This window comes from Cibotium barometz, chromosome 45, assembly GCF_041138505.1.
Source record: "Cibotium barometz isolate CiBa-2024 chromosome 45, ASM4113850v1, whole genome shotgun sequence".
NCBI lineage: Eukaryota > Viridiplantae > Streptophyta > Polypodiopsida > Cyatheales > Cibotiaceae > Cibotium > Cibotium barometz.
The window spans coordinates 41,052,472-41,124,560 of record NC_141090.1 but is presented as its reverse complement, the minus strand read 5'-3'; the positions used below and the strand labels follow the sequence as shown (position 1 = coordinate 41,124,560).

At 39.8% G+C, this 72,089-nt stretch overlaps 1 protein-coding gene across 1 annotated transcript; it reads right to left on the bottom strand.

Annotated features, from left to right (window-relative positions):
• Window positions 1-18,566: 18,566 nt before the first annotated feature.
• LOC147612765 (leucine-rich repeat receptor protein kinase HPCA1-like) lies at window positions 18,567-38,998 on the bottom strand. The gene is made up of 20 exons (XM_086783333.1): window positions 38,770-38,998; window positions 38,402-38,553; window positions 37,593-37,716; window positions 37,142-37,213; window positions 36,926-37,000; window positions 36,773-36,844; window positions 36,505-36,672; window positions 36,324-36,398; window positions 36,101-36,172; window positions 35,952-36,023; window positions 35,723-35,791; window positions 35,510-35,584; window positions 35,302-35,376; window positions 35,077-35,208; window positions 20,934-21,418; window positions 20,653-20,802; window positions 20,268-20,410; window positions 19,961-20,180; window positions 19,498-19,736; window positions 18,567-19,347 (listed from the first exon to the last, which is right to left on the bottom strand). The coding sequence occupies exons 1-20, from the start codon at window positions 38,775-38,777 to the stop codon at window positions 18,865-18,867; spliced, it is 2,961 nt and encodes a 986-aa protein (XP_086639459.1). The 5' UTR covers window positions 38,778-38,998; the 3' UTR covers window positions 18,567-18,864.
• Window positions 38,999-72,089: the final 33,091 nt, after the last annotated feature.

Sequence of the window (72,089 nt, the reverse complement as noted above, 5' to 3'; positions counted from 1 at the left end):
AGAGCAAAGATGTTACTCTAAGAGAGAAGTATCTCTCAGCCTTGGAACTAATCCTTGTGATGTATGATTAGATTGGCTCTAGTTTATTTCTCCTATGGCTGTAGAGCTTTCCAAGGAGAAGTTTTAACAAGTTGGTGATGCAACATGGTAGCGTAGTCTACAAATATCTAGTAGCATAGTCTAAGAACTTGCGCTACTAGAGTGCTCTCCAGTACATTAGCTTCTGTGCTAATGACATGATGCAAAATCAAGGCATGAAATTTGCCTTGGGGTTTTGGTTGAAATACCAAATCATAGCTTGTGTGAGCATGATCCTGCCTTTATAGAGGTCTGGCGCGCTGTACGCGTACGCACTTTGTCACAGCCGCGCCCACCTTCCTCGCCGGCACGTAATGCTAGTCCGGAGAGACTGGCCGTAGGTGCGGCGGGTAGCGAAGCGAAAGTTAGTCCGGAGAGGCTAGCCGAGTCTTCGGGGTATAGTCTTGATAGTCCAAGTGCGAGTCATCCTGGAATTCACAAGACCTATGCACTAGTAAAAAGACAGTTTTATTGGCCTAGATTGTTTACGAACGTCCAGACTTATGTGCTGAAATGCAGTAAGTGCCAGGTCAATAAACATGAACGTCTTAAGATTGGAGGACTACTCCATCCACTGGAGATTCCTCAAAGGAAATGGGAAAGCATTTCCTTTGAATTTCATTACCGGTTTACCCAAGACGAGTCGAGGGAATGACTCGGTGTGGGTAGTAGTGGACAAATAAACTGGCAAAGTTTATTACCACGAAGAAACTGTAAAAACGCCAGAGTTGGCAAAACTCTTTATTGAACATCTCTACAAGCTATATGGCCTGCCCGCAGATATAGTGTCGGATAGAGATAAAAGTTCAACAGTCATTTTTGGAGGGAAATCTTCAAAAAGTTGGATACTACTCTGAGTATGAGTATGGTAGATCATCCGGAGTCTGATGGTCAAACTGAAAAAGTTAACCAAATACTCGAGGATATGTTGCGTTCTTATGTAAGTAAGAAGCAATCAAATTGGGAAGAATATTTGCCCATATTGGAGTTTGCTTATAACAACTCCAAGCATTCAGCGAGGACTGGATTTACACCATTCATGTCAATGTATGGATTCCAGCCGAGATCTCCGATGGTTGTAGGCCTAAAAAGGAGATAATTCAATCTGTCAAGGAGTTCCTTGATAAATGATATGCTCAAAGCTGCACGCGAGAGCATTCGTAGCGCACAGGATCGCGCTAAAACATTTGCCTATAAAGGACGCAGACAAGTGACCTTTGTAGAAGGTGACTTTGTATTTTTAAAGGTTCCTGCGCAGTCAGCAACCATGAAAACGGAAAAGTGTGATAAACTTTCTCCTAGATATTGCGGTCCTTTCAAGGTCCTTAAGAATATTGGGGACGTAGCATATAAACTTGAGTTACCGGAGAGTTCTCAAGTTCATCCTGTCTTCCATGTTAGTAAACTGAAGAAATCAGTTCACGGGTTAGAGAACGTAGTTTCTCTAGATATTTTGGTGGAATTGATCACTCCACCAAAGATACCACATTAACCAGAAAGGATTCTTGGGTATCGAGACAGACAAACCCGACATAAAATGTACCAGGAGGTACTTGTTAAATGGACAGATAGGGATGAGAAAGTGGCAACCTGGGAACGCCGTAGCGCAATTTCCAAAAGGTTTCCCCAGTTTGTTTTCGAGGACGAAAACTCTTCTTAAGGGGGGGGTAATGTCACGTAGGTTGTAATGCCTGTGACCGACGGCAGACCGGATGGCCATGTCCGGGGTTCAGTGGGAGAGGACGCCCATGCGGAGTCATGGGCGGCCAGGCTAGTGTGGACGGCAGGCCACACACTATATAGCCTGGGGGATGAGGGGCAATCCTCATTCTTCCTCTATGGCTGGGTGGTGAGCCAGAGGCCGTCCCCTCTTGTGGTAACGCCCGTAGCGGCGTTACGGGAATGTAACAGTACTGGGACTACACTGAAGGTGAACATGAGAAGATACCAGAGATACTGGAGATTAATCCAACTGCTGCACAGATGCCAAAGAATTCAAGGATTGGAATCAAGGAGAAAGGAAAGTCATGTATTGGCTTTCTATTAGTATACAAGACACCATGATTGGGTATATAAAGGATGCCAAGTCACCTAAGGAGACATGGGAAACCTTGGTGAAGCTGTATGAAACCAACACTAAGCCACGAAAGATTCAGTTGAAGAATGGGCTTCATACTGTGGAGAAGAAAAATATGTTTGTCAATGATTATGCCTTGAAGATCAAGGGCATTGTGGAATCTCTTGCATCAATTGGTGTTTCTGTTGATGATGATGATAAGGTGGAATTGTGTCTACGTGGTCTCACGCCACAATAGAAGGCATTCAAGATGTCTATTTAAACTCGGGAGAACATTTCCAACTTCACAGATTTGGTGTCAATGCTGATCATTGAAGAGAAGAACTTGGGTGAAGATCAACAGTCTTCACAAAACAAAAACAGTTCAGAGCAGCAGGCCTTCTACACAAGTGCAGGTAGAGGTTGAGGTAGAGGTCATGGACGTGGCCAAGGTGGTGGTCGAACAGGTAATCAAAATTATGGTCAGCAGAGCAATAGTCCCAGGATTCACAACAACACACAGGTGGAAGAGGTAGAGGTAGAGGTCATGGACGTGGCCAAGGTGGTGGTCGAACAGGTAATCAAAATTATGGTCAGCAGAGCAATAGTCCCAGGATTCACAACAACACACAGGTGGAAGAAGCTAGTTTAGAGGCAGGAGGAGTCAAAGAGGTCGTGGAAATTGGCAGAGGCAGCATAATGATACACAAGGGTGTTTTAACTATGGTAAGCCTGGACATGTGGGCAGATTGCTATAAGAAGTAGAGTGACATACGAAATGGAAAAGTGTAGCAAAACAACTATGCATCCTCTAGCAGAAACAATGAGGATAATGAGAGGTTGTTTGTTATGCAACATTTAGTTAATGCTGTGTCTAGAAATGATGTAGAAACATGTAGGGATGATGTATGGTATGTTGATTGAGGTGCTTCAAACCACATGACAAGTCATGGTGAGTGGTTCAAGGAAATGAAGAGTTTTGAAAGAACATGCTTTGTTGAAAATAGGGGATGACACTGCTCATTCGAGTGCCCATGTTGCATTGTCTATGTTGCACGATGGTAAGGTGAAGTACCTTGAAGATATACTCCATGTTCCAAAAATTACAAAGAATCTGGTTTTTGTTGGCCAGATGATTGAGTAGGGTTTTCAGGTTCGGTTTAACCGTGATGGCTGTTATGTAGAAGACTTTAAAGATAAGTGCAGATTGGGCAATAGAGTGGACAGAATGTTTACATTGAGTGTAAATATACCTGTAATTTTGCAAATGGTTCAGGAGTTGCAAATACAGACATTTGGCATTAGAGAATTGGGCATGTAAATGTGCAAAGAATGAAGTCTATGCAGACTAAAGAAATTGTGACAGGGTTATCTAAGTTTAAAGTTGAAGGTATGCAGAAAGTTTGTGAAGCATGTAAATTTAGAAAGAAAACAAAACATGTATTTCCACATGATAGAAATGTGAGCAAGAATGTACTAGATGTTGTGCATTTAGATGTATGGCGTCCTGTGAAGACTATGTCTATGGGTGGCTCATTTTTTCACCCTTTTGTTGGTAGGTCTTCTAATCTTCTCTTTCAACATCACCAAAAAGAGGTAAGTGCTTTCGTATCTTTCCTATATTTTGATCCTCTCTTTCCTTTATTTTTATCTACCAAAAAGAGGGGTTTTGTTTTGTAGGTCCTCTATGCATAGAGCTTAATCTTTGCATTAAGCTCTATTCGTAGAGCTTAATGCATAGATTAAGCTCTCTACATGCATTCATAATGCATAGAGATCTATGCATAGATTAAGCTCTATGCATAGACCTCTATACATACATTAAGCTCTATGCATAGATCTTTATGCATGCATAGAGCTTAGTCTATGCATGCATTAAGCTCTATGCATGCATGCTTAATGCATAGTGCCGAGGTACGGTTTAGTTTAGGCTAGCATGGCTTGCATAGTGCTTTATGCATAAGCCTCATGCATAGGCTTTATGCATAAGACCTCATGCATAGCTTTATGCATAGGCTTTATGCATAAGGCCTCATGCATCTTTATGCATAAGATTTATGCATAAGGCCTCATGCATGCTTTATGCATAAGCTTTAGCATAGCTTGCATAAGGCTTGCATAGTGGCATAGTTTACATAAGGCTTGCATAGCGGCATAGCTTGCATAAGCTTTTGTATGTATGCATTACTAATCCTTTTCTCAACCTTTTGTTGGTTTTGTAGGTCTTCTAATCCTCTCTTTCAACATCATGAGGAGAAAGAGGTAAGCGCTTTTCTATCTTTTCTTTTTGAGAGAATAGGTTCTTATGTTTGCCGCGCGTAGCTTCTGCACTTACACTACTTCACATCCAGAGGGGTGAAAAGAGCATTGTGATTTTATCTTTGATGCACTCATAAGTCTCCGTTTTGCAGATGTGGGAATTGATTCTTGAATTATTGGCTCAAATGTTGTTGAGGCGGAAGGTAAGACTGCTGGTTGGTTACCATTAGGATTGTTTGAACACACAAGCTCTTATGTAGGTGCTGAATGCACGAGAGTGGTTACGTGACTTGCTTGGTGTTGTTTAGGCCTCCATGCTTGTCGAACTTTAGGTGAAGTTGGGGTTGAAGTCAGTGGTGAGGCTTTCTTTACGTTATTCGATTTTGGCAACCATATGATGGGATTACCATCATAGTATCTTTGTTGTTGAAGCACATGCACAAGCACCCATCTTTGATGAACATTATAAATTGGTTGGCTGATGCATTATTTGGTGTTGAGGTTTCCTTCTTTATGCAAGCTTAGGGGCTTTGTGATGCACTTGGAAATCCAAATGTTGGTATTTCCTTGGTAGTACCGTTGCGCTTGCAGTATACTTTTTGGTACCCACTTGGAAATCCAAGCGTTGGTATTTCCTTGGTAGTACCGTTGCGCTTGCAGTATACTTTTTGGCATTTCCTTGGTAGTACCGTTGCGCTTGCAGTATACTTTTTGGTACCCACATTTGATGACTTGGTGGAGTTCTTTGAGGAACTTGCATAGGCTTTTGTGAACGGTGTTATGGAGTACTTTTCTTCTTCTTTGGCCTCTGAGTGCTACGTTGAGGAAGAGGCTTTGACTGTCGAGGAACCCAAATTTGATTAGCACCTTTGTAGTAGCCTTGAGCAATAAGTAGCTGCTTTTCCACCCACATTTTGATACCATTAAGATACCTTGATTTTGGTTGTCTTGGCGGAAGTTTCTGGGCCCTCCTTGGCATTGGTTTGCACTGAGAATGCAGGTTCGAGACTTATGGCAATTTTTGACGATGATGAGGCTAGAGTCTCGTGGAGTGGCTGTCGATGATGAGGCTTTCAAGCATGCAGTTTTCTCCTTTGGTGAGGTTTATCGATGAAGAGGCATAGGCTCTAGGGCTTTTCCTTTAAGTTCCTTGTTAGAGACAGATGGTTGCGATGTGGAAACTTCTTCAAGAATAGCTGTTGATTGTTGCGAGGTATTGGCATCTAACTTCGTTTTGGCGAGGACGAGGTTAAAGGAGTAAATGCTTTATCGGAGTCTGTTGTTGATGCACATGGTAGTTCATTATGTATAGGGAATTCTGTCTTGAAGAGGCTTACAACCTTTTGCGTTCAGCATCATAGAAATCCATTAAAGTTGGATCCTCTTCCTTGTAGTATGGTATTGTCAAATTTTTATCGTTAATCATCATGATGACTCGCTAGCAAAGCATAGTGGTGCTTGGGCAACAATAGTCCATTTTATGCCCCAAGATCAAATCTGCTTCCAACACATACTCAACCACAAAAAACTTGCCAGTAAGGGGATTAGTTTCAATATGCATTGTATGTTCAAAGTACCCCAAATATGGCATGTTCAAGTCTTGTGTAAAGGGAATTCTTTCAAGATAAGCCATGAGTGTTGGTTGACCTAACAAATTCCATAACTCGAGGGTCATGAGATTGTGTTCTCATGTTGGATAAAGTTATGCTTGATTTGTGGTGATGAAAGATCCCTGTCCCCACCGTGCAACGAATTCTGGGGTGCTAGTAGCGGAAGTAGCACTTCTTGCGCGGGGCAAGGTCCCTCACTCGGGGCCTTGCCCACATATATTCGGACAAGAGACTAATCCCTCGGTTCTTCCAAAACCGAACCCGGAAAAACTTCCCTTGCCCAAAAAGCACGGGCGATTCCTCCAAGATAGTTTTACTCTAACGTAGTCAAGAGTCTTAACTAGCTGAACTGATCTAACCGAACCCATAAGTCCCATAGTCAGATCAAGGAAAAAACTTGTACTTGGATCATAGAGACCAACGATTTTTTCCTCATTGAGAGACACAGCCGTTGATTCTTTTCCATAGAACAATTTTTATCCAGGATTTACTTCATCTATCGTACCATAACAGAATTGAGTCTCATTTTAGGGATCTATCAGTCCAGCCTAACCCCATCCAGTCCCGTGGGTTAGCCAACCACCTAACCACTGTAGTGATGGGATCCATCTAAGAATTTGGTTAGGTTTTATCCAGGGTACCAAGGAAAAGAGTTCCCAGGCCCCCTAGCCGGATATTCATGCAAACTTGAAACTAGTCACACCACTTACACACCCAATATGAAATTGTCTTTTTCATAGATTTAGCTGACTTTAAAACAATCTTTTAATGAAACTATAGTATCACTGATCATAATCCTCCAAAATATCCGATTGAGTCCTAATTTCCAATTTTTCCTTCATCAGTGTACCTATGGCATCATTGGCAACCAGAAGGCTCACCACCTGTCCACTCAGAGGCCTTTTCAATAGTTCTTCCTAGCTCATAGTACCCGGCAATATATTCACTTATAAAAATCAAAATAGAATCTCCGTTTAAAGATCAGCAAGATCAACCAACAGATCCATATAAAAGAGCCATGGACTCATCCATATAAAAGAGCCATGGACTCATCCATTAGAGGACCAGCAAGGTCAATCAACCAGATCCATGCCCGGCAATATATTCACTTATAAAAATCAAAATGGAATCTTCGTTGAAGATCAGCAAGATCAACTAATAGATCCATATAAAAGAGCCATGGACTCATCCATTGGAGGACCAGCAAGGTCAATCAACCAGATCCATGCCCGAATTTAGAAAACAACTCTTACTCCTTGATCCAAATATTTTCCTCGATGCACGTGTGGGTATCTTCGGCGACCCAGAGCCCGAGCACCGTATGGTCAGCACCCTCTAGGATTCTTTGCAGGTCACCTAGTGCTTCACTCATAGGTCGCTTCCTTGGTCCCTCATCCACCATACCGGAAGCTCACCATTTAAATCGAACCGAGGCTGGTCAAGACCTCGGCCGACCTTGCTACGTGAGACGTCCTCCATTGACTCTCCGTCAGCTGTTGCAACTTTATCAGTTAGGTCTCCACGACCTCATTCACAAGACGGTCAAAATGCTTCCCTAGCAATATAGTTTCTATAACGAACTCTCGTCTTTCCACATTGTTCCACATCAATCCACATTATTTAATCCACATCCATTTCATATGTATTCCCATTCTCATCCAATCACATCATTTTCATCTCATCACATCTTTCCTCATTTATCCTCATCAGATCCAATCCACTCGCATCTACCCATATCCACATCTCATCACATCACATTCATTTACATCTCATCCATTCATATCTACCCCGATCCACATCACACCCATTTCACCTCACATCATCTCATTCATTCACATCTATCGTGATTCACATCCTATCACATCTCATCCATTCACATCACATCTCATTCATTTACATCACATCTCATTCATTCACATCTATCCCATTTCACATCACATTCATTCACATCACATATCATCCATTCACATCTATCCCAATTTACATCACATCTATTTCACATCACATCTCATTCATTCACATCCCGATTCACATCACATCACATCTCATTCATTCACATCCCAATTCACCTCACATCACATCTCATTCATTCACATCCCGATTCACATCACATCTCATTCACTCACATCTATCCATTTCACATCAGATCACCTCCATCCAGTCACATCCATCAGATCACATTCACTTCCATTTTCATCACTTACACATCCACATCCATTCTTCACATACACATTCACATCCATTCTTTCACATACATCCACATCCATTCTTTCACATACACATCCACATCCATTCTTTCACATATATCCACATCCATTCTTCACATACACATTCACATCCATTCTTCACATACACATCCACATCCATTCTTCACATACACATCCACATCCATTCTTCACATACACATTCACATCCATTTTGATCACATACACGTCCACATCCATTCTTCACATACACATTCACATCCATTTTCATCACATATGATACATTCACATCCCATATCATTCATTTACATCCCGATTCACATGACATCACATCTCATCCATTCATTCACATCTATTTGATTCACATGACATCACATCTCATCACATCTATTTACATCACATCCCATCCATCCATTCATTCACATCTATCTGATTTACATCACATCTATTCACATCATATCTCATCACATCTGTTCACATCCCATCCCATCCATCCATTCACTCAGGGACTGCTTCGTCGGCCCTTGCCCATTGTACCGGAAGCTCACCATTTTTCAACCATATCGAGGTTGGTCAGGACCTGGGCAAGCTTTGCCGTCGCATGAGCCGTCCTTTGAACACTCCCTGTGCTCGCCAATTGCAACCAAACTTCCCTTAGAAAAACATATACCAAATGCTCCCTCCAGCATTCTGGCATAAGACAGTCCTTTAAGAAATAGGGTTTCTATGTAAGTTTTTAGTTTGATTTTCTTTTGAATATAAGGAGTATTTCTTGAATCAGTATCCCCAAAACTTCTTGATCAAAATTTTGAATTTCATACCAGAATTCCTCGAATTCTATAACCTTGATCCACAAATCAATTCGAAGGGTCTGAAACTTAGTTTCAAAGGGTGAGAAACTTAGTTTCAGATTTGGCAAGAGTTTTGAGTGTATTTTTCTAAACTGGTCACACCTTCTTTCCTCGAAAACTGACGAAAGAGTTTGGTCTTGGTCATAGTCTGATTCAAGGTTCGAGTCGGATAAGATTTTTCCTGAACTATCTTTCTTGAAAAGGTTTGATAATTCAGTTACTATTTTACTGAAATGGTTTGTGGATAGCTACGATGCTAGTGCAAACTTCAAAGGAGTCCTCCATTTGTTTCTGTCTCAAGGTGATACATCATATGGAGATATGGGGATTGTGGTAGACGCTAAGGATGATGTGGATGCAAGAAAAAACCCATGTTTCACATGCACTGTATTGCCAGAAGGAGAAACTACAAAAGCAAATGAGTTTTGCTTATCATTGGAAACTTTTCACCCAGCAGACATGACTGGCAGTAAACTAGGAAAGGACAATTCTATTGTAAAGTTAGGATTGAAGATCATTGACTTTTCCAATCAAGAAGACTCAGGGGTGGATGATGTGGAGGACTCGGTGAAAGCAGTGAGGCATGCAAAGAAGGCTTTGGATTCACGAAAAAAGTCCATACCTGAAAAGGAGACAACAACCACTCAAGTTAGGAAATTGTGGAGAAAAAAGGCAGGGCCATAGTGAAGAGTGCACTTGAAGCATCTACAAATGCTGGTGCAACTTCTTCAAAACATAAAAAGGAGGGTGACAAAATAAAAGTCCTTGATGTAAGCACAATAGTAGCTGAAGACATGGCATGCTCTCAGGTGCAAGAAGAGAAGCAAGCACTTGCAAAAAGCACTCTACAAAGGTTCAAGAAATCTCTTCAAAGAGGCAAAGGAAAAAACCAGCAAGTGGTTCAAAGGAGATAGATGCGTCCGATGACGAGCTAATGGAGGTTGAGACTCTAAACAAGGGCAACAAAGTAATTATCTCATTAGAAATAAAGAAGGGATATTATCCCTTTGGTCTAAATGAGGTCTTCAGCATTGATGTGATGAAATGTTATCCTGCTCCTTCAAACTATGTGTATAGAAGGTTAAATAAGGATTGGGTTCGTATTTTGACCCAAGACTTTATTGAGGACCCAAAGCAAGAGGAGATACTTGCAATTTTGATGCCCTGTAATCGTGCTACAAAACAACCCCTTGATAAACAAAAGAAGATATTCATAAAGTTGAATATTGGATTATCTCTGGTCAACACTCCATTAGTGCTGCAAAAAGCTTGTAAGCTCTAAATATGGCTAAAGTGACCCCTCCACTGCGTCAGCAATTCAGGTTCAGGAGATCAAAGATAATTGTAAATTGCCTGCCCAAGATTTCTCGTGACATTTCTAAGGATGCGAATTTATCTGTTGCAAAGTCAATGCAAAAGGAGCCATTCCTCGATCAACTTCTACAAGCTCGAGCACAATGGCATGCAAACGGTCGTCCTAGTAAACCTTTGCTTGGTGTCAATCAACCCAAGATGGATGTCTTGGAAGGTACTCTTTTGATTCTTTGCTATATCATCTTGGTAAATCATAGACCTACATTACTTCTTCTTTACTTCTTCATAGATCTATAGTTTTAAGTATAGCAGTAGCATAAGAAAGATGCATGTAAGGCTTCTTCTCAAACTACATAAACTTAATAGTTTGGTTTGAAATTGAACTTCAAGCCTCACCTCTCTGTGATGGTGTAGCACTTGCATATCTAATTGTGGCTCGAACTTAAGTTGGAGCCTCACTTGCAAGTGCTAGATTTGCATACGGAGGTGATGCTCAAACCTAAGATCGAGCATCACCATTATATACTAGTTTAGCTCAAACTCAAGTTTGAGTATAAGCTCCAAATGATTGAAAACCCATAGATGCATAATTCCTCCTAATATTTTGTGATATCTAAAGTGAGGGGGCTAACTTCTTACTTTGCAACTTTGCAGGCCTTTGTGGAGACCACGGAGCACACACTACACAAGAATTTTGTCAAAATGATTTACACTTGCTTCTATGTGATGATGATGTATGGCAGAACTGGGTTAAGATCATGAGGCTTTATGCAAAAGGCTTGCTACCAAATACAAAGGGCGAAACTCAAACTAAAGGCCTTGATCAAAATCCCAAACTTCCAACTTTGAAGAGTGGGCAAATTCAGCAGGCACCAGGAAGAACAGTCACACTAGGCCCAACGTTGTCTAGGTGCATTTTAGGTCTTCAAAAGAGTGAAGTTTTGGACATTCAAACATCACTTCTTGAAAAGAGAATATTGCTTAAAAAGGGAAAGCAAACCCATCAAAGAATGGATATGGAGGAGATGGCTTGGAAGAGCTAAAAACAGATCGAGTTCTCAAAGATGCAATAACTGCCTTCTATTTTGATCTGACAAGGGAAAAGATGACTTGGGAGCAGGTGTGTGAGACATATAAGCTAGGGGAGTATGAGTATAATCAATTGAGGAGCTACAGCCAGTCCTTTGTTAGGGATGCTCTCAATCGTTCAAAAAAAAATCCTTCACTTCCAGAAAGTATAGTAACTTTACTGAATCACCTATATAGAGCATCTATGGGTATTGTATCTCAACAAGAGTCTATTCTTTGGACAATTAGGGGGTGTGGGTTATAGCCTTCTGTAGAGTGAAGAGCATGTACCATTTCAACTGGCAATCATGGACCTACATGGTACAAAGGAGCAGCTCTCGTCAGAATTTTTCTCCAAGTTGGCACTTGCTTTGAACACACTAAACTCACAATATGAATATATTCTTGTGTGTTTTGTTGATTTCATAACCATTGGAATTCTTATCGAAGGGATTTCTAGCCAGTCAACAAAGGTGCACTATGAATTTGGCGTGATCCACACACAAAAAGATGATGCCTGGACATCTGGAACAGTTGAGATTGCAACTGTTATTCTTTTCATCAGCAAGGTTGACAAGTTTGAGGCCATTGATAAGGTTCTCACAAAAAATGTATTCATCTCAAGCTCTAGCCAAAATAGAGAATTCATCGACAAAGGCTTTACTGATGGTCTCATCACAGGGTTTTGTCATGAACAGAGCTATGTTGTAGAGATATATTGTGGTGGAGTTGTGCTAGAGGAGAGCTTGCTAAAGAAGAGACAATGTATTGCTTTATGCAAAGATGATTTGGAAGCGATGGCATTAGAATCAAAGTGCTCTGCTCTTTTAGATGGTCACCCGTCCTTGCAAGAGTGGTGTGGTGCAAGTGGCGGCACAAAAAAGCAAACACTAGATGATGCAGGAAAAGAGAACCTTCAAAATCTTCACATTGATGACCCACCAAGTACAGAGGACGAAGAGGAAGGTGATGATATTGACAACAAAAATGACACAGATGATGATAAAGAAGTTGGGGATGCTATAGACTTTGAAGATGCAGGGCAAAGGAATGAAGAGGACCAAGGGAATGATGCTCTATTCAATGAGGATGCTGAAGAAAAATTTGAAGATATTGGAAGGCATGAAAATGATGATGAAGGTGGGAATGGTGATGATATATTGGATTCTGCAAAAGCCATGGAAGCTACAAATGTTGGGGTTGCTATGGCCGTTGAGAAGATTGGGGATACAGATGTCAACAAGGCTTTCCATGCTCATAGCCCATCAAGCTCTCAACCAAAGAAAGGTAGAAAAGTGCATTGATAGTGCTTATTATGAATGTATAATGAATGGTGATCATTGAAAGGAGCTTATCAACTAATATTAGCATAGGTTTTGTTCAAAGTGTGGATTTGTTGAAATCATTATTAGTCTTTTGATTAATACATTGGCTTTTTTGGATTCACTTTTAACATTTTTCTATTAAAGTGAATATTTCTATTCTATTTATCCTTTATTTCATGCCAATGTCTAGTACAAATGATGATGCACACTTACTATTAAGAAATTACTCCATATCCTAGTGTAGCAGTGAGGCTCAAAATTAAGTTTGAGCCTAATACAAATGATGACGCACACTTACTATTAAGAAATTACACTTACTCCATATCCTAGTGTAGCGGTGAGGCTCAAACTTAAGTTTCAACCGTACCTCCACTTATGTCCAACCTTGGGGATGTCTTCCAACACAGGCACAATCTCAAGTTGAGCGATCTTTATGTTGCCCTTGTAAGTGAGGCTCAAACTCAAGTTTGACTCTTATGTTATGGGTCCTAATTCATTATGGTACATCAGTCAAAGTTTAGTAATCTAAGTTTGGATACAAAGTATATGTGTAGATATAAAAATGACTAGTATTATATTAGCCTTGGTGTATTATTTAAATCCTAAAAGTAATAGCATTTTATTTTAATCTTACAGATATATACAAAGAAGGGAAAGACGAAGATAACATTGCTCAACTAGAACATCATCATGAAAGCCCTACTGGAGAGATCAACTCTCATGATTTAAATGCTAGAAATAATGAAGACAACATGGTGGAGGTAGATCACATCGATGATTCAGCTTTGCAAACATCTTCAAGGCCTTCAAGTGATAGGACTAAAGAGACTAAGGACATTCCTAATTTGCAAGTTAATGTTGAGGTTAGTGAGAATAAAGATAAAGTTAATGAAGAGCTTCAAGAGACTTTTGCAACCAAGGAGAGACAAGAAGAGATTGTTGAACAAATGGATGAGGCTACATATGCTACAAATAAAGGGAAAATAGTTGAAATCAAGGACTCTGTGTGGCAGAGGGTGTTGAAGAAATTGATGAGGCTACATATGCTACGAATAAAGAGAGAATAGTTGAAATCAAGGACTCTGTGGTGGTAGAGGGTGCCAAGAAAACTAAAGGTATATCTTTTTCAATAGGATGTTATTTAAGATGATTTATTCAGCAATTTTGTGTGTTAAAAAGTATGTTTCTTAGCGAGAGTTGTTTTTGCAGGTATAGCTGCTTCTAACAATCACAAGTTAAGTACGCAAGAAATAGAGCAACGTGTTGAGGAGCTACGTTCCGATACACAAAACAGTAGGCCTCTAGGAAGTTTATATTCTTTTGAGAGAGATGGAGATAGATTAGTATTTCAATCTTCACCAATCAATAGGGAAATGCAATCAAGTCTAGGAGCCATCGTCATAGATGAGTATGGGAGCATGAAACGAAAGTAAACTTGTGGATGTTTTGTTGTAATTAGCTCTCATTGATAATATAGGATCACTTGTTTTAATATTGTCAAGTATGTAAACACATTAAAGTGTTATCATTCTTCTGTATTGTATGCAGAAAATATTCCTCGTGCAATCACCATAAAGAAACATGCACTTATACTTGATCTTAATGGAGTTTTACTCAACAAGAAAGAGAAGAGGCATTCACAAACAAATTGTATTCGAATTGATATTGGTCGCACCACAGTTGTTATTCGGCCCGGGTGTTTTGAATTTTTGGATGAGATTTGCCAGTACTTTCATGTTGGTATTTGGTCCACCATGCTACAGAAGAATGTTTGTGCCTATGTAAATACTCTTGAACAGTATGCACATAAGAAATATCATTTCTTTATGGTGTGGGGACAAGAAGAATATTATATCCATAATCTTCGAAAAGTGTATAGGCCAGATAAGCCTACTGTTGAGGCTATGTTTAAACCTTTACTCAAGGTTTGGAATCAGTTTCAAGATATTTGCAATAAGAAGAATACATTGCTTATTGATGATAGCCCTTTCAAGGGATGTGTTAATCCAAAGGACAACTGTCTCTTCCCTGAAAGTTTTCAAGGAGGGCACGACTACATACTGTGCAATGACCTTCTACCCTACCTTTTAAATCTAAATAATACAAATGACATTAGGTCTATTATTTTGCTTAATCGGCTAGGTCAATCTCCTATCACACATGGCCATAATTTATTTATCGATTTTCAAGATGTACTGGAAGAATGGCTCCAATTCACCTCCTTATTTTTGCGAGAAGAAGTGGAAAACTCATCTTCTGCATCTTCACACTTACCATTGTATGGTGATAAGCTAAAGTATGTCCAATCAAGAGGGGAAAAAAGAGAAGTAGAATCTATAAGCAAGGATCTAGCAATGTTGGCATCCAAAGCTGGAGTACCATTACTATCCAAAGACAAGCTAAGCTTATTAAAAGTGTGTTACAAAAGAAGGATTTTGAGTGATCAACACGCTATTGCTTATGCTACTCGCTTGGGATATGATCGTGGTCATCTCATAAGTGGAGTTGTAGCAAAAGCATACATATCAAGGCTACAAAAGGCTTACTTGAGCTTATGGGTAGGATAATGTCTGGTTTCATTAAACATTGAGTGACAGTATAATCAGATTCCAATCTAACCCATACTAGTTGTTGTTGCAGGTCGAAGGAAACCATTTCTGAGGTCTAAACGTGCAGTTTGAAGTATGGGATCTGCACAAATATCAAGACTTGTTGGGTGCAGAATGTTTGGAGCCATTTTGTACCTAAAAACCCATAAGATAGACTTAGGCTTTGGCCAAAACAATGTGCTTAGATGGGTTTAATTTTTGGATTGTACGAGCCAAATCTTTACACTATTATATCAAGAAATCAAATGCCTCCAAACTTACTGTCATTTGATTATCTCTTTTGTCAATATTTGTAATTCGATTGCAATAAAGATGTGTTTGTTTTTTATTGAAGATATTGCCTTGTCAAGGTGTAAGGCTATGAATATCATAATAATTTAATTTGGATAGACTCAATTATCTCAATAGTGAAAATCTTTTATACATCATATTCAATAAATTTGATGAAATTTAGCATTGACAATATACTTGCTCTTTTATTTTTTTGGTTGAACTAATGAGGTATTGGAACATTTGTCTATGAAGGTTTAAGACCATCCATATCATGGATGAATTTATGTTGTTGGCACATAATATATTTATTCAAAATTTTGAATGTCCATTAACCAAACATTTTGTTTTCAACAGGATATGTTGAAGCATATAGCTTTGATTTCAAGTGTACAGAAAACTTACTATTGAGGTGGCACCAATCATTGGTGACTTATGTACCTGGAGGCAAAAGAGTTCCACCACCCCCAGATACAATAAGGAAACAAAGAAGAGTATTGATACTTGAACTCAATGGTGTTTTACTTAAGACCATTGAGATGCAACATGGTGATGTATGTCCAGACTGGGCCAAACATATGCATCGTGTGGAAGAGAATACAAGTGTTTGGCATTTGATTCGCAAAGATGCATTCACTTTCCTTGATTTTTGTATGCAATGGTTTGAGGTATGGATCTGGAGTACTAATAGACTACAAAGGACTCGACGCATTCTTGAGTTGTGCTTTCCTCGGCGCCATCAAAAGTTTAAGGTCGTAGCAGGGCATGCAGCATGTCAAAAGACGGATCTTCTTATTGGATATCGATTTGTATACCACAAAAACTTGGATGTAGCATGGAGAATTTTTCATGACCTGGATGGAAATAACACGCTAATTTTTTATGATACCCTCTACAATGTAATGTGGAATATGCCCGGAACCTACTTGATTTTTCCAAAGATGTGGAATCAAAATATAGAGGAGCTTCAAAGTTTTTTGGAGACAACAATCAGCGCATGGTTACTTGGTTGGATTTATGCAAAGAACAAACGGGAGTATACTTGCAACACTTTAGTAAATGAAGCAGCTTATGATAGAGAAACTTTGTATGTATTGGAGTAATACATGAGAAAACACTATGTTTGAGATACAATTTGTACTCAATTATTATCTTGACGAAGGGTTTTTGTCTTCGGATGAATTGTAAACTTGAATGTAACAATCTCATTGAATGTAACAAGTGTTCTTTGGCATTATCATCCCATGTTTTTACTTCAATGTCCCTCAAATTTGAGCATATATATCATGATTCATAATCTTGATATAGTGTCTAAGATGGGTTTTTATATGTGGATCAATCGTAAACTTAGCATATTGTTACTGTCATTGAGATTTACTTTTTGTTTTGTTGTTTCTAACACCACACCCTTTAGAGATCTCTCATTTCTAAGGTTCCTTTTTATAATGATATTTAGAATTCTTTTGGCAAATTAAATAAACCCCATGTTTTTACTTCAATGTCTCAAAGTGGAGATAGTATTTAACATTATCTTCTTCATATGAAAGGTGTTGTATAATCTCAATTAAGTTTAGTGTCATGTTTCCCTTGTCCTTCCAATATTGTTGCATTGACGTATGTATCTATACAACTACAAACAAATACGCCAAATAGTTGTGTCAAGATATAATCTATTGGCACAAAGAGTGCACCAACAAATAGATGTTAGCTCAAACTACACAAAAATACCGAGTTTCCAACCAATCCTATAAGAAATGGGACTCGAATAATTTCTAAAATTCCTAAATTTGTCATAACCCTAAAACACAGGCTCAACACAAGGTTAGTAAAAACATAGAAACATAGAAGAGTGCATGCAAGATCACCACCCAACCACAATCAACATCGACATACCTCCCCAAGCTAAGGGTTAGGGCTCACTCCCACATATCCATGCCAGTCATCCCCATACCCCTAGTGCCTACTCGTACAGGCCCTTTAGCAAGACTATCTGGTGATCTGCCATGTCCACGACATGATTTTGAAAACTCTTCATCAAGAATACACCATTTGAAGCCATAATGATAACCCGTAAGTCACTTATGTATTGCCTATACTACTATAAATAACCATCTAGTTATAGAGCCAGTATCAAGGGTTTATTAATAATGAACCCTAGCCACCCATATCACTGTGATTTACCAATGTGAAATACTCAATTGTTGAACCCAAATCAAACCTCCAACCACCGAGCAATGATTCTATTGATAAACTTTAGTTTTTGTTACATAAGTTTCTTTACACCTTATGCCACACTAGAATATAATGTTACATAAAAGTATATATTATATTAATATTATTATTACTATTTATTTTATATATCATACTGTAAAATGTTAACTTTGCTTCAAGCTATTACATATGGTTGTATGTCCTAATAAAGCCTAATAACTATCCTATGGGCTAAATACTCTACCATGTACTTACTTTACCCTTAATGTTACCATTACAATTATGCTTGTAAATTGAAAATATTGCACATGCAAACACAAAACAAACACATGAATTCAAATTTCAACTCCCTAGAGCCTTTTTAAAAATTTAATTTATATACTCCTTAAACCCTATTCTCCCCAAACTAATCTAAATTTGCACCGGGGTAGCTCTAACCATTTTTTAAAGCCTCACTCTTGTTTTTCTTACTGCTCCACAAAATGTTGTACTTGGGAGAAATAGTACTCTTTTGAAAATCAAATCATCTTGGGATGAGGATTTGTTTCACTCATACTTAATAGAAGTCTCTTCCTTGCAAAAATAAAATAAAAATCAATGTACATAGGACTGTCCAACAAGACGTTTATGTGGAGTGTAGGTTTAAGATGGGTTTAATTGGAGTGTTGCATCATGATTAAGTACATATTTAAGATGGGTTTAATTGGAGTGTTGCATCATGATTAAGTACATGTTTAGGGGTGTTAATGTGGAGTGTTTGCAACATGATTAAGTACTTGTTTGGGAGTTGAATTGAAGCTAAATTGCCTCTCACGGTTGTGCTATTCTACAATATTTAACATCATCTTTTGTGACAGAGTAGCTGTCAATTTAGGGGGCAGTCTACACTCATTTCTCAAAAGGATGCATTGTTGGTTTGTATTTTGCTTTGTTGAGAGTTGCTGCACTCCTCCTATAGATTAAACCATGGCTCTGCACATGCATTTCCCTCCCCTTCAATAACCCAATATCACTTGGGCTCTACTAGTCTAGACATTTCAACAAAGCTCCCACTGAATTCGAATGATGAAGTGCCATAGCTTTCTTGCATGTATAGTAAGCCCTCTCCATATAACTTGGAGCGCTTCTCCCCCATATCTGTGTCCATAGAGACTTCAGTGTGACCCACTTGTACAAGAGCCTCAAGCTCCTTGACTACCTCGGCCATGGTGAGCCGCTCAGCTGGATCATGCTGCACACAGTTTACTGCTACCTGCACTAGTCTTTCCACAGCCTTAAGTGGATAATCTGTGAGATTAGGATCCACCAAGTTTTGCACTACTAGATCCATGCCACCCTTTGCAAGTGCTGTTGTCACCTCATGTACTATGGACTTGCCTCCCTGAATGGGTAGCCTGCCAGTGACCACCTCAAGCAATACTACACCAAGACTATATACATCACTCTTGTCGGTGAGCAGGCCGGTCATGTAGTAGTCTGGGTCCAAGTATCCCTGCAAATGAAGAAACACATCAAAGCATGCGTAAGTCATTGGTATAACCATCTTTATGCAGTACACTAGGTAACATTAACAAGCATTTGGCCATCTTCCATATTGCAACGGTACAAGGGGCAAGCAGATCCGCAACAATGCGGTCCTTACCATTGTTCCTCTCAGTTGTGTGGTTATAGGGGCAACTTCATCCCCATCGGGAGCAAGCTTGGAGATCCCAAAATCTGCAACCTTGGCCACCAGCTTCTCATCTAGAAGTATGTTATTCGACTTGATATCTCTATGGATAATGGGTGGACTTGCTTCACTGTGCAGATAAGAAAGGCCTCTTGCAGAATCTAGGGCAAGCCCAATTCTTTGTTTCCAGTCCATGTGGAGAACTGTTCGACCTGTGGAAACAAAAGAGAAGCGAAAAAGTTCACTTTACTTTTAACTTTCTCCCACTCAAATCAGTTAAACCAGATGTCAATCACCCCCGAATGCCTTTTCTTTTAAGAGTGATGTATAAATTTAGTGATACACAATCATGCCCAGTGGCTCACTTTGAACTCCGGCACCTGCCTTGAAATTCAAAGCCCTTACCAACCGGGCTACCAATTGTTGCCGACAGTACCTGATAAACACTCTCTTAATGTCCCATTCGGCATATACTCGTACACCAGAATTTGCTCCCCTTCTTCAAAGCAAAATCCAATCAAACTAACCAGGTTCCTGTGATGTACTCTAGAAAGAAGCTCTATCTCATTCTTGAACTCAGCAGCACCTTGAAGAGAGCTGGTACCTGCTCTCTTAATGGCCACTTGGTCCCCTGATAAGAGAAAACCTTTGTACACCTGTTAAACCAAACGAAAAGAGTATTAAAGTGAGCACAATTATGGCTCAACAATACTAAGAATATGGGTGAAGCTACAAAACCATACCTTCCCATATCCTCCTTCACCAATCTCATTGCTGCGACTAAAGTTGTTTGTACACGTCCGTATTTCTTCTAAGGAGAACCATCGGGCACCTTTCAATTGGGGGGTATCTGTAGTTTCATCTTGACCAGCTGCAATCCAAGCAGCTGGCACAAGTTCCACAAAAGGTTTAACTATTCAAGTCCCAGAATCTACATTCATCTTCATTATTATGGAAGCATGCAAATCTTCTATATAATAACATGAATAATAATGTGACCACGAATTGGATCCCTACTGTTGGATGGTGGTTAGAAAGTAAGATCTACCCATACTGGTTTTAAAGAAATTATTCCCATGCAAGTGCATCTAGCACTCACTAAGCTACAAAAGATTCCAGGCTACTCACCAAAGGGCTTGTTCAGCTTCTCTGTTTTCACAGCTCTTCTATGTAGCATCATGGCATAAACCGCAAACACCAAGATTGCAATACCAAGAACAGCCGCTCCGACTCCAATGCCAATTTTGGCACCTCTGCTCAGTTTGTTCACTACAACAACTGCATCACAAACAATCATAACAAAACTCAGATCCACTCACACATTGAAGCAAGAATATGATGAAACCTAACATACATGTCAAAGCAGGTTAAAGAAATGAAGAGAGCGAGTATGCTAAGTGATGACTTACCCGATGGATACAGGCTTCCCGTGAACCCACTTAGCATACAACCAACCCAAGGGAACCCAATATCCTGGTTTTGGAGAACATACGTTATGAGAGCGGCTTCATTTGAAGACCATTGAGTTGTGCCATTAGGTGGGAAACATGACAGAATCACTTTATCACTGGAGACAATATGCACAACTGCCTGGGTGTCCTGCCATGTGAAACCTTGAAGATAGGTGTTTGTGCGCAACGCGGTCAAAAAATGCTGCTCCATTTCTCTGGTATCATAGTCTGGAGAGAGGGTAATTTGTGTTGCATAATAGGTGACAGTGGCCACAACAGGGCGAGCACATAGGCAGCTGCTAGCATCTTTAGGGTTGATTGCGTAATCAGGAGGACACTTATTTGTGCATCCAGATGCAATTGCAGTACTTGGGAATGTAGCAGGGGGTGTGCTAGATTGGCATTCAGTTGGATTGCCGTCACAGTAAGGGTTTCCATCCAGTCTGTTGAATTCAAAATTAACAAATCATCATTGCAGTAAATAACTAGCAATCCATCCAAACTAAGCTGAAGTTAACAGATGATATTTGCCTATTAACACACATTGAAGGACTCACAGTACTCTTAAGGTTTTTAAAAAACGACTCTCAAGTTCCAACTAAACCACCTGTTTCTCCTCACAAAGCCAGTACTTTTTTTATTTTCCCCAGAAAACAAGCCAGTACTTTTGAGAATCTATATCATGCATAAAACACCTAGCTATCTCGAAAAAAACGACTCTTTTGACCAATGGCTCAACCATAATGCACTGATGTGGAAGACTTACAGCAGCAGAGGTGCATAGGCCTGTCCGTACACATGTACAATGCACACAGAACCGTACAGAGAGATGCTCAGTCCGTACAGCTGCAGGCATGGGAAAATGTAGTTTATACGGTTTTTTTTTTCTACGAGAAACTCTCCTGTGAGTGTTACTTTGAAAAAAGCATGACTAATGCTATTTTTAATACTTGTTGAGAAAAAAAAACACTTAAAAAAAAACTCTTAGGAACTTTTAAAAGAGAAAAGCACTTTTTAAAAAAGCTGCTTTCCAGCCCTTCTCCATATTTATAGACCTGGGGCCTCCTCTTTTCTTCATACAACCTTGTGAAGCTTGAGGATATCATGATTAGAGAAGCACCGGAGCTTTGGACCAACCCGCTACTCTCTTGGCTTGCGACTTTTGACCTTGGTTTTCCTGCTTTTCACGCAGGAGCACCCTATCTTGCTTCCATACTTCCTCTCATGATGAGCAGAACTATGCTTTGGTGACGTCGAGGACCAACACAGTGACAAGGAAGGAGTGGAACTAGAGTATGTGGAGAAAGCTGAATTTGATCAGCATAAAGAGGAGATGCAATTTTTGCATGCATAACTTGAGTTGGTGCAACTCCCCTTGTGCATCCTCAACAGACCCCAAAATCGATAGCACCTTCTTTTTCTCCCCTGATATATTTAGGAGTGGCAAGAAGGAGAAGACCTAGGAATCTCTTGGTTGAATAGGTGGAACACTAACTTTGAATTCCAGCCGTTTCCAGATGCCCAGAAAAATCAGATGGTACAAGGTTTCCTCGAATGAAAATCCTTGACTTGGTGGAAAGATATAAAGTAAAAACCTAAGATATGGGATGATTTTGAGCAACATTTTCGGGCTGATTTTGTTCAACCTGAGGACGAGTTTGAGGTTCTCAATAAGCTAATGAAGCTTGACATATGGGATATGTTCTTTGACACCTATTACAAAAATTTTGTGACTGTGCCACACACGGATCCACACGTTGCGCGGAATTTTCATCCGTGGATGCAGGATGGCAGAGGAGGCTATCAAAGCTGCTAAGATCTTCGATGAGACATTGGTTAGTGTGAACTATTCTTCAAGAGGTGAACAATGATAGTCTCGATCGGCATCCCCCCAGGAAGGCCGTAATGATGAGCTTTGATGTCAGTAAGGCTGCTCAAAGCCTTTAGGTGAAGCTGGGGGTGGTACTGTATTTCATGAATAGACCCATGTGAGTGGTCTCCCTAAAGGGTTGGACAGCTGGTGCCCTTGGCCAAAGCTCGGCCATTGGCATCTTTGTGACCTTGGAGAAAGGGTTCTATTTCGCACCTATGTGGATCTTGACATGGGCTATGGGGGTTGCTTCTGGCAATGAGTTATGTTCTCCTCATTCCCTAATGCTGCTGCCGATGCAGGCAAACTTGTCACTTTGCGAGGAATTGCCTCATGAAGGCGGATAATAGCAAGAGAAGAGGGATAACAGCAGGCTAAAGGGGGTGGAAGCATTGGAAGCTTCGACAGCTACAAAAGATAATGGGGCTGTTCAAAGAAAGGACCTAGCAGAGATTCAAGGCAGAGGGGATGGTAGATGGCAGCTTGTGGATGCCCTTCTCCACGATGAAGCTGAGGTGGAAGTAGATGAAGAGTAGTAGCCCCTTCTTGGGGGCAAGGCGAGAAGCTCCATCCTAGCTATCGGCCAAGCCTTGTAAGGTCCCTATCCCCACCGTGCAAAGGATTCGGGGTGCTAGCAGCGGAAGTAGCACATCTTGCGCGGGGCAGGGTCCCACACTCGGGACCTCGCCCACGGATATCCGGACAGGTGACTAATTCCTCGATTCTTCCAAACCGAACTCGGAAAAACTTCTCTTGCCCGGAAAGCACGGGCGATTCCACCAGGATAACTTTTCCCTAACGTAGTCAAAAGCCTTAACTAACTAAGCTCATCTGACCGAATCCGTAAGTCCCATAGTCAGATCAGGAAAAAAGACTGTACTTGGATCATAGAGATCAACGCTTTTTTCCTCATTGAGAGGCACAGCCGTTGATTCTTTTCCATAGAACAATTTTTGTCCGGGATTTACTTCATCTATCGAACTAAACAGAAATTGAGTCTCGATTTACGGATCCATCAGTCCAGCCTACCCCATCTAGTCCCATGGGTTAGCCAACCGCCCAACCACTGTAGTGATGGGATCCGATTAGGAGAGGACCAGCAAGGTCAATCAACTAGATCCATACTCGGTTTCAGAAAACAACTCTTACTCCTTGTTCCAATATCTTCCACGACGCACGTGTGGGTATCTTCGGTGACCCAGAGCTCGAGCACCGTATGGTCAGCACCCTCTAGGATCCTTCGCAGGTCACCTAGCGCTTCACTCATAGGCCGCTTCCTTGGTCCCTCATCCACCGTACCGGAAGCTCACCATTCAAATCAAACCGAGGCTGGTCAAGACCTCGGTCGACCTTGCTACGCGAGACGTTCTCCATTGACTCTCCGTCGGCAATTGCAACTTTATCAGTTAGGTCTCCACGACCTTAATCACAACACGGTCAAAATGCTTCCCTAGCATTCTTGACATAAAACAGTCATTTACAAATAGGTCATAAATACAGTTTCTATAATGAACTCACATCTTTTCAGATTGTTCCACATCAATCCATATTACTTAACCCAATTCCAAATCATATGTGTATCCATTCTTGACCAGATACATCATTTTTCATCCCATTACATCAGATTCATTCACTTCATATAACATCCATTCCTATCTTTCTTAATTTACATTACGTCTCGTCACATCCAATTCTCATTACATCTCATTCGTTCACATCTTATATTATTCATTTACATTCTGATTCACATGACATCTCATCTCATCCATTCGCTCATATCGACTTCATATCCATTCACATATATTTTTGCATTCATTATTCCACATACACATCCACATTCGTACATCCACATTCACATCTACATCCATACATCCATTTTCACATCCACATTCATACATCCACATCCACATCCACATCTACATTCATACATACACATCCATATCCACATCCATACATCCACATCTATATTCATACATCCACACCCACAGCCACATTCATACATCCATATCCACATCCACATTCATATATCCACATCCACATCCACATCCATACATCCATTTCCACATCCATATTAATACATCCACATCCACATCCACATCCACATCCACATCCATGCATCCACATCCACATCTACATCCATACATCCATTTTCACATCTACATCCACATTCATACATCCACATTCACACCTACATCCATACATCCACATCTATAATCTATATCATACATTCACATCCGCGTTCACATTCATACATCCACATCCATACATCCATTTCTACATTCCCATTCATATAACCACATATGCCTTCACATCTATTCTTTTACATCACATCCATTCTCACCCTATCACAACCCATATACATCTTATCCCATCAGATACACTTCTTACCTCATCCCATACACATCTTATCACATCCTAACTCATCCCATATGCATCTTATCACATCCTATCACTTCTCCTACACATCTTATCACATCCTATCACTTCCCATACGCATCTTATCACATCCTATCACATCTCATACGCATCTTATCACATCCTATCACTTCCCATACGCATCTTATCTCATCCTATCACATCTCATATGCATCTTATCACATCTTAACTCATCTTATCACATCCTAACTCATCCCATATGCATCTTATCACATCCTATCACTTCCCATACGCATCTTATCACATCCTATTACATCTCATACACATCTTATCACATCCTATCACTTCCCATACGCATCTCATCCTATCACATCTTATACACATCTTGTCACATCCTATCACATCTCATACGCATCTTATTAGGCATAAAGACAACTTTAGTAGGAATAACACTTTTATAATAATTCTTTTATGCATTTTACTATGCATAAATTCCAATTTAATGAGAATAATACTTTCAAAATAAAAAACACATACATCAATGGTTACACTAAAATTTGACTCATGCTACATACTAAAATATCTCTCTCTATAGAAAAGCTAGAGTAGGTTACTAAACTAGTCTATATATAGTACCATAGTGGATCATATTGTAGGTTTTTGGCCACCCTACGATTGTAGTCTAGATGGACCGAACCAACCATATTACCCAAATGGGACAATATTAGACTAAACAATAGACCGTAGGTAAACTGTACGGCTTGGTGCAGCTTTGAGGCCCATTTGAGGTTGTGGGCACTTGTTCAAGCCCCACAACCCAAGGACTATGTGTTCTCAAAATAATCTCCACCTACCTTGGGTGTAGTCTATCAGCTGGAACCCTCATGCATCTTACTTGGTATGGTGTTTCGCCTAAGTCATCACCTATAAGCCATCTCCTAAACATTCTACCACTTATAAATTAGGTGTAAACTCAAGGCAAGCTTTTCACAATAGCTTTCTCATCTCAACCAGCTTGGAGACTCTCCATGACAATATAACAAGGCCCGAAATCAGAGAGATCTTATCAACCAATTCTCATAGTTGTCCTATCTGGACACAAGTGCCTAAATCTTTGGAACTACACAAGATCTTTCAAATCCACAAAGGATTTTGTGAGATAGATCTAAAAAGGGGCAAGTAATCAACTCCACTCCCAGACCATTGTGTGTCCATTTCACTATCCTTGCATGTTTTGAAGATAGACATGCAACCTCCTCAACAAGAGGTTTACTTCCACTCACTAGGAAGTATAAATCACAACAATTCCATATCCATGGGCTGATGCAACCCATAACATGATAGATTTCCCCTCGATTACAAGAATCAAGGTATCAAGTGCCTCCTTGGAATCGGATCATCTATGGAGCACCACATCACAAAGTCAATCATTACTGTCCCAAAACAGAAGTTTTAAAACTCCTCATCTCTCTCATGTACAGTCAAGGCTGCCTCCTTGCACATATGGTACAAGATATTAAATCTGTTTGGCCATCACAAGAGAGTATGTGATGAATCACAAAGTACTAATGGGCTCAAGAATGATCTTGACCAGAAGCCGGAGAGGTTCACGCAACCCTAGTGAATTTCCATGCTCTGGAAACCCAAGAAGATCCATTAACTTGTTGTCCCATAGATCAGCACAGCACCCCTACAAGATTATCTGAGGTTAGCTATCCATAAAGGAATAGAGCATCCCAGCCTAAAGACATTGAGGCATCAGGAGAACTCACATGCAATAGGTCCTATTGCCCAATAATTGCTCACCAACCCTATCATAGGCCTATTTCATAAAAATCCGTGCCTAAGTAGGTCTATTTCATCAAAAATCAAATCCATGAGCTTAGTTTATACAAAAAGGGTGTAAGCCTACAAACGTGAGTCTATAGACATGAGCCTAGAGACGCGAGTCTACAGGCATGGACCTAGAGACATGAGCCTACATGCATGAGCCCCAGGTGTGACATGAGTCTAGTTCACCAGACTTGCGTGAGCCTATTCATACAAAAAATATGCAAACCTTGAGATATGAGCTGCCCAAAAATGCAAGTGTCTATACATTGTATAGTAAAGTGAACAGCATGTTGTGTAAGAAGAGCAATTGAGGGGTAATCTAGGCAATGGGTCATAGCCCACGACGTGAGTCTACATAATTGAGCCTAGAGACGTGAGTCGACAAGCGTGAACCTAGAGACCGTTTCGTCACGAGAGTGAAACCTTTGATGTGAACCCAATCCAAACTAATTGTTGGAAATGACAATACACTCGATTGTAGTGCATCAAACCAAACGTCCTTAATCCCACCAACACTTCGGTCCCAACAAACAACCAGTACTTAACAGAGTGCTCCCGTGTTAAAAAGGCAAGAATCCTTCGGATCCAACTCAAGCGAGGAGCTTTTGGGACAAGATGAGCCATTTAAACACAGACATGAGTGGAGGAACAGTCGAACCCTTGGAAATGGGAGCCACCACAGTCCAAGGAGCCCCACATTCACCAACTTGCTCTGTAAACATCACCATAAACTTCATGAAAAGGGCATTAAACTGCCCTATCTTTGGACGAAGCTCTAGTGAGAAGAACCAGAAACTAGAAGCAGGAACCTCAAAGTTTGCTCCCTCAGGAAGTGCTCAAACCATGTCAGACACCATAATGTTCAAACATTTGATGTTGATCCTAAGTAGTGTTTGTCTCAAGTTGGCCATGGCCAAGCAGCCTAACAACCACGGATACGGCAACCGAAACATGTATCTTTTGTTGTACCATTAGGGATAAGCATTCCACAAAACGCCCAACAACAGATTTAGTAAGCAAGCCTATTTCATTCCATGTAAAAAGACACTAACTTCTCAGCAAGCCGCGAAATATTTGTTAAGCAAATTTTTGTTCATCATGGACTACCCAAAGTGATAGTTTCTGATAGAGATTCTAAATTTTGTAGTCACTTTTGGGTTGCTCTTTTCTCAAACTTAGGCACTAAGTTACATTTTTCCACGGCTTTCCATCCGGAATCGAATGGACAAACCGAAGTTACAAATAGCACTATCTTAGATATGCTTAGAGCCTATGTTTCCCAGCAACCTAGTGCATGGAATAAGTACATACACCTACTCCAATTTGCTTATAATAATACTCCTCATACTGCTACTGGTCGAGCACCATTTGAGATAATCTATGGTAGAGCTTTGCCTATTCCGGCTACTAGACTCTCTCATAAGATTGAAGCTGCCGACCAATATGTTAGAGACTTTGATCGCATTCTATCTGAAGTGCGTGATTGTATTGCAAGAGCTCAAGAGAAGTATACATCTCAAGCAAATAGGAAACACAAAGATTTTTCATTTCAAGAAGGTGAATATGTACTTTTGAGAATTGAAAAACGTCGATTAAAGAGTGTGGAAAAATTCCCTGCAGTGAAGCTAGCGCCTAGATATTATGGGCCATTTAAAATCCTCAAAAAGATTAATGATGTGGCCTATAGACTAGAGCTTCCATCTAATTGGAATATCCACAATTCTTTTCATATCCATCTCTTGAAACCTTTTCGAGGAACACTTCCTACTCACCCAACATATGAGGAAACACCTCTTATTGAAGGAGAGGAAGAAGTACTAGTTCCTGATGCTATCATTGACCAAGAGATAACAACAACAAGGACAGGTAATCAATACTTCAAGTATCTTTTGACTTTTAAGAATCATCCACAAGAAGATGCTAAATGGATGCCTGAGAAATTTTTCCGAGTTTACCCTGAAATTCTTCATTCTTTTCAAACCCAGCAAATCCGCAATTGAGGACAATTGCAAACTCAAGCAAGAGGGATGTCATGAGAATATATTTTAAGTCCTCTAGAAAAATATTATTTATCCCCTCTTGAGTAATTTGGGGACGCCTAGATTACTCTTGCGTCATGCCGGCTAGGTTAATATCGTGGGTGATACCACTATAAATATTAATACGTGCGGTATATGACGTATGTTTGAGGCCACCTATGATTATTTCAGTTAGGTTTGTATGGCAGGGTGATTCCTGGGGTACTTACGCCTGGTAGTCATGAGTTGGTGATGATTTGTGCCTGTTTAATATTTGTGGGATTAATTTAATAATTAATTGGGCTTATATTTTCAGGTGATGAAGACTATGGGAATTGAAGAGTTTACTTTGGAAGAAATGTCTTGGTTCATCACATTTCATTTTTGGCAAGCATAGTAGCTTGTAACCTTATCAAATGATTTTTCCATTTTGAACTTTAGGAAAGATACATTTATTTATGTGGAATTTATTAAAGCCTATGGCTTTACCCTAGTCCCAATATTTGACACTCTATTTTTGTTAAAGAAGAGTGCCGTGCTCTCTAAAAAGCACATCTTGTATATTTTGGGGGCTATAGCCTAATTTTGGTGAAAAAGAAAGCTAATAAAGAAATACTCTCGTGTGAGGAGAGGCCACGCACAAGAGGGGGGAAGATTGCACCCAATATGGTCTATGAGCTAAGTATTTTTAATTTTGTTTAAGTGTTTAAATTTCAATTGATTTGATTTAGTTGAAGCTTACAAGCAATGGTTTTTATGATTGAATTAATTCTCTACTCTTCCACAATCAATTCCTAGAATAAGATTCCGATTGCACTGACCCATGTCCTCTCTGTATCTAGTCTCACAATGTCCATCTTGATCACCCGATTCAGCTCTGAACGGCTGAGATCTAAGAACGGGCAGTCCAGGCTAAAAGCAAAAGGTGGGAGTGCATCAATACTCATGCCATGCAAGGCCAGCCATGTGCGCATCTGGGCATACCAACACTGGGTGTCTCCCTCATGTGCAAGCTGTTTGGAGGAAGTGAGTGCTAGGCGAGGGTATTTTTGCTGAGGGAGCTCCCATATTCTATGGAGAAAAGTAACTGCACGGAGTAAAGCCTCAGTAACCACTGGGGCAGCCCCCATCTCTACCCTGATGATCTCATGTGGTACAGATGACTTGCTCCGAATCATGCGTGCAATCATCATCACTAATGGCCTCTCCATATGTTGCCATCCATCGTAATAGTCTCTCTGTGGTCCATCCTGTCCTGCCAATGGCTCCCTCCTCTTATGGAAAACACTAGGCCCCCATATCTCTGCTCCATAGAGAAGTGTCGATGTAACCAGAGTGTCAAATAGCCATAGTATCGTGCGTGGCTCCTGAAACTGTATGTCTGCGCACTGTCTCTCAAGTGCCCCCAAAGCTGCAAATCTTCGTGCTAGTCTAGCCTCTGCTGCCTCCCCCATAGAAAACCGTGGCCCTCTAAAGGTCACCCCCAAGCACACACAGGATCTGACATACTCAACTGGCTCTCCTCTAAACATAAACTGCGTTTGTGTTCTAGTCACCCATGCTTGTGTGGTATTAAATGTCATAACCTTGGTTTTACTACGGTTCACTATGAGATCTTTGTCCACACAAAAAGACTGCAATGCATCCAAGTGTCTCTGTAGTCCCTCAGGAGTGTCTGAGATAAGCACAGTGTCATCTGCATATAGTAGGATGGGTATCAACACCCCAGCTAGGCTCGCCCCTGGGCCACCCAATCTATCCACTTAGTCTGAGACCTCATCAGTGTATAGCCCAAAGAGCGTGGGTGAAAGCGGGCAGCCCTGCTTCACCCCAATAGTACTATTCACACAGCCCCCTGGGACACGTACTCTGCCTATCATTGACTCATACAAAGTGTATACTCCCCACTGCATCTCCTCACGGACACCAATATCATGTAGTCTCCTCATAAGCCTGGCACGTGGTACCGTATCAAATGCTTTACGGAAGTCCACAAAACAACAATATATCCTCCGTCCTCATGCTCGTTTCTCCTCAATAAGAGCTCTGAGGGTGAGTATATAATCCAATGTGGTGTATCCCCTCCTAAAACCAGCCTGTCCAATTGCTCTCTATCCCTGCCTCTCTGCCCACCGGCTCATCTCATGCTCCAAGATGGATCCGTATACCTTAGCCAGATAATGGTCAATCCTGATCGTACAATAGTTATTGGGCATCATGGGATCCCCACTCTTAAGCAACGGCACAATAGTGTTATCTGTCCAGCTAGCTGGGAAACCTTCACACGTAGCTCTATTAAACATGTGTACAAGGATCGGGGCCAGAGTATCCCGTGCATATGAGAAATGTTCAGCTGCTAGACCTTCATGATATGTGTAGTCTATCAATCGCATCCAGCACCATCTGCAAAGTGAATAAAACACAATGATCCAGTCCAGGTGATGGCGGGCGCGGAATGGGAGGCTGTCCAGGTACATCATATAGGGACATCGCATACTCGTGCCCAAGTCTCAGGTGCCGTGATCGGGATAGGTGGCTGCCTCTCTTGGAACATTTTCCAAGCCCTCTTAGTGCCCAGCTGTCCTGCAGCCACCGGCTTGCCCCTGTAGACCTGCGCAGCCTTTCACCAGAAAGAGAGAGACCCACATGCAGTCCAGCCCTGCGCCTTTCTGCAGCCCGCCAGTCGCCAGCCTTCCCAGCCCACCAAAAAGCACATACACGTCCCCAGTTGCAGCCGACTACCCCTCCAAAAAGAGTCCCCGCCAATAATAGTGTAAACTCCCCTCAAAGGGCCACGATTCTATCCAAAGGGGGTCCTTTGTTTTTATTGGTTTTAAAACCTTTGTCCCCTCCAAACCATTGTCCCCCCCTCCCCCCCCCCCCCCCCCACACACATGGGGTTATGAAAAAGGGACTAATATACTTTAATAATTCCTAGTGTCACTTCTTGACCCCAAGTGTGCACATTTAATAAATGTTCCGTGCACTTGTGTCCTGCAAGCTGACCACCATGCCCACACTGTCCAGATACGCTGTACAAATTCACAGGGTCGTGACAGTCATTTTGGGACTGCTTTCAAAAATTCTGTCTGGCTTCTAGTTCCATCATAAATCACTCCAAAACAGGTATTAGAACTCTTCTTCAAGGGCCTTCTCAATGGCTCCTCGAACAAGGGTTTCAAACTATCCCGGATGGCAGGATCTTCACACTGTCGGGAATCCCTATGGGCTTTGGAGTGAGTATGCACCAGAGATGGCTTTGGGTCATGGAAAATTTCAAAATTCATTTTGCCAAATGGAAATGTATGCAAGTTAGCCTTGCATGCAGGATTGTGGTACTGAAACATATTTTAATCCCTGCTACCATCTTCTTTCTCTCTTGTTGGAGACCTTCCCAGGCTGAGATTAAGCCTTTGGAATCTATGTGCAGAAATTTCCTGTGGGGTGGAGATGCTAACACCTTCAAAATGCCAAAAGTTTCTTGGAAATCCTGCATATTGCCCAAGTGTAAAGGTGGGCTGGGAATTCTGGACATAATGAACTGGCAGACAGAATGGCTGGCAAATGGGTGGTCAGAAGCTTGCTTTACCCTGACTCAACTCCTCCACAAGGATTTGTTTGCTGTCCAGGGTTTCCATAGATGGAAGAGCCTTCCTTCTCTGGTTCTTTTCTTTAGCAAGATCCCTACCAAACCTAAGGGTAACATGCTAATTAAAAGGATGTGTCTTCCTGGAATAAACTTAAGGAGAATATCACTCTTAATGAGGGCCTCAGAGCTAAAGTGGGAATCTATCACAAGGACTCCATATGGTTCTCTATGACATGCCAAGACTACATCCCCCAACCCCAGTACAGGTCACACAGAAGCTCTCCAAGAAAGTTCTTTCTACCTGGGGGGATGTCGGGGATTTCAATTCTAGTGGCTGGTTGTGTCCCAAGCTGAGCTCAAAGAAAGGTACAGGCTTAATGAAGAGGACCTCAACCTGCTCATACAAAAGATGTCCATCTAGCAGAATCAAGAGGAACAGTTTATCCAGCTCAAAGGTCCACACCTACCTAAGACGTTTGTTTGTGGTGCTGGACAGGATAGTCTGCTCCCGATCCCTCATTTCAGAAAGCTCGAGCCCCAACTCTACTCCAAATTGAATAAAAGATGGAACCTCAGCTGGAATAGGAGTCAATGGGAATTCAGATTCACCAACCTATGGTCCAAATACATTCCGCCTAAAATCTCCTGCCTACTGTGGCTTATTCTACATCAGGCCCTGTGGACTAATTCTCGTGCAGCCAAACTTGGTTTGGGCAATGGACTCTGCTCAGGGTGTAGATCTGCAATGGAATCTATCCCACATCTCTTTATGTCTTGCCCGAGAATTAAACCTATTGTGCTCCTCCTACAGCAATGTGTACTATACACTCATCCCCAGGATCTTGATTGGAAAGAGATTCTTCCTGGTGAAGCTAATGGTTTTTCAACCAAAATATGGAATATTATCAAATCGACATTTTTATGGAATGTATGGATTGGTAGAAATATGCACGTCTTTCAGAATAAACAATTTGACATGGTACAGGGTCTGAGAAACTCTTTGGTGCTGCAGATTCAGAGCGCTCTAAGCGATATTGTTTGCTGAAATAGAGGAACTCAAATGACAGTGAATGGCTGCAGATGGGGAGAATCTCATCGAGGAAGTCAGAGATACAGAAATTCAGCTTGACTTTAAGAAGAGGGAAATAATAGCTGCTTCTAGACAGGGTGAATTACATCATGAACCTAGTTGAGGTCCAATCTACCCGTTTATGCTAATTTAATTAAGTCTTGCTAAGTTTGTAATTACTCGTTTTCGTTCAGAGGTTGCACCCGCTTGCAGCTGTTAGTGACCTTAGCTTTTGCCATGCCAGGCAGCTCTTTGCCCACTAGACCACTCCCTGATCTTATGACTGAGTGAACCATACACAGACTGTCGAATCCGCCAAGGGGCAGGGCCACGGTCCCGCCCTAGAACTCCTTCCTAACCCTAGAGATTCCCTAAACCCTAACCCTAAAACAGAGCTAAGTCAATCAAGCCCCCCGTATTTTTCTTCTTTGAGCTTGGCACCACATGTTTTTTTCCTAAGCTGTAAACATTGAAAAGGGCTTCTGCTTTCTTGATTGCCACCTGTACTGTTCCATACAGGCATATTGTTGTCCGTACTATGATGTGCCTACTATGTATTGTCTGTACTTGTTGTACCTGCTGAAACATCATGTGTACCTTGTGTTTAAGGAAGCATGTCAACTGATGTTGGGCAACCAAACCAAAGATTCTTGTAGGATTTCCAGGATCAGCTGTTTTTCCCTGTCCTGCCCAGCCTGTGCATGGAAATCCTTATGGAGAGAAAGCCTATGGCTTCAAATTCTAAGTAGAGTAAAAAAGACAACTCTCCGAACCCACAGTAGCCCTTAACAAAACCCGAGTGAAATCAATCCTTGGAACCCTTTTTTATCCATAATTGCAGCATGTTGTTCTAGTCATGAATATGTCAATGTGCATGCTTCATTCTCATCTAGGAAATAAACCACATGGAAAACCATGGGAAAATTCAAAATTTCCCATGTTAATGTGTGAATATAGCCCCATCTTTTCCGCACTAACGTGGGAAGTATTTTCATTTTCCCATGTTCCATCTGGTTTGCACACCCAAAACCTTCTTGTGATATCTTCCTTAAGCCAATTGACCAAACCAAGTCTCAATCACAACTCGATAAGCATCAGCAATGATGTTAAATCCATCCGTTCATGTGTCCAAGGTCAAGTACAGAAGTAAACCCCCAAAGTAGCTAGTTTCCTTAAGCCTGGATTATCCCCCATGTTTTGCATCCAATCTATGATGAATGAATAAACATCCACTAAAAAGCTAAAGCAGGCATGAGGCAAACGATTTGTGTGAATAATTTCTTGCTTTAACTATATGATATATTATACTAGGTCTGCAAACGATTTTGAAGAACAAGAACACTCACAGTAGCTCGTGTGTGTAATTGCCTTTGTCAAGGTTGGTGATATCATTGTTTGTCAGGTTCACAAAAACCAGTGTTGATGAGTTTGCTGATGTGAGGTCTAACGTGCCATTCAATTGGTTTGATCCAAGTGTCCTATAAAAGCAGTCAGAGACTGCTGTTAGCTTCTTCATCTAGGTTTGTTACCATCATTTTCAATCATAAGGGGTTCCATGTAGGAAGGCTTACACATTGGATAGGTGTTGGCTGAATCCAAAAATCTCCGCAGGTATGCTGCCAACCAAGTTTGCAGAGTCCATGGATCTGTAAACCAAAATGAAAGCCAAAATAAGGCCGCCAAGCATACTTCTTGCCCATCCTACATAAAGTGGTATGCTCTATCCCAAAGAAAATCCGAGTCAAAAGACTGCAAACAGGAGGTGAAAAGATTCTTAACAGTAGGTAGAGGTTTGTCATGTTAGTTATCCAACTTGGAATCTCAGAAACTTCCAATGGATTGTCGCCAACAGTCCTGGGATGGGCAATATACAAAATCATGAGTGCAACAACACAGTACCTCCTAATACTGGCAAAATCATAGGTACTTGATTAAGGGCATTTGCAGTCTTGATTCCCTTCCCTTTTCATAGATAATGGTGACAGTTCTTACAGCATTTGCAGTCTTGTCTGGTTGGAGAGGTCTGGGAGCTGGCCGGTCAAGTTATTGTTGTTTAGCTGCCTGTGTCAACAGGTAGAATCACGCAGTTTAGACTCGTGAACACATCTTAGATAACTATAACAAGCACAAGCACAAGCACACTCTTTTCTGGTTTTTCTATATCTCACTTAATCTGTAGTAAACGCAAGCATGGCATCCGGATGCTATTTTAAAGGCTTACAATGTGTAGAGAGTTGAGATATTGTTGATGGTAGATGGGACTGTACCATTCAGAAAGTTGGAATCCAAGCGGCTGCCCAAAAGGAAAAGTAAATGAACTCATAGCCTATTGTGATTACATTCATAATCTCAAAGCGTTGACATACTCACAGGATTTCCAAATGGAGCAGATTCCCTATGGTTGGCGGAATGCTTCCGGTGAGCTCATTATGATTTAACAATCTGATTAATCATAATCCATGTCGTTAATGCCTTGCAAAAGCTTTAAGGTATTTTGGCTTACTCTTGGGTGGACAATAACCCATGAACATATGTTACACAGAAAGCCGGTCATACTGTGGCATGTAGTTATGACTGATCGATCAGCACTTACAAGTGCACCAACTGCATCTCTGTGTTGAAAATAGAGGAAGGAATGCTCCCCGAAAACGTATTATTTTGCAAATGGCTACCAATCATCAATTCCACAAGTAAAAACCCCATGATAAGACTTCTGGTGTGTTTTGCTTTGAGAACCTTACGATGGGTCATCTTCAAAAACACACAGGACTTACAAGTGTTGTGCTGACGTGAGATTATCCAAACCACTTCCGATGCCGCTTGTGCTTGACACAGGCAGAGACCCATTAAGATTGTTGCTTGATACATCAAGCCAAATTATCTGCTTGAGGAGGCCGACGGTGGCGGGTAGCAGTCCCGTGAACGAATTCTGAGACAAGCCACTGAAAAACACGGCCAGTCATCTTAAGAAGGTGGCTTCATCTAAGCAAATAGAAATAATGACATAAGACAAGAGATTCATGCATTGTAGACTATACTTACAGATACAGTATGGAGGTCATGTTCCCAATTTCAGATGGCATTGGGCCTGAGAAGTTACACAACTGCACAAAACTGAACCACATGCATGTTTAAAAACTAGAAACTTGCATCATCTCTCTCAAATTTCCTTGCACTTCAAATGTTCATTCTTACAATCTCACAATTCGTGTCAAATTGCCTACTTCTGCAGGGAGAGTGCCTCCCAGATTTGGATTGCATGAAAGATCCCTGTATTAAACCAAATACCGCTTCAAAATTTTTTTTTTAATAAGGTGCTGGCAAGTGGAGGCTTTGGAACCCATAAAAAAGCCTTTGTATTAGTGATCTGACTTCATAATATAAGGCAATTTGGATGGTTTGAAAACCCACAAATCTGTCAGGTATGTCAAGTTTCCAACTGCAGAAGAAAGGGTTCCAGCCAAGCCTTGATTGATGAGCAACCTAAAATAAACACACACAAAAAAAAAGTAATTAATTGCAATATGATGATAAATTCAGCATTAGTTTTCATCAGGATTTCAAAAAAATGACATACCTTTTTCTTTTAATTAGGAAAAACATATCCTGCTCAATGCATGAGGTGAAAGAGAAACGAAGCCAAAAAATATTGTTTTGGAGTACATTTTTAAAAAAAAATTGCTTGTTGACTATGTGACCTTGTTGAGAGTATACAAATGTGAACTTTGTTGAGAGTATACAAATGTGAACTCTACAAGAGAAAAGGTGAGCTGGCTCCTTATGTGTGCATGCGTGCATGCATGCTAGCGCACACACACACAATTTTGTAGTTTAGTAAGAACAGGAAGCTTTAAGGGATTACATTCGGCTGACACGTGTTTGGTTGCACCAGATACCAAGCCACTGGTCATCACAGGGGTCTGTGCTGGTATCCCAGGATGAAGGGTTTCCCAACCAAGCGGTGTGCAGAGCAATAAGCGCATCCACTGCATCAAAGAAAATAAAACTAATTTGCAATCATAATAAAAAGGTAAGGGACACACCTGCTGCCCATATGTAAATGTTTAGATTGTGTGCATGGGTGTACACATTTATGTGCACATATATCTGCACATCTAGACATACATGTGAATGCATATATGCAAATCTACAGTTATATGTATGTACACATAAACAGACCCACATGTATGTATAGATGTGCAGATATTTGTGTGTACGGTTGTGCAAATGTATATGTAGGTACTCACATATATATGCACATTTACACAAACATATGGTGCATACATGCATATAGCATATGGTTTTGATGTGCTAATATACGTGCGTACACATACACACACCCACAAATGTATAGACGGTCCCGAAATTTTTGTTGAGAAATGCATGGCCCTTTCTGTGCCAGTAACTAACTAATCTCACTAATTAGTGGGATATTTAGTGCTGATTAATTGGGAATATTGGATTCATAATGCTGTTAGTTAACGCAGGCACCTGATTAGTGCTACTGCTTGCTAATTTGGGTATCTAAATTAGAGTAGCTTAATTGGGTTCATCTCAAGTCTTCTTAGTTAATCACTACAGCAGGCATGCTATAATGTGAGGATTATAGCGACTTGAACCTTTATGGCATGCGAATTAATGCAGGATTAACAAGAATGGAAAGGAGGGTACCATCTTGCTGATGGGTGACAGCGTTTGCAATATTCGGGATGGCGATGAGGGAGAAGGCGATGATGAAATGCAGCACAGAAGCTGTCAAGCAGCCAATACCATGCCTTAAAGCTGCAGCTTGCTGCGCTTTGAGGCTCAGAATCATAGTCTCTCTGCAATTCGATACAGGCATGGAAGTTAGGAGAGAGGGCAACATGATGACACTACAAGCAGAGGGATAAAAGAGAGAGAGAGAGAGAGAGAGAGAGAGAGAGAGAGAGAGAAGGCTCAGTCAAGGGTGCTTCCCTCCATAGCTGGGTCCAACCGGATGTCTCTCTCATGTACACGTAACGTTGAACCTTAGGCTGCACGGAAGAGATGGTCCGTACCTATGCATGCAGGACGCGGAACGTTGGACCTTTGCGGGATGGCGATGAGAGAGAAGACGGTGATGACCACGCCCTCCAGCTGCAGTGTGCTGCTTTCTCAAGCTCGCAGTATCATACACTTCCTCTGCAATTCCATACAGCTCGACGACCCAAGGAAGAGACAGACTCGGCTCCGTCAAGGTTGCTTTCTGCTGTATACCTCCACGATCAGAAAAAAACAAAATTAAGGTTGGACCTTAGGCTTCTTCGTGATTATTTTTCCCCCCAGGGACTCATAATATATCATTGGGAACATCAGACATTACGTTGAAGATACTGCACCGTTCTGAATTAATTATTCAGCATATTCGTCTTTGGGGAGGATTGAAAGGTATGTTTTGACCCATCAGATATTTGCCTTATGTGGCATTATATTTTGGCATTATTGGATTGCTCTCTAGCTTTCCTCCACACTTTTTCGCACTATGGGAGTGCTTCTCTCTCTCTCTCTCTCTCTCTCTCTCTCTCTCTCTCTCTCTCTCTCGTGCGCGTACATCCGTCGTATCCGTGTTGAGGCCCAAGGGGGTAACAACGTGCACAATGATGGCTCGTTACACACAAAGCAAATGGGGGGTTTGCATGGAAGAGCACAATAGAAACAAATGCCTACATGTGTGTGTACGTGTGCCTGCGCATGTGTGTGCATGTGCATGCGTGCATTTGTGTGTGTGTGTGTGTGTGTGTGTGGGAGGGGCTTTCACAGAAGGGAGAGGAGAAGCATGTAGGAGCATGAGAAAGAAAGTTAGTAAAGGGAACATTGGACCTTGGAGGATAGTGTAGGTCACAGGAGCCAAGCCTTAAGAATATGCATTAATCAATGCCCCCATTGAGGTCTTTAATTAATAGCACTTGTCACAATAGAGTGAATAATATAATACTCCATAGATCAATAAAAATAAACAAAAATCACTTTTTATTTAATATTTTCATATCTACCAAAAGCCACTTAATTCATTTGACATTTTCATATAGACATTATTCAAATGTCTCTATTCACTTAATTATTCCATGTGTCTATTCACTTGAATTATTCAACTGTGTCTATTCATTTAAATTATTCAACTGTGTCTATTCACTTGAATTATTCAATTGTGTCTATTCACTTAAATTATGAAATGTGTGCTACCACCCAATATTCAAATGTGTCTATTCACTTAAATTATTCAACTGTGTCTATTCACTTAAATTATGAAATGTGTGCTACCACCCAATATTTTCTTATGCAAGGGTTAAAACCTTAGCTTAAATTATGAAATGTGTGCTACCACCCAATATTTTCTTATGCAAGGGTTAAAACCTTAGCTTAAATTATGAAATGTGCATTAAATATTAGGTCCCATCATTTGCTTATGCAAGGGTTAGAACCTTAGCTTTAAGTAAAGCTAAGCTCTACCCATCATGCATCCCTCCTCCACCTGGCACCAACCCTCCTCCTCCAGGTGCACCCTCCACCATGATGCTCTTCGCCTCCTCCCTCCATCATCATCTTGCTCGCCACCTCGTCCCTCCATTCCTATATAAGATGATAGACACATACCTCCCTCCATGATCATCCTACTTGCTTCCTCCTCCCTTCATTTTATCTACAATGGCAAACATAGGTCTCCCTCCACCATCATCCTACTCACCTCACTCCTCACTCTGTTCTTTTGTATGAAGATAAATCGAGAGAGAAAACTAGTTTAGAGAGAGGAAAACAAATTCCATAGTAATATTCTATGCATGCATGTCCAATAAGCATGATAACTTGAAATGAAAGAAAGAGAAAGACTTCCTTTGTGCAATCATTAATTAGAAGCAAGGAGAGAGAGGCAAAGGGAGGAGTCGTTTTGTCAAGGAGAGAGAGAGAGAGAGAGAGAGGCAAAGGGAGGAGTCCTTATGTCAAGGGGAGAGAGAGAGAGAGAGGGACAAAGGGAGGAGTCCTTATGCCGAGGAGAGCCCACCCTCCCCCATCCCATTTGGCTTGCACATTGAGATAGACGGTGTCATGGGACCTCATGTACTTCTTCAAGAATTAATCAAACTCATATATACATCAAAGAATAAGCCATAGACTTGAATCAAATTGACAAGATTAAAGCATAGCATAAAACAAGAAAATAGCACCAACACACTATTGGTTGCAATCTCCCCCCCTAATACGTGTAGCCACTTCCACGATATGAGTATTTTGATAATTATATTCAATATATAGCCCAAGGAGCTAATAAGAGTTGTGCGTACAAAATAGGGCATGCTTTTCCACTTTACCAAAATAGCTCAAGCACTAGAGCTTGTTCACACACAAAGTGTAAAATAACTAAAACTCTTCTATCATATGTGCTAATAATATAGTGATGCCATGCACAAGCGTGCATAAATAATTTATACAATCATTTGGCACGTGGCAAACAAAATAATATAAAATAATAATAATCCGAGATTATATAGACAAGATTCTCCATGTGCGACACGCGCATTGCTCATCACCTCTCTCACAAATGTGAACACGTTAGTTGTTTCAATGAAACAAAAATGGGATCTGAAGCTGAAAAAAAAAATTGAAACATCCATGGCTCCTTTGGAAGATTCTATCATGGTATGATTAGATTTCCCTACAGGCAATGATGTTAAACGCAAACGCGCGTTGATTAGCCCTCGAGCTAGTCATAACATCATGGCAATAGACACTTGGGTATCATTGGGACAACCTAAAATTATCCCTATAGACAATGGTCTTGCAAGAGAAGCCAATGGACAAAGCATTGAAGTTCCTGGTTACTTTAGCCCTATGATACTCAAACAAACAACTCAAACAAACGGTTGAGATGTGGAATTTACATTCCATGTTACCCTAGATTCCCTTGAGTATGATGTCATCCTAGGTGAAACTTGGATAGGTGAATCGTTGTATTCAATAGATGAATCCATGCAAGCAGTCACCTTGAATCCATGCAAGCAGTCATCTTGAACACTCCTGCAAGCATTGTACAATTACTATCACACGGGAGGAAGAGACCTTGGAGGAGCTGGAACTTCCAACATATCTTACTGAAAGATCCCTAGGATTCTAGTGGGATTAGAACTTTCCAATAAAGTTACCACAGCTCAGCAGAGCTATATCCAACACGAGAACACAATCTCATGACCCTCGAGTTATGGGATTTGTTAGGACAACCAACACTCATGGCTCATCCTGAAAGAATTCCCTTTACACAAGACTTGAACATGCCATGTTTAGGGTACTTAAAACGTACAATGTATATCATTATACACATCATATAACATGGCATGTATTACCACTTGTTACACTTCAATTAGCATGGCACATCAATTGTATAAACCACACTTAGTATGCTTCGACAATGTGTAGTTGTCTAGATTAGTCCTGAAACGGGACCTTTAATTTTCTTGAAGAGAATAATCAAAAAACTCATAAATTATATGTTATGACCCATGTTATTTGAATGATAATCATGGTCATTTAATATTTGATTTATATTTTTTATGATGCCTATTTCTCATCTTGAATACGTTAGGATTGATTGATGTGATGATTGTTACTACTGACGTGGTTTATGTTTATGAGTTTAGGTGATGAGGTGTGCAAGGGTACCGATTTAGGTGTTGCACAGTGCGAGGATACCGATTTAGGTGTCGCACGGATGGTGGATTGACTCATGGCGTGTGGACAGATCTCACAATATTTTGTGTATTATGGCGATTGATATTATTTTGACATCAGTGTGATGTGTGTGTGTGCACGCGTCAATTTATTGTAAAGTGTGCATACGAGCATTAGTTGATTTATTTTGTAATGTGTATATGTGCACAAGTTAGATTATTATATTAGAAGAATTGTGCAAACCTTAGAAGGTTTGAGGACAAAGGTTAATTGAGGACAAAGGCTAAAATTGAAGACAAAGGCTAATTAAATGGCAAAGTCCAAATATGGATGTATACTTTATTTTTGGCTGAAAGCCTACTTTTTGGAATATATAAAAATACCCACGTGAGAAGAAGCCACTCACGTTGGGGGGGGAAGATTACACCCAGTCTTGTGTTGCCTTGTGTTGATGGTGATGTATTTCTTTCTCTTATCCTATGTTTTGTTATATGCTTTAATTTTCAATTTAATTCAAGTAGTTGTTTTGATATTTGATATAATTTTTATGAGTCTTTTGATTATTCTCTTCAAGAAAATTAAAGGTCCGGTTGTAGTGGTATCAGAGCTTTGGTGTAATTTAATTTTCTTGAAGGCGGTCAAAAGAGGTGAAAGAGACAAAAAGAGAGGTGATTTTGGTAAATTTTTTGAATTTAAATTGAAGAAGAACACGTTTAGGGATTTTTGTTTATGTATGGATGAAATAAAGCTTGTTTTTAACCATTGGGTAATCAATCTCCATCAATCTATTGCCCAAAGGGTAAAACTAGGTGGAAAACCATTAGTGGGTTTCCCAAAACCATGAAACCACCTTCCTCTTCACTAATCCTCTTCCTAATCTGTATGTACAGATTGAAAGAGCAAGCAGAGGAGCATGGAGAGCCATAAGAAGAATTGCTAAACTTTCCCTTGGCTCAGTTTCTATAATCAAGGGTGGGAGATGATGGATTTTTCTTAATTTCTTTGAATTAGTAAAAGCGCAGTAGTCTGTGTGAGAAATGAGTAAAACCCATATATATATATATAAATTCCAATTAATCTTTTCCAATCTCTCTCTCTCTCTCCCTCCTCCGTGCCCGACGGGCGGCAGCGGCAGCGGCAGCGGGCTTCTCTCCCCAACAGACCTCTCTCCATCCGGCGCCTACGGCCTGCGCATGCTGTGCGAAATCCAAGAGGCGCTGGATGTTTTTCTTTTTTTTCTCTTGCGCTGATTTTTTTTGACTTCTCTTGTGCTGAATTTTTTCCTCTTGCGCGCTGCGCGGGTAGTGTCAAGAGGAGAGGCTTGTTAGTTTAAATTTGTAAGGCTTTGATTAATAAAGCTTTAATAAAGCTTTATAAAACTAGCATAATATATATATATATATATATATATATATATATATAAAATTTTTTATTGCTGTAATTTTTTTTCTCTTCCTCATACCCAGGCGGCAGCCCACTCCTTCCTCCATCCGGCCGACGATGCCGAGCGGTGCGAAATTCAGAGGGGTGAAGTAATTTTCAGATCCGGATTTAATTATCTGCGCTTATTTGGTCTTATTAACGCTTAAAAGCTTTGATTATTACAAAGCTTCAATTAGCTAAAAGCTTTATGAGCTTTTAAAAAAAAATTTACTTTTAGTTTTATATTTTGATGCGGTGGTGGGCCGACTTTTTCTCCACGGTGGTGGGCCGACTTTTTCTCCAGCGTTGGCGTTGGGCATCGACCAGATTACAAGCTTTAATAGTAAAGTTTTCATTAGCTTTTTAATAAGCCTGATAAATTTAATATTAAAAGCTTTATGAGATAAAGCTTAGTATAAAGCTTTGATATAAGCTTAGTAAAAAAAAAAGAGAGACCATATCTATAAATATACCACCTCTTCTCTAAATTTAGGTTAGCTAAGTTGACAGTTTCAGGCTGAGAAATACTTGAAAAAAGCTTTTATTATAAAGCTTTGTTAAGTTTTTCAAATAAGCTTTCAAATAAGCTTAAAGCTTTACATATGCGATTAGTAAAATGTTTTATAAAAGAAAATATTTTTTTTCCATCATATTTTATCGAAAAGAATCTCATGTACATATAGTTAGTTTGGATTTCTTCTACAGATTTTTAGAACTTACCTCAAGAGAAATTTTGAGTCAAATTCTTGAATAATGTTGTTTTCCTAAATCCTCATGAAGTACGAATAATATAAACAGCTTGTTAGTGAAGATATCATTCAAATGTTGCTTTAACCTATGGCTAGTTTTCTAATTTTAAAGAGTACATGGATTATTTCTTGAAAAAATTATGCATTTGTGTATTGAGCTAACTTGGCAGGACTCACATCTAGTTCGACGTTCCATATGAGATAAGAAACCCTATCTTTTCTCTTGTTTTAAATTTTTCCTATTCTTTTAATTGTCAAGAAATGGATGAATATCCGCACCATCGTACTATTCAGGAACAGCTTGACACCGAAGAGGTTAACGCACTCGACACATTAACCAAAGGTGGAGGTATGTGTTAAAAATTATTTATTGTACACAATTTCTTGTTTGCTTTTGTATCTGTTTTCTGAATATTCTTTTCTTCTAGACCTAGTTAGAAAACTTTAGCTCTTGAAAAGAATTTTAGATACAGTGACCTAACTAGAAAGATCGAGACAAGATTAGTAAACGTTATCTTCAAGATCTAGTTGCCCAAATTCAAGTAAAAATGATTGCTAGACATTTCATAGAAGATTAAAACCAATTTGAAGATTCAAGAACCAAGCAAGTTTCTCTAGTCTTTGATTCAAGTTATCAATTACTTCACCATTGAATTTAGTGATGATGAGAAAAGTAAAGAAATAGCTCTCAAGTAATTAGAAACCAAGCTTAAGTTGTATGCCAATCACAATTATGAAGTTTATACCAATTCAAGTAAAGTTTTATCTAAATTTTCAAGTGTTCTAGTTTAAGATCTATCTGAGTACAAGATTCTTTCAAGTAAAGTTTTGTCTAAATTTTCAAGTGTTCTAGTTTAAGATCTATCCAAGTACAAGATTCTTTCTAGACCAAGAATTGCTCTAAGTCAAAGATATATTCAATCACAAGATTTAAACCCCTTAAGAACAAGATTTATTCAAGAATTACAATTACGATTTAAGACTAATCTCTCAATTTTCTCTCAATTATAATTATGATTTAATTAAAGACTAATCTCTCAATTTTCGTCCATTCAAGTATTTTTAATCTAAGCCAAGATTCATTACTAGTATATCAAGTTCTTGCTATCAACTAGGGCACAAGATGTCTAATTTTATTCAAGTTTTGATTTCAAGTTTAAGATTAAGCTTAAGATCAAGATCCCCTTTAGATTTCATTGTTTACAAGTAAAGATTCACAAATTCAAGAATTATAAACCTATTCAAAGATTATAATTTTTGAAATTTAGTCAGACAATTACAAGATTAAGATTAAGATCAAAAAATAACTCTCGAGACTTCATCAAGATTAAGATCAAAAACAAATCCCGAGAATTTAGTTAGACAATTACAAGATTAAGATCAAGAACGAATCCCCAAAATTCATCAAGTTAACAGTAATGTAAGTGATTATTTTTAAATCTTAAGTTGATAAGAATTTCCATTTCAACTTAATTTATTTTTGGAATAAGACTTGTATTCTAATTTTGAGGATAGAGAAAAGTTATGTCGGAATGGAAGTTTCAGAGGGAATTAGCTACTCCGTCTCAAACTTCTATTCTTAAGATAGTGTCGTGTGGAATTAATCTATGGTATGGGACATTAGATTGGTTTTACATACCTACCTCAGACGTATCTATGTCTTCTATCTTTCACCAACGAGTGTTTGTATGTGGAAGGTACCTATGTGGTATGGGACACTTAGATCCTTTTCACATGCGTTCATTTGTTTGGTTTTATTTTCAGAAATTGTTTGATGTGATGATCTTGTCTTCCACTTGTGCCATGAAGCCATCCACTCATTGATTGTACAACTGAGGATAGTTGATTCCCCCAACAGGGAGGACTGTTATGACCCATGTTATTTGAATGATAATCGTGGTCATTTAATATTTGATTTATATTTTTTATGATGCCTATTTCTCATCATGAACACATTAGGATTGATTGATGTGATGTCAATTGATTGTTACTACTGACGTGGTTTATGTTTATGAGTTTAGGTGATGAGGTGTGCAAGGGTACCGATTTAGGTGTTGCACAGTGCGAGGGTACTGATTTAGGTGTTGCACGGATGGTGGATTGAGTCATGGCGTGTGGACAGATCTCATAATATTTTGTGGCTATATTATGGCGATTGATATTATTTTGACATCAGTGTGATGTGTGTGTGTGCACGCGTCAATTTATTGTAAAGTGTGCGTACGAGCATTAGTTGATTTATTTTGTAATGTGCATATGTGCACAAGTTAGATTATTGTATTAGAAGAATTGTGCAAACCTTAGAAGGTTTGAGGACAAAGGTTAATTGAGGACAAAGGCTAAAATTGAAGACAAAGGCTAATTAAATGGCAAAGTCCAAATATGGATGTATACTTTATTTTTGGCTGAAAGCCTACTTTTTGGAATATATAAAAATACCCACGCGAGAAGAAGCCACTCACGTTGGGGGGGGAAGATTGCACCCAGTCTTGTGTTGCCTTGTGTTGATGGTGATGTATTTCTTTCTCTTATTCTATGTTTTGTTATATGCTTTAATTTTCAATTTACTTCAAGTAGTTGTTTTGATGTTTGATATAATGCAACCGGACCTTTAATTTTCTTGAAGAGAATAATCATTACTCTCTTCAAGAAAATTAAAGGTCCGGTTGCATTATATCAAACATCAAAACAACTACTTGAATTAAATTGAAAATTAAAACATATAACAAAACATAAGACAAGGGAAAGAAAAACATCACCATCAACACAAGGCAACACAAGACTGGGTGCAATCTTCCCCCCCCAACGTGAGTGGCTTCTCCTCGCGTGGGTATTTGTGATATATTCCAAAAGTAGGCTTTCAGCCAAAAATAAAGTATACATCCATATTTGGACTTTGCCATTTAATTAGCCTTTGTCCTCAATTAACCTTTGTCCTCAAACCTTCTAAGGTTTGCACAATTCTTCTAATACAATAATCTAACTTGTGCACATATGGACATTACAAAATAAATCAACTAGTGCTCGTACGTACACTATATAATAAATTGACGCGTGCACACACACACATCACAATGATGTCAAAATAATATCAATCGCCACATAATACAGCCACAAAATATTGTGAGATCGGTCCACATGCCATGACTCAATCCACCATCTGTGCGACACCTAAATCGGTACCCTCGCACTGTGCAACACCTAAATCGGTACCCTTGCACACCTCATCACCTAAACTCATAAACATAAACCACGTCAGTAGTAACAATCAATTGACATCACATTAATCCATCCTAACGTGTTCATGAGAAATAGGCATAATAAAAAATATATAAATCAAATATTAAATGACCATGATTATCATTCGTCAAATGACATGGGTCATAACAGTCCCCCCTGTTGGGAATCAACTGTCCTCAGTTACGCAATCAATGAGTGGATGGCTTCATGGCACAAGTGGAGGACAAGATCATCACATCAAACAATTTCTAAAAATAAAACCAAACAAGTGAACGCATGTAAAAGGGATCTAAGTGTCCCATACCACAGAGGTACCCTCCACATACAAACGCTCACTGGTGAAAGATAGAAGACATAGATACGTCTGGGGTAGGCATGTAAAACGAATATAATGTCCCATACCATAGATTAATTCCATACGACACTACCTTAAGAACAGAAGTTTGAGACGGAGTAGCTAATTCCCTCTGAAACTTTCATTCTGACATAACTTTTCTCTATCCTCAAAATTATTCTACAAGTCTTATTCCAAAAATGAATTAGGTCGAAATGGAAATTCTTATCAACTTAAGATTGAAAAATAATCACTTACATTACTGTCAACTTGATGAATTATGGAGAATTGTTCTTGATCTTAATCTTGTAATTGTCTAACTAAATTCTCGGGATTTATTTTTGATCTTAATCTTAATTTTATAATTATCTAACTAAATTTAAAAAATTATAATCTTTGAATAGGTTTATAATTCTTGAATTTGTGAATCCTACTTGTAAACAATGAAATCTAAAGGGGATCTTGATGTTAAAGTTAATCTTAAACTTGAAATTAGAACTTGAAGAAAGATAGATATCTTGCGTCCTAGTTGATAGCAAGAACTTGATATACTAGTAATGAATCTTGGCTTAGATTAAAAATACTTGAATGGACGAAAATTGAGAGATTAGTCTTTAATTAATCATAATTGCAATTCTTGAATAAATCTTGTTCTTAAGGGGTTTAAATCTTATGGTTGAATATATCTTTGACTTAGAGCAATTCTTGGTCTAGAAAGAATCTTGTTCTTGGATAGATCTTAAACTAGAATACTTGAAAATTTAGACAAAACTTTACTTGAATTGGTATAAACTTCGTAATTGTGATTGGTATACAACTTAAGCTTGGTTTCTAGTCACTTGAGAGCTATTTCTTTACTTTTCTCATCATCACTAAATTCGATGGTGAAGCAATTGATAACTTGAATCAAAGACTAGAGAAACTTGCTTGGTTCTTGAATCTTCAAATTGGTCTTAATCTTCTATGAAATGTCTAGCAATCATTTTTACTTGAATTTGGGCAACTAGATCTTGAAGATAACTTTTGCTAATCTTGTCTTGATCTTTCTAGTGAGGTCACGGTATCGAAAATTCTTTTCAAGAGCTAAAGTTTTTCTAACTAGGTCTAGAAGGAAATAATATTCAAAAAACAGATAGAAAAGCAAACAAGAAATTGTATACAATAAATAAATTTTTTTTAACACATACCTCCACCTTTGGTTAATGTGTCGAGTGCGTTAACCTCTTCGGTGTCGAGCTGTTCCTGAATAGTATGATGGTGCGGATATTCACCCATTTCTTGACAATTAAAAGAATAGAAAAAATTAAAAACAAGAGAAAAGATAGGATTTCTTATCTTATATGGAACATCGAGCTAGATGTGAGTCCTGCCAAGTTAGCTCAATACACAAATGCATAATTTTTCCAGAAATAATCCATGTACTCTTTAAAATTAGAAAACTAGCCATAGGTTAAAGCAACATTTTAATGATATCTTCACTAACAAGCTGTTTATACTATTCGTACTTCATGAGGATTTAGAAAACAACATTATTCACAAGAATTTGACAACTCTCAAAATTTCTCTTGAGGTAAGTTCTAAAAATCTATAGAAGAAATCCAAACTAACTATATGCACATGAGATTCTTTTCCATAAAATATGATGGGAATAGTCAAAAAAATATTTTCTTTTTGTAAAACATTTTACTAATCTCATTTGTAAAGCTTTAAGCTTATTTGAAAGCTTATTTGAAAGTTTTAAAGCTTTAGTCAAAAGCCTACAAATTATATATATATATATATATAGTAAAATAATTTTCCTTCTACTAGGGTATGCTCAGCGCATGAATAGAGAAGAGAAAAATAATTATAGTAATAATATGAAGCTTTTTTTATTTAATTTTTTTAAAAATTATTATAAAGTTTTATTTCTATAAAGCTTTGTTAAAGCTATATTACAGTAACAAAAATATATTTATATATATTATTTTGGTTCTTTATAAATTTAAGCTACCAATCCTCTCTTCTTGAGACTACCCGCGCAGCGCACAAGAGGAAAAAATAAAACAAAATTCAGCCCATCTAATATAGAAATAAAAATTAAACATTTGAAGCTTATAAAGTTTTTAAATAATATAAGCTTTGTAATAATCAAAGCTTTAAGCGCAATTAGCTAAATAGGCATCTGAAAATTCTTGCACCTCCCTGAATTCGCACGCTGGCCGTCGGACGGATGGAGAGAGAGAAGCTGCTGCCGCCGTTGCCGCCCGGGTACGAAGGAGGGAGAGAGGGAAATTGGAAATCAATTGGGAAATTATATATATATATATATATATATATATATATAAAACTTTAAGATTTGCGCCCCAAGCTTGCGCCCAACGCAGCGCAGAGGAGGAAAAAAGAGAATAAAAATTTAAAAGTAATTCTTTTAAAAAAAATTAGCAGCACAGAGGAGGAAAAAAGAGAATAAAAATTTTAAAAGAATTACTTTTAAATTTTTATTCTCTTTTTTCCTCCTCTGCGCTGCGTTGGGCGCAAGCTTGGGGCGCAAATCTTAAAGTTATATATATATTCTCTTTTTTCCTCCTCTGCGCTGCGTTGGGCGCAAGCTTGGGGCGCAAATCTTAAAGTTATATATATATATAACTTTAAGATTTGCGCCCCAAGCTTGCGCCCAACGCAGCGCAGAGGAGGAAAAAAGAGAATAAAAATTTGAAAGTAATTCTTAAAAAAAAAACAATTTGAACAATTCTCATCCCTCTATTATAGAAACTGAGCAAAGGAAAGGTTTAGCAATTCTGCTTATGGCTCTCTATGCTCCTCTGCTTTCTCTTTCAATCTGTACGGACAGATCAAGAAGAGGATTAGTGAAGAGAAAGGTGGTTTTATGGTTTTGAGAAACCCACTAATGGTTTTCCACCTAGTTTTATACTTTGGGCAATAGATTGATGGAGATTGATTACCCAATGGTCAAAAACAAGCTTTATTTCATCCATACATAAACAAAAATCCCTAAACGTGTTCTTCTTCAATTTAAATTCAAGGAAATTACCAAAATCACCTCTGTTTTAGTCTCTTTCACCTCTTTTGACGGCCTTCAAGAAAATTAAATTACACCAAAGCTCTGATACCACTGAAACGGGACCTTTAATTTTCTTGAAGAGAATAATCAAAAAACTCATAAATAATATCAAACATCAAAACAACTACTTGAATTAAATTGAAAATTAAAACATATAACAAAAACATAAGACAAGGGAAAGAAAAACATCACCATCAACACAAGGCAACACAAGACTGGGTGCAATCTTCCCCTCCAACGTGAGTGGCTTCTCCTCGCGTGGGTATTTGTGTTATATTTCAAAAGTAGGCTTTCAGCCAAAAATAAAGTATACATCTATATTTGGACTTTGCCATTTAATTAGCCTTTGTCCTCAAACCTTCTAAGGTTTGCACAATTCTTCTAATACAATAATCTAACTTGTGCACATATGCACATTACAAAATAAATCAACTAGTGCTCGTATGCACACTGTACAATAAATTGACGCGTGCACACACACACATCACAATGATGTCAAAATAATATCAATCGCCACATAATACAGCCACAAAATATTGTGAGATCGGTCCACACGCCATGACTCAATCCACCATCCGTGCGACACCTAAATCGGTACCCTTGCACACCTCATCACCTAAACTCATAAACATAAACCACGTCAGTAGTAACAATCAATTGACATTACATCAATCAATCCTAACGTGTTCATGAGAAATAGGCATCATAAAAAATATATAAATCAAATATTAAATGACCATGATTATCATTCGTGAAATAACATGGGTTATAACAAGTCCACTTATTTTACTTTGACCACAACACAATCATCAAGCATGGCACTACCTGTTACACCTCAACAACATACACCTGTCAAGCATGGTCTCAAGCAATACCAATAACACCATGTAACTAGTATTTAATGTAGGGTCACCCATGATACCAATTCACTAGGATGGCACACTAATGTTCGAGTGTCCCATTCAGCTAAAGAGTGGACATTATGTAGCATCCCTCCTTCTTGGATAAGCAATTGACCTCAATTGTGTGTTTGCTTATTGCGAGAAAAGGAGATCAATGTCTTACCATGTATACAAATTCTAGTATCTTCTCTAATTATGACAAAAAGACATTCTATCAAGGAATTCTATGTGTAATAAATTCTAGTGTCCCATACCACCATAAATTATCCCACATAAATCTAGAGATAAGTATGCATTGGAATCCTTCACACAGGATTAATCTTGTGTCCCATACAACAAGACTAATACATAGTAAAAATTCATAAATTATAGTTCAAGATGGAAGTGTCATTTCCTCTAAGAAGTTCTACTTTTGATGCATAAAAACTTTCCTTGAAATTTACAAAAAGTCTTAAATAAAATTTATAGCTAAAATAATTAAATGATGTTACCTTAGGAGTCGGAATACTCATCGTCATAGGGGTATTCTTCTTCTTCATCATCGATCATGTTTATTCCAAGTGAAATAAACTTTAAATTCCATGGACAATTCGATGCGATATGTCCAATCTCGTTGCACCTGTAACACTTCTTTGAATGATCTTTATTAGCTTGTTTGTGAATCATCAACCTTGGTATCAATATCTATGTTATTGACATTAAGAGATTTATCAAATGATTTTAAAAAGGTTTTAGGCTTCAAAAACATTGATTTAAGGTGTCATTGCTTCCTTGGGAAAGCCATTTTTCTTTTCACAATTCAAGGCTAAGGAAACAACGAAGCTAACCTTGAGGAATACAAAGTCACCTTCTGCAAAGGTCACCTTTCTACGTCCTTTATCCGCATAAGTTTTAGCGTGATCTTGAGCACTAGGAATGCTCTCACGTGCAGCTCTGAGCATATCAACCTCACCGATCTGCTAAAGGGAGTGAAAACAAGGAGGCAAAAGATTCGAATGACTCCACGAGCGTTGAAGTGCGTATGCGTACAGCGCGCCAGACCTCTGTAAAAGATGGATCGTGCTCACATAAACCATGTAGTGACTCCAAGAAATCATTCTTGAAGACTGTGAAACTAAGTTCATTAATCTGTGTGGCATGCGACTAAGTGCATCTGCCACCACGTTATACTTACCTTTTTGGTAACGTATGTGAAGGTCAAACTCCTGTAGAATCTCCGCCCACCGAGCTTTTCTTCCCTTCAGTTCATTTTGACTTGAAAGCCATTTCAGACTTTCATGGTCCGTTCGGACCTCAAAAGTAGCACCGTATAAATAGTGTCTCCACTTTTTCAGAGCATGAACTATCGCTAGTAACTCTCGCTCGTAAGCCGAGTAGTTACGCTGCGCACGATCTAACTTTTTACTCTCAAATGCAATTGGGCGTCCCCTTTGCATAAGTACGGCCCCAATGGTCTCATTACTAGCGTCTGTTTCCAAAACAAACGGCTCATTTGGATCGACAATAGTCAAAACAGGTGCAGCTACTACGGTCACCTTGAGCTGATCAAAGCTCTTCTATTGGGCTTCCCCCCAACTAATGTTTTTAGTTTTTTGACGGTAAACTGGTCAGTCCAACGGGACTGCGATCTTCGCGTAGTCCTTCACATACTGTCGGTAGAACCCCGACATGCAAAGAAAAATCTGTAGTTCCTTGAGATTCTTTGGTGCTAGCCATTTAAGAATAGCCTCTACTTTTTCTGGCTCCATTCGCGTACCATATCGGCGGATATAATATGGCCAAGGTAGTGAATTTCTGTTTCAAAAAATTCACATTTGCTCTTCTTTGCAAACAGTTTGTGCTCTCGCAACAACTCGACACTAGATGCAAATGCTCTATGTGTTCTTTGTGTCTTACTGTACACAAGAATATCATCCAAGAAAACTACTACGAATTTTTCAAGATATGGACGTAAAATACTGTCCATCAGCGTCATAAATGTCGCTAGAGCATTGGTTAGCACAAATGGCATAACCAAAAACTCAAAATGCCCAAAAAACGGGTCCTAAATGCTGTCTTTGCAACATCTTCTTGTTTAATTCTAACCTAATGATATTCTGATCTTAGGTCTATTTTTGTAAAATATCTCAATCCATAGAGTTGATCAAACAACTCATCCATGCGTGGCATTGGATACTTGTTCTTAATCGTTATCTGATTAAGAGCCCTATAGTCTATGCACATCCGCATAGATCCGTCTTTCTTCTTTACCAGAAGAATAGGCGATGCCCACGGACTTGAACTAGGCCGAATAAAGCCTTTGTTCAAATATTTCGTCAATTGTTTTTCCAGCTCCTGTGCCTCGGAGTGGCTTAATCTATAAGCAGGTTTGCTTATAGGTTTTAATCCTGGCATAACTTTGATGCCATGGTCTACTTCTCTAGATGGTGGTAAACCATCTGGTAAATCATCAGGAAAAACATCTTGAAATTCCTCTAATAAATTCATTAAAGTATCTACGTACTCTTTCTTTAATGTCTCTTTCACCTTGGATTTTTTCTTGTTTGAATCGCATGCATGCCAAACAGGGTTTTCAAACAATGGGTCTCGTCCAAGGCTATTTTGTTTTCCTTGTTTGGCTACGCAAACATCAATTATCGTTTCATCTACAGAAACAGAATTCAAAAGAGGGTAACAAGCATATACCTCTGCTAGCTGGTCTCTGCGGACCGCTGTACATAGCTCCATGGAGGAAATAAGTGGTGTGGCAGGAACAGTACGGTCGCCCTACAGGGTAATGACTCTACCTCCATGCTCAAAACATAGCGTATTATGTAAGTAATTCCGAGCTAGACTAGGGCCCAAGCCATACAGCCACTCCTTGCCTAGATATACGTCTGCTCTGGCTAAGTGCATGACCTGAAAGTCAAGCGGAGCCTCGTAGTCCTGCATAGATAATGGGACCCCCAATACTTCGGTATTCCATACCATTTTGTCATATCCGTTGGCTAGGCCAACATTATACTCATGATCACTCCGCATCTCAATCAACCCCAACTTCTTGACTAACGAGTAGTTCAAGAAGTTGTGGCTAGCTCCATCATCAATAAAAACTGTGACTCTACGGCCACCTATGGTGCCATACATGCACACCATGTCATGCAGACCTACAGTAGGCTGCCACATTGCTGGTGTCGCTGAACAAGCGTGATGCTCATCACAATGACACATTGTCACCTCTCTGAACTCTGCGAAACTGAGAGGGAGTCTCTGCACTGTATGCAACTGCCTAGAAGATTTACCATCTTTTTTGGGCTCGTTGCCACTCGTGCTAGCTTTAGGCTTTGGACACTCAGCCTTCGTGTGCCCTACATCATTGCAGTTAAGGCAGCGATTTTCCTTTCGCGCTTTAATATACTGCTCTTTCTTTTGGATTTCGCTGTCTCTTTTCTTCTTGGATGGTCGCGGTTTTTTAGACCAATGACCACCCTGTCCTTCGTGGTCCGTCCTATCCTCTTGTTTATCACTGTGGAACCCTTTTCTTTTAAGACCTGACCTCCTCTTTTCACTACCTTCGGCCCCGCTAGAACCACCACATGCACACTACTGCGCTTGATGTCATCAAATATCTGCGCATACTTAATTGCCTCTGCTAATTCTTTAGGCTGTAAGGGCTCTACGTACTCAAGGTAATCATCTTTGAGGCCTCTTTTAAAGCCTCGCAATGTCTGGAATGCATCGATTCCCTTTAGCTTGAGTACTATCTTCCTATAGTCTGAGATGTACTGAGTTAGGGATTTGTTCTCCATCGAGCACTTGTCCCATAACTCCGAGCTTCTCTCTGCCTCCTTAACCGGCAAAAACTCTTTTTGAAACATCGTTTCAAACTCCGTCCAAGTGGCAGGACGAGTTGTCAAACTCATCCACCACTTGTACGCTTTGCCGGTTAATGAGAGGCTAGCCTCTATGGGTTGTATATGGCTAGGCTGCTGCCGCAACGCGTGCAAATCTGACCACATTGCTAGAAACATATTGATCGAGTCCTTGTTTCTCTCCTTCTCCTCGCCACCAAAACTAGGCAGCTTTAAGTCCTTGTTTCTCTCCTTCTCCTCGCCACCAAAACTAGGCGGCTTTAAGTCTTTTAATAACGACGAAGCTGTCGCTCTATGGATGGCCCCGCAGGCGCATCGGCCTGTACTCCTGCAATCACTAGCGAGGCTACGCTCACCCATGCCCCGTAGGAGCTCGACTACCACGACGAGTCAGAGTACTAGCCGAGGCGACTGTCAGTGCATCTAACCATGTGGAGATGCTCTGTAGCATCGTGACTAAGTCAGCCTGGACTTTACCGATATTGTTTAGTTTGGCATTAAGATATTTAAAAAGTCCACTAGAGAGCGCCGTCTCTGTCAGGACGTCGGTAGGGTCCAAGAGGTCATAATCGTCATTGTCATAATCCAAGAGGTCCTCCTCGGTCCCCTCGGCGACGTCGGTGTTCATATCCTCTGGCTCATCGGCCAGAAAGGGGTCTTCTGCCAATGCGGCCGCTGCGGGCTCGTTGGGTCCTAAGGCGGGGTCAATAGACGAGGAGGGCGCTGGTGGATCACGCGTGATCGACGAGTGCACTTCTGACCGAACAACGGTCGACCGTGTACAGCCTGACAATTCGGTCAGGGTCAAACCCGCAACCGAGGACAAGAGACCTAAAAACCCTAGAGAAGTAGAAGGCAGTGGGGACACACTACGCCTAGCAGACATCTTTAATTCTTGCACAAAAAAACAATGCGAGAACTCGAAAATTACAAAAACGCTAATAAAATGAGCAGTGGTGGAGAGAGAATAGTCACCCCCCTTACGGTCACCTGTCGATTTGTGTTACGCCGCTGCGAGCCTCTACAAGCGTCGCTACTCCGGGATGCTCCGATCCGAGAGAAAAAAAAATGCCTGCAACTCATAATAAAAATTAATTTGCTCGGGAGGCTGTGCCTGAAACACTCGGATTATTCCTTGTCGGGATTATCCCTCTCCAGCCGAGAGAGAGGATCCGTTTGAATTTACTTTTATTTTTAATTTTATTAAAAATGAATAATTAAAATATAAAAAAAATAAATATTTTTTTTTGGCTGGCTGCCTGTGCAGGCCGCCGGCTGCTCTGGTGGCCGCCGGCTGCGCTGGCTTGGCTGGCCGCCGCCTGGCTGGCCGCCGTCTGCTGCACTGGTTGGCTGGCCGTCTCGCCGCCGCCTGGCTGGCCTGGCTGGGCGTGATTGTGGCTGGTGGCCGTGGCTAGGCCTGGCCTCCTGAGGGCTGCGTGGTTGGCCGCCCTATCGCACGGACGTAGTATTACGGGAGGTCTTCGCCCCGCCCTCTGCACAACGTAGGCCAGCGCCCACAACAGCATTCTTCGCCCCCCCTCTGCACAACGTAGGCTCTAGCAGCACTCATGTTACAGTCTCTACACCATTTTTCACAGACAAGCTTCAAAGCAGAAAAAAAACGAAATGCTTACCTGCAATTCGCTTTGTTGTGTGCGACGGGGGAGAGAGAGAGAGAGAGAGAGAGAGAGAGAGAGAGAGAGAGAGAGAGAGAGAGAGAGAGAGAGAGAGAGAGAGAGAGAGAGAGAGTTCTTTCTTTCAGTTCTGGCCGCCTCCCTCCACACACTCCATTGTGGAGATAAGGATGAGATTTTGAATGGTTGAAAACCATTGAGTGGGCTCCGGTCCCGTGCGGCGGTCACACACGGACCCTGACCCAATCGAAACTCACGCTCTGATACAAGTGTTAGGTCGCTGTAACACCGCTATGGGCATTACCACAGGAGGGGACGGCCTCTGGCTCACCACCCAGCCATAGAGGAAGAATGAGGATTGCCCCTCATCCCCCAGGCTATATAGTGTGTGGCCTGCCGTCCACACTAGCCTGGCCGCCCATGACTCCGCATGGGCGTCCTCTCCCACCGAACCCCGGATGGCCACGTCCTTGGCCATCCGGTCTGTCATCGGTCTCACAGGCGTTACAGCCTATGTGACAAGAATATAAACAAGTTCGACGTAGAAATTAACTCGTGAAGTGTCTCCTTGATGCCGAAATAATCTAGCTGAATAAACGGTGAAGAAATCTTCAAAAAGTTTATGAAATTTTATAAAAGAACCACCGTGAAGTTTTCTCGACTGGCTGAAGTTTTTTTTATAGAACTTGCTCTCTTTCTTTTCTTTATGAAGGATGGGGCTAAGAAAAATAAAAACTTTGAAAGCTTATAAGAGATAGAAGCGTTTAAAGTATTATAAGCTTTTAAAAGCCTATAATTGTAATAAGGTTTAAATATTTTCAAAGCTTAAGCTATAAATAAATAAAAGAAGATGTTTTCCCATCACAGCTGTGAACATGCGTTACGCGTGACCGGGACAGAAGAATTTTAAAAAACCCACCATAGCGAGTTTTTTGCTAGTTCTAATGAATTCAGGAAAGAAATAGAGAAAAATAATTTGAAGCTTGATTCTCTCTCTTAAAAGAGATTGAAATTAATGGCGTGAAAAAGCAATAATCAAATTGGCAATGAAGATTAAAGCATAGCATTAAATAAGAAAATAGAGTAAGCATCACCATCAACACACTATTGGGTGCAATCTCCCCCCTTCATGCATGTAGCTCCCATTTCCACAACATGAGTATTTTAAGAATTGTATTCAATATATAGCCCAAGGAGCTAATAATAGTTGTGCATAAAAAATAGGGCTTGCTTTAATATAGCAATGCTATGCATAAGCATGTATTTGTACAATCATTTGGCATGTGGCCAAAAAAATAATATAAAATAATAATAATCCGAGATGATATAGACAAGATCCTCCATGTGTGACACGTGCATTGCTCATCACCTATCTCACAAAGCATATTACTTGTTTCAATTAATTATTGTATCCACAATTATTCCCAATATGAAATGTTGATAGGCACAAACACAACATACAGTCACCACTTGTTTCACTATACACATCATTTAGCATGGCATGTATTACCACTTGTTACACTTAGCATGGCATGTAGTATTACCACTTGTTACACTTCAACTAGCATGACGCATCAATTGCATAAACCACTTGTTACACTTCGACCATGTGCAGTTGTCTAGTGTAGTCCACTTGTTACACTTCGACCATGTGCAGTTGTCTAGTGTAGTCCACTTATTTCACTTTGGCCATTAAATATATATATATAAAATAAAGCTTGTAAAGATTATATATAAAATAAAGCTTGTAAAGATTATATATATATATATATTATTATTTTTTAATTTAATAGCAAATCTTTAAAGCATGCAATAAGGCTGGCCAGCGCACGTAAGCACCTCTCTGCAGCGCAACTCCGCGCACAACTTGTCAGCTCCCTGAAGCTCTACGTCCTTAGCACGAAACTGCTCAAAGATGCTGCGTAACCTTTGGTGCTAAGGTTCAAACGCTTGTTTGAACCTTAATATATATATTAATTAGTGCCGGCTTGCAAGCACTAATTAATATATATATTCAATGGCCTGAATATGTCTAGATACGGAAGAATTAATATATATATATATATATATATATATATATATATACACACACACACACACACACACACACACACACACACACACACACACACTAGCTGGCAATGGTGTAGAAGAGATGAAAATTTTTCTTCCAAATTTTTTGAAAAAGATATGGAAGGTAATTCAACACCTTCCATTATGGATTTTCTGGTTTGGGAAGCTCTTGAAAATCTAAAATTAGGGGGATTGATCTTCAAGCCATGCTCTTTCCATCAATAAGGTTAGATTTTGGAGAGGATGGAAGAATCAAAAGTGGTTCTTCTCTTGAGAGTGGTAAGTGGTTTTTGGAAAAAAAGTGAAAGGATTTGAGGCCATTGATCTAGATAACCATCCAATGGCTTATAAAATTCTTTTAAACCATCCAACCTTTACCCAAAGGTTTTTATGCCTTTCTTCTCTTTACCCTGTGGATTTTTGCTCAGCTTCTCTCTTTGTCCAAGAACTTGTACCCTTGTTGCAGGCTTTAGGATACCTTCCTTGTCACCTTCCTTTTTCCAGTGATAATTCTCCTTTGATTTATTGAAGCTTTAATAATTCCTAAAAATTAAACCTTTGGCCTTCTTTGCACCAAATAAATTACATAAACCTTGTTTTTTGATTTGTTTTATATTAAAAAATCATTCCTCTTGAGTGGTCCTAAAGCTATGATACCACTGCCATGACCTTTAAGACCCCTGTAGGAGGAATTCCAAAAATTAGAACATAACATATATTAGCACAAATTAAAATCATAAACCTGAATAAACTAAATTAAATAAGCAAGAGAGATGGAAAATAGAGGAGAGATCACCTTCAACCCAAGATTAGGTTGAATCTCCCCTGGGATGAGTATGGCCCTTGTACCACTCACCCATATTTATGTGTATTAGAAAAAGCACTTGCTTTCCAAAAAGATAATTCCAAAAACAAAGCACAAGTGCTTCTCGAGTTTATGAGCATGCAAGCTTTATAAAAATATAGCAAGCATTAATATAAAGTCTTGGGCCTACCCAAAGTATAAAATACTATTTGGTATGTACAAAGGTATAAGGACCTTAGCCTTACAAAAATATTGATGCGTAAATATGAAACCATAAAAGGTGTTCACATGTCTTCCAAAATATCTCATAGTGGTCTAACACATGTTCCGCCTATGACATGTGATTAAACACATTAATCCTGGTAGATGATATAAATAAAAGGCAAATCTGAATAAAATATCCCCAAATAAAACAATGGACATCTCCATAGAGGAATAATCTCTCCTATGCCTAACTCTTTCACACTTGATCGAGCTCCTCACCAAAGATATCTTTCCTCTACCTAGCTCTTTCACACTTGATCGAGCTCCTCACCAAAGATATCTTTCCTCTACCTAGCTCCGTCGCACTTGACTCAACACTGATTATCTAAATCAGATACACACACACAGAGACAGAGACAGAGAGAGAGAGAGAGAGAGAGAGAGAGAGAGAGAGAGAGAGAGAGAGAGAGAGAGAGAGAGAGAGAGAGAGAGAGAGAGATTCATCCAACAAACTCATCCAACAACAAACTTGGTAAAGATCTGATCGCTTACAAAAAATAACAAATTCTAAAAAATGGTAAGCCACCAGTCCTAAGAAACCATGCAGGTGTCCTAGATGCTAAGGGAAACACATGCTTGAAGTTTTGGCAAGATCCAAGGCTCTGACCAGGTAGTTTTATCTTATGTGTGCCATCACACCAAGGATGCGGCACCACAGAAAGTTTCACATTGTAGTTTTAGCACAACTATGGTGCATCACGCATCTACATCAGCCAAAAAAGATGAGTCTCCAAACATCGATGAGTGGAACTTGTTTGCATGACGAAGGATGATTTAGCTTTGTCCATTAGTTAGCCGGTTATTTGTGCTCTTAATAAACCCATGAAAATAATTGGGTATACCCAATAATGTTGTGTGTAGGCTTATTAGTTTGTAGAAAATAAAGAAGTAGAGAGCTAGACTAAGGTATAAGTGAGACTTAGTCTAAGTGAGATTTGGGCATTGCACAAGTGTGAAAATTTTTCTATAAGTGAGATTTGGGCGTAGGACAAGTGAAAAAGATTTATTATAAGTGAGATTGGGCATAGGCAAGTGTGAAAGCCACCACTTATTCATTTATTTATAAGTCATGGTTTATATCTTTTATAAAGGACCATACATTGCATTGTCATGAATTGTCAATTATTTTCTAGCTTTCCCTCTTGTTATTCCTCAATGTGTTAAAGCTCAAGTGTGTATATTTCTCTATGATTTGTGAGTACGTTGTGATTGTAAAATCTTCAATTTGAACTCCTTAACTATGGAATTTGAGTGAGGTTGTGAGGAAATAGAACAAGATTTATCTCTAGGCTATGGCTGCCAAAACAACTCCTCTTTCATAGAGCATTGTAAGTGAAGGGCATGCCTCTTGATTGATTCTACATGCTTCAATGGAGTGGGTTGGAGTGGAGTGCATGGAGGAGGATGGAGATTTTGGGCTATGGGAGTTGAATCTTGGGTAGACAACTATGAAGAAGCAGTATGAGGGAGTACAAAGAAAGTAGTGGGAGTTTGAGAAAGTTGTGTGACCCGTTTATTGAGATATCAAGCTCAACTAGTGTGGATATGGATGACAAGTGAGGAGGGCTAAGTGGAGTGCACGGAGGAGGATGGAGCTTTTGAGCTATCGGAGTTGAACCTTGACTAGACTACTATGAAGAAGCAATGTGAGAGTATTGATAACTCTTAATTTTGGGGCTTAATTTGCCTATTTTTTGAGCAAAATTGGATTATTTTAGAAAATTTTAGTAAATTTTAGGGGATTAAAATTAGGAAAATTAGCTAATTTTAGTAAGAAAATTTTAGAAAACTTCTCATTTTTATTATTTTGGTTATTTATCTCTTTTTTTAGTACATTGAGCTCATTTTTTGTCTATTTTGATATATTTTTTATTGGTTTCATTGAAAAAATTAATAAAGCATCAAGAGACAGGAATGGTGTTGCTAGGCCTTGACGAGATGTAGGATCCACCAGGGGGATAAAGCAATGTGCATAAATACCTCATTTGCCCACAAGAGAACAAGGGTATATGTTGTGGCACTGAAAAATGTGGCAAATACTCAAAACCCACCGATATCAAATATTTGGTGTGAGAAGTGTCATGGGTATGGCCATTTAACAAAAACATCAGGGATTATTCTAAACCAACCATGAACTCTTTTGTGCAATTATTTTTTACAAAATAATCATCGCGAAGACCAATGTTATATCAAGCGCAATCAACGACAAGCTCAAAGGTTTCAAACTAATTATAAATTCATGGATAAAACAAATTCTACTCATGAGATAGGCCCACCACCACCATGATCTTTTATGCGAAGAGGATTATCTACACAAGAGCAACCTACATTACCCATAATTTCATATCCTAACAATAGTGAAAATATGCGGAGAGGTTTGTTGCAAATCATGGATCGATCTTTCCTAATAATAAAACATCTACCTAATGATAAACTAATCTAAGGTGGATAAAAATGAAAAAAACTCATCATCATGAGCGTGTGCTAATTAAGATGTGCTCAAGTACAATTAGACACCAAGATGAATTAGCTTGGATACATAAAGAGACTTGAGATAAGTGCAAGGGATATATAGTACACCCTTGGGCTTGTACATCAATGTGGGATAAATCCTTTTGCTCATGTGGCTGCATGCTATGCTTTACACTTTCTTGGCTACTCATTCTCACTCCCTACCTCTTCATTGTGCTCTTTGGCACACCACATTTCTCAACACCCCCCCTTAGTGTCAAATCTTTGAGCTACTTATAAGGTGGTTGGATGTCGGTTCTCACAATATATTTTCACCCTCCCCTTTTATTTCTAACTTGGCTGGGTAATTTAGAGGCTCTTTGGCTTGGTTACTCTCTAGCACTGTCGTTACTTTTAGAGATGATTGGGTTGATTTTCACTCCCCCAGGGTGCTACTTTGGCTACTCTCTGGTGGTTGAGTGGATACACATAACTAACAAGATGGAATGATAAGATAGGTGTCTACTCATATGGTGACCTCTATTTTATAACAGGTTGCTAGGGTGGTGGTTGTAGCTTCTTTGTTGCTCATGTTGATGTCGATGTCATGGTAGCCTCTGGGTTGCTATGACCTTGACTCCACTTCTTGTTGATGACATCTTTTTCTGCTTGTCAATTCTTTAGTCTTTGCTTGTGAACACCTACACTTGCATACTCATTTGGCTGCAGCATTTTTACAAGGGTTTTACTCTTCATTTTCACACACAACCATTAGTGTACTCATTTGGCCTCTTTTTACAATCATGTTTGGTACTTTGTTAATGTTAATAAAGTTGATTTTGTTGCCTAAAGATTTACTTGTGGCCAGCTTTTTAAATTATCAAAGATAAGGTTTTACAACCTTATGTTTCAATCCTATCTGAGTTTTTTCTGTGGTCGTCTACCTACCGATGATTGTAAGGTGTGGCCTTGTTTGGCCCTTGGAGGCTGCTGCACTCTTGGCCTACCTGCAGCTTTCAGTAGTGTATGGCAGTGGATGTAGATTGTGAATGGATCCAGTGTGTCACAGGGCTCTTTTCTTATGCTCGTTGTGCCAGGTGCTGCAATATGCCTGCTCTGTTGTTCTCACCGCCTCACAAAGCTGCGCTTACTTTCTCAACAGCATGTCACTACCTCTCTTGGTGCCCTTCTCCATTGATGCATTGCTAGTGTGCCTTGACAAGCTACTTAGAATAGAGTGTGTGCTGCCTAGGAGCATGGAGCTGAGCAATGCCTTGGATTCCTAGTATTTGCACCTCCCTAAAGTTGAAGACTTTGAGGCTCAAAACGTTTCTCCTGCACTGAAAAAAGTGCCTGCTACACCTGAGGTTTTTGCATGGATGCGCAACAGTGAGCTATCCCTCTTCTCTCTCTTGCTTACTCTTGCTTACTCTGCTAGCTCAATATCTCAGCTTTGAAAGTCTTGGGCTGAGAGTGTAGCTTTGCTACTATCGTTGATGGTGCCCTATAGGACACGTGAGAAGCTTTGCGCTGCACTAGGGATGTGCCTTACTTCTCATTCCTCCCACAATGCTGAAAGATATTCAGTTTTCTCTCACCCCTCCTAACGAAAACCTTAATGACAAGAGAAAGTCTAATCACATGCTAATCAAATCCTTATTTTCTTTCTAATAACCTGAACCTAAACTAGGAAAGCTATACCTAGGCTCTGATACCATGTTGCGAATCATGGATTGAGCTTTCCTAATGATAAAACATCTACCTAATAAACTAATCTTACACTACTGACAACACTAATCTAAGGTGGATAGAAATGAAAAAAACTCATCACGTGAGCGTGTGTTAATTAAGATGCACTCAAGTACAATTAGACACCAAGATGAATTAGCTTGGATACATAAAGAGACTTGAGATAAGTGCAAGTGATATATTTCATTGCTTGAAATGGCCCTCTTTTTTATGAGGAGCATTAGGAAAAAAGGGAGCTCGTTTTGGGGCCTTTTACGGTTTGAAAAAATAAGCTCTCAACCAATCAACGGAGGGCCAACGTAACGTTGGAAATTCACAAAAATAAGAGAAAATAGATAAAAGAAACAATACTTTATGTAGGTACAAGCGTGCTACATTAATGTAGAGATTGGTTTTTTATTCTCACAAGATCTTTGGACATGAAGATAGAATCTAGTTTGACATTTTCTCTGACAAAGGTCTTCTCGCTTCCACCTTCCTTTGAACTTTGAAATATTGTGCTGCCTTTCCTTCGAAAGATCTACCATTCTACACCACTGCCTCATTGTGCAGTAGCCTTTTCTTTTCCAAAACTGCTCCCTTGATCCTGTTTGGCTTAGAGTAAGATGTTTCTTGTCAACTATCTGTCTGCCCACTTTCTCTTTCTTGAAACTTCACTTTGTTATCTTGTTTACATTACTTTGCTGTTGTTACAGATTCACAAGGTCTCCATGGTGAATAAAAACTATGGCCGTTCTTGTGAAAGACGCTCTGTGGATGATAATGCTATGAAGGTAGAATTATACCACACATCCTTACCCCGTCGACTTGCTTCTTCTATTTCTTCGGTAGAGAATTCAAGTACAGTCAAAACGGAAGGAACTTGGGAAAGGTTTAGTGTTTCAAAAGGAGCATGGGTGCTCATGCAACCTAGCAAAAGAAAGAGACCCCAGGCAAAAAACATTTTCTTGGCGTCATGGAAGGGAAGAGTACGAGATTTTAAAATCACCAGAGGGAAGATATCGGTGAAAGAAGTTTTGATTCAGCATGTGTACATGCATAAAGAACTTGTCTTGCGAGATTATCCAAATGATCTTCCGCAACACAGGCCTAATTGTATATTTTTCTATTGTGGTTTTGTTCTTTATGAGGTGTATAGATTTTTAAGATGAAGCTTTCTTTCTTTGCTTATTGACATTCTTGTGTTATTTTCATCAAGGTGTATGACACCTTCTCGGACTTTAGAGCTCTCACCCAACTTGACAGTATAGCTGGTACAATAGGTTTGGGGGAGGCATACTTCAAAAACTTCCAAATTGTATTAGCTCTGAAACTATATACATAGTTCGAGCTGAAGCTACCTTCTCTCATCTGCAATGGCATATGATGATTTAGAACACTTTGTACCAATATCAATTATTTTGAAGCTAAATGAAAATTATTTTTTCTTACAAGGTCTGGCTGTCCTATCTCAAAATAGCTTGAAAGTTTATATTTGGCACTAATCAGCACTCTTCAGCCCGCCGCAGCTACTTGAATCATCTTGTTGTGGTGTCGGTATAGTTGGAAAGATATGTTAGAAACTGTTAACATCTGAACAAAACAAAATTATTCAATAGGTTCAAAGGCATAGCATGAAATAGACATCAGTAGAGGGAACGACTTTCTACCTCTAAATTTATTGGCTCTATTGAATCCAAAAGATTGACATTAGGAGGATAGTGATCCAATGCATCTAGAAGCCTTCTAATACAACTACAATACATATAACTCAGTTAGTGTGCATTAAATCAAAATAATGAAGTTTAAAGTTGAAAATAGCACACACACCACCTACAATTTCAGCTCTCTGTGTGTGTTTTTAAGAGAGTTAAATATAAAGCATTGCTTCTGCTGGATGTCAATAGAAGCAAAGCTCCAGTGGTCACTGCGTAAGAAAAAAAGCATTAAAGAAATCAAAGGCTACAAGAGTTCTCAATCTTAAAGAAGAATCCCAAAAGAAGCAGTCACCCACATACTTGTTATGGCATGGAAGTAGCAAAACATCGATAACATCAAAATCGCAGTGTCTGAACCAATTGGAAATATCCATGGGAGATTCCTTTGCATCTCTTAACTTGAAGGAAATGGCAGGATCAATAATATGAACTGTATGCTGTATAGCGTGGTTAAGCCAGCTTCTAATCATGCTGCATTGGACCAAACAATAATTAGGGTAGGGTGCAAAGGAGGTACAAGAAGGATTGTTTTGCAAACAAATGTAAAATAAAAGACACTTACTAGAGCATTGCAAGAATGATAGTATCTGAGCAATACTCATTCTTATGAGCCAATGCTGCCAAGCATGGTTTTGTCAAGTCAAAATTATTCACTGAAGTTTCATCCTCAATATGGACAACTATGTTAGGGCCCAGCTCCTGCAACCTTCTCTGAATCTGCAGCTCCCTCTGTACAGTCTCCACATCTATAACAGATTTAGATTCTTTTATTTGCTGCTTCAGTGACTCCTCATAAGCAGCTTTCCCTCTGTTCTTTGAGTGGGTTACTTCAATAACCTTAACCTCATCTACCTTCAACTTTCTTGTAGGTGGAATTAATAATATGTCTCTCATCTTGATGTCCTGCCATTCCACAGGATGGACCAGCTTGTCATACCTCCATCACTCTGGACAAAGTGTTGAAGTCTTTGGCCATCAGAGTTACCCTATGAGCATGGGCTGCTACCAGCATTACATCTTCAAAATATTTCTCCAAGTAATCCTCTGCCATTTCCTGTAAGGAAAGAAGGGCAGTCCTGTTCCACCTGAAACCAAGGTGCCAACTATCACATATGTCTTTCACTAGTCTCTGAAAAGGTGCCTTGGGGATTGCAAAGCCTATAGCTTTCTATTGCTTCCTGATCTCCTTTAGCACACCTGCACCATGTTTCAATCTCTTGGCCTTTTGCTGGAGCATGCTCATTGGCTTCCCCTTCCTGCCATGTGCAACTCTTCCCTTTGGAGGCACACTAAATTCCTTGATACCTGCCCCAGCTGCTGCTGCTGTAAGCCCTGGCCCCTTGCCAGCACTCCTTGTAGTTGACTTGGTTCTTGCCATCACTTTGACAAGCTGCATACAAAGCAATGGAAAGAGATTACAGCCATGGAGAACATGGAATGACACAAGAAGGCAATGACAGGGGTGGATGAGGCAACATTTATAAATTTGCAACAAAACGCGATTTCGACAGATTGAAATTCCTAACAGCTCACTCTCACGTTTTCTTGCAAATACCTGAAGTAACATGCTGGTATATTCCTATAGTGATTTCTCTGTCTTTACAACTAAATACAATATGGATTGAGTTCATGCAAGGAGTGTACAACCATGGATAACTTCAAAACCACAAAATAGGGGTGGATGAAGCAACAGTTTTATATTTGCAACAAAACGCGATTTTGGCTGTTTGAAATTCCTAAAGCCTTCTCCTCACGTTTTCCTGCAAATTCATGAGGCAGCATGCTGGAATATGCCTTCAGTCATTCCACTGTGTTTGCATCATGATGCAGGATGGATTGAGTTATGGAAGGCAAGAAGTGATCAATCTCTTACTCAACCAGCCCAATTCAAAAGTCTTTCTACTTGTGGTTGCAGTGGAAAAAGCTAAGGAATGCATATAATATTTATCCTAATATCTAAGCTACATCACATCCCAAAAGTATGTGTGTTATACTATTAAACAAGAAGATAAGGATATAGAGAGTCTTACTGACCTGGAAGCTATCTGTGGGTGTGCTGTGCTGGTGATAAGTACCCTGTACTGGGGATGAACCTGTGCTGCTGGTCAGGATGCTGATGGTGCAGAGTAGGGAGGTAGGGAGGCAAGAGAGCTGAGAGGGGAGGGCCAAGATAGGAGAGATTAAACAGGAGGAAAAAGATTAGTGCAAAATACAAACAAAGCAGCTACTAAATACCACACGTGTGGAATGGAGTCGTTTTTTCACACGTGTGGATGGGACCCAGATCTCTTGGAGTTTGAAACTTGGCACATGTGAATGGGACACTTTTTGCCTTGGAACTTGTGCCAATCATGATTTCATAATCAGTTCCATAACCACTCTTCCCTCCTCATCTTTCCTCCCTGCCAGCACCCTCCCATCATCCTTTTCCTTCCCTCTCTGATCCCTTCCTACCCAACACACTCCATCCAGACTAAGATTCACCAGTGCAACTCCAACAGCATGGAAAAGGAAAAGAAAGGTCAGAGTTCTATATTCTTTTCAATGTTTTTTGATATATATTTCTTCCATCCACAGAATTCTTGATGTCCAGATATCTGGGCAATTCCCATCCACCACATCCCATATCCCAAATTTCCACTAAGCGCTCCAGCATTTCTTGTCACATGTCCCAGTCTTGCTGTCAAAGAATCTTACTGCCCAGGAATCTGGCACATCACCCTAGGATTTGATTGGAGATGGATATCAATAGAACCTAGAAGTTTGCAACAAAATGCGAGGATAGTGCTTAACATTTTCCAAATGGCCCTATATCGCGTTTTCCTGCAAATTCCTATATTCCTTTTGGTTTTTATTTTTTCCTCATTGTTTTGCTTTCTTTGGCCCTGGGGAATTCTTCCTAGTATCATCTACTGTCCAGGAATCTGTGAGATGATCCTAGCATTTGATTGGAGATAGATATCAATAGAAATGGAAAATTTGTAACAAAATGCGAGGAGAGTACTTGACATTTTCCAAATGTCCCTACATCGCGTTTTCTTGCAAATTCCTGTGTCCCTTTTGGTTTTCACTTCTTCCTCATTGTTTTGCTTTCTTTGGCCCCCCTAAAGATTTCTTCCTTGATGATGAGAAAAGTTTTTGCTTTGGAACAGTTGACTCTCAGGCCCCTCCTTTCAAGAGGAAACTGGACTTTTCTGCTGCTATACTTAGACCACAACAATCACCAGGTGAGTCATGTGTGCTCATGAAGGGAGTTGTTTGGTGATATCCTATACATTCCCTGATTGCATATATCAGCATATAGAATTCATGATATATAAATTTTGGTTCAGGCAAAAGGAAGAGACTGGAGCAGAAAGCTGAGTCTTCCCTCTTAAAACAAAAGGAACCAGAAGAGGACAAATCTCCAGATTTGCTCCTATTTGACTTTCTTCACAAATGCAAGGCTCAGAGGAACTTCCACATCTACCACAGTATTTTCAACAGGGAGTTCACTATGAGCTCTGTATTGGAGCATCACAGAGATTTTCTTTCAGACCATTGGGATACCTTCAAACAACTGACAGAGGCAGGAAGAATTGTGGAAGGTGAAAAGGTTTTTGTGCATATAAATCATATTGTCTCCATTGACAGGCTGAGGTACCATGTGAATAGAAGATTTGACAGCCTACTGCCTGAGGAATATAAATTCAACTGTAACTTGCATACCAGAAAGTGTAGAGTGCTTGAGGAAACCATGGCATTCCTTATGTACATTGTCTTCCGTCAGCACTCTCTCTAGAAGAGCAAGGGCAGGAGGCTGAAGAAGAAGACACATCTGAAGCAGAGGAAAAAGAGGATGTTCCTGTGGCAACAGAAATGGCAGAGCAGGAAGAAGATATCAACCTCCAGGATGAGGGGCTGCAAGTGGCTGCTCTTGACCTTGTTCAACTGAGGACTGAAACTCTTAGGGCAGCACAGCCAGTTGAAGATTTTGATGTTCAGAGCAGCAACTATGCAGTGCCCATGCTTCCAGGTGTCTTGATTGGTGGTAAAGATTATGTTTTCCTCCATGATATAGAGTGTATGTTCAATTTGAGGGAGGACTATGCCATTTCTCTTATTGCCCAGGCTTCAAGGCTTGACAAGGAGGTTGGCATAGAGGATGACCATTCACTACTGGCTTTGGAAACAACTTTTGATCCTGCAGAGGCCCTTACTATTTGTTTCAAAGAGGCTGAAAGTTCCAAGAGCCAGATGAAGCTGCCTTCCAGCTCACGCAGGAAGCTATGAATCTCTCAGCACTATACAAGGGAAAGCTTAAAGAAGAGGCTGGACTGGAGGGGAGAGGAATAAATCTTTGGAAAGATGAACTTCTTATTGTTGCTGATGAAAATGAGAAGGTATGATCTTGTTACTTCAAATAAAATACTTTATCTTGTGTTTAAATGTTTTGTAGTTGTGTATTGTCTCACTCCAATCTTTTGATATGTGGCAGCTACAAATTGAGGATGACACATTCCTCCAGAGAACAAGTGGAAGCAGGCCGGCTGGGTTTGGCAAAATGTCAAGCCTAGCTCATTATATTCATGATCTAGGCAGTGCTAAGATCTTGATTTACCATAGGCAGTTGAGCAACAATGGAGAAGCCATTGTTTACTTCTTTAAATATTTGTCTAGGGTTTTAGGTGGACATGATCTTTCATGGCAAAAGGAAAAGATCATTTTGATAGAGAGGTTGTCTGCCATAGATATATTTGGGGATTATGTGAATAAGCAGGCCTCTAGGGCCTCTTACTTTTTGTCATGTGGTGTTAGCATTAGCATGTGGTGTTAAGGAGCCCAAATGTCTAGAGGGCTATGGAAAACACAAGCTCATAAGGTTTCGAGAGCCACCCATGATTGCATTAGGCGACACAATCCAAGAAGAAGAACACGTGGAGATAGCTGAAGACAAGGATACCCCTCCCAGACAAGCAACAGAGGCAAGCATTCATAAACAGACAGTCGACATCAAGCTAACAAGGAAGAAAAAGAGTCCAATCAAGATCAAAAAGAGAGTTCCGATTGGTAGGCCCTGGGAGTAATAGGATTTAGTCATCAAATATAGCACAAACATTATGTTGAAGTTGAACTGATTTGTACAAAGTCTTTGATTCTCTACCTTTCCCTTATCAGTTCCTTGTCCGTACGGACGATGAGTACCCTTTTGCATTTTTCCCATCATCGTACGGCACTTCAGTACTCTTCCCACACTCAGTAGCTTCTAAAAGCGTTTGACACTCAGTACCTTATTGGTAAGGATCAATAGTGTGTCTAGCATAATTAAGTAGTATTGATTGCATTTTTTGTGTGTAGCTCATGGATGTATTGATGCTTGTTAATATAGATCACATGTTTCACAAAAGAAATACTTTTGATGGAGTCTCAAAACATATAGGCATAACACCAAGAGTCACTTGT

What these genes read in the sequence shown, in the direction of transcription:
- LOC147612765 (XM_086783333.1), bottom strand. An exon ending in ATCTCAACTCTCTACACATT is followed by an intron (nt 35,792 to 35,951) that starts GTAAGCCTTTAA and finishes CTGTTGACACAG; the next exon opens with GCAGCTAAACAACAATAACT. An exon ending in ATTAAGAGAGTGTTTATCAG is followed by an intron (nt 19,737 to 19,960) that starts GTACTGTCGGCA and finishes TTGTTTCCACAG; the next exon opens with GTCGAACAGTTCTCCACATG.